Below are 60,948 nucleotides of genomic sequence, written 5' to 3' on the forward strand. Positions count from 1 at the left end.
TCAGCTAGAGCTCGTGTAGAATTTATCTGTCCGTCGCTATTCCGTAACCTGCGAAAAGTTGCGTGTAGATTGAACTATCAACCCAGGTGTCCCTAGATCTTTCTCACCACTGACCAAAACTTTTAAACACCAGGTTCACAGTTAGGGTCTAAGATATGTTTGGGAGCGACTAAGATTACCGTTACTAGGTTACTGTTAACTTTCGCTAACGTTATGGTATTTTCGTACTCCGAAGTGTACGTGAAAGAAGGTTTCTGTTATGGCTAGTTAAGCTGATGTGACAGACGCAGAATTAAGAACGAACGTGATTAGAAGTGTCAATTCATTAACGCTGTTAGCAAAATTAAAATGTTGGTGCTCGCTTTCGCGAAACTTCGGTGGCCAGCGAATATCCACTACTAAACTCTGCCGTTTAGGCTTTGTGGGCTAAGATTTGATAGCGTTCGCAATCACGTGGTTCAGAACTCCCCTAAGCTCTTATGTGCAAACCTATTGCCTCTGCCTACCGTTTAAGTCATAAAGATAGAGTCATTGGCGTATCAATCCACTTTGGATGCGCCAACGCGTTTTATTGCAGTTCGTAATTGTTGAGATTTTGGAACATACACATTGTAAACGTATTGCTCATACAATGACTTGCGAAGGCCAGCCGATGATCAAGTGAATGTTTTTACCCTTCCAGACGAGTGTGGTACCAATTTATCGACACCGGAGGAATGAAAGGCTTGGCTGGCACTAGGATGGTTTTGAACCCTCGACCGTGTGGTTACAACGGACCTCTAAGCCGAACGCGGCACACTGCTGTTCATTTGTAATCCAAAATTCTGCCACTATGTTGTGTACTAGAACTTTGTCCTCATATGATGAGATCTGACCAGGTGTTTCAGATTCGACGTACAGCATTGACACGCTGCCTGCACAATCGACCGGAGGTTCGAATCAGCCCTAGTGCCCACAAAGCCTCTCATCCCTCGGGGTCGATACCAGACTTGTCTGGGAGGATAAAAACACTGATTTGACACATCGGCTAGCCCCCGCAAGTCATTGTATAGGCCAGTTACTCGTTCGTAAACCTCAAACGATGGACAGCAAGGAAGATAGGCTTCTCCGATCGGGTGAGCTCACGAACAAAACATGAAAAGGAATCTTGCAGCCCGTTTTTACATTATGTTGTCAATGCACAATATTATAGAACATCTCAAATACTACAAGACAGCTTTCCTGAAAAGGCACTCAAAGTAGAAAAGGGAAAAAAACGGCCAACTTTGCTGTCTTCCTCAACACAACAGAAACAAACAAGTTACCAGTCACTATTTTTGCTGCGAAAGATCCAAAGGACATAAAAGGCATCACCCCACGAATCTGAGGTGATACGAATTTCAGGTGGAGTATTCGTATACCGGACCGTAGATTATGGAGAGAAGGGTGACCCCGTCCATTTCTTCCTAATTGCCGTAAAAACGCCCCGGAAGATACGGCTTCGGCCGTTCCAGCGCGCTATCTTCCACAAGGAGTCCGATTGGAGCGCGCCAACCCTGTGCGGCGTCGCATCTTCCGGGCGTTCTTTACGGCAATTAGGAAGAAATGGACGGAATCACACCCCTCTCCATAATCTACTATCCCGTATACGAATACTCCACCTAAAATCCGTACCACCTCAGGTCCGTGGGGTGATGCCTTTATACAGACATTCATCATCAGCGGTACCGTCATAGGATCCTATAGCTGAAATCTCTCCGTTTCTAAAAGTGGTTTTTTCTTACCTTCTGAAGCAACTTCCTAGCACTATGTTCCTCGAACTTTCGCAAAAAAAATACATAAGGGAAGGGTATTTCCTTCAGTAGGCGTAGAAAACTCTGATACTTTCTGCTTTACTGTTCAGCCCCAAAAATATTCCTTCCCTTTGTTTGCGCTGCAGGTTTTGTCTCATCAGAGTTTGTGGCGATTAGCAACTTTACGTAGCGTTGAGATTCAAGCCATTGACTAGGGGCCAGATGTTAGATTACGCATCTATTTTTTTAAATTCCAGGGAGACTCCAGAGAAATCAGATTTCTGAGCAGACATGCTATATAGTGCTATAGAACATATATTACAAACAGTCTTTGTAATATATGATATACAGATACGAAAAAAAGAGAACTATAATTTACAGTACACGGACTTTCACCATACAAAACTGTCACAAACATAACTCTGGTTCATCACACATAGCGCGCGCTTGGTTCGTTGACTTATAATCTCTTGTTGATGCGGGTGTTTCTCTATCCCGGAAAGAATGGAAGTGATTTCTGTGATCAAAGGCAATTTGTTCATCAAGGATTCTGTGTGTTTTCCCTGAAGCAACGTCGATTCGCACATCAGAGCATCGTCGAAGCTCGCACAATCCTCCTTAGTTTCTACAACATTCGAGACAATCCTTCTAGTTTCTACAACAATACCTAGCCTATTGCGTTCGGTTCTAGAAGAAATTTCAGAAGATCTGTGTATGTAAGCGCCATTGGACATTTGAAAAATGTTTCTTGTGGAAGAACGACGTTGAAGAATAGTTGGAGTTCTGAGAGAAACTTTTAATTGAAAAGAGCGCGTTGCTGTAAATGTCTGGCGCATTGAAAGTATCACATGCTCCAAATAAACCGCTTCTTAACCAGCTTTGTGTTCATTTGGTTCGAATCTGTATACTCTCCGTGGAACCACAAATCACTATGTATGAATATGTGCATACCACCTCACTAGTCAACGATAAAACAAATCTTTCTTCTATAGTTCTAGTACCACTCCACTTCTGGATTTTTCAGAGAATCGCAATCGCACCGCCAAAGTACCTCTTGCGGCTCCGGTCACTGAGTCTTGGTTTCCCTTTTGCTTCGTCATCATGCAAGATAAATTCTGTATGGAACCCTCATAAAAATGTTTCTCAGAGCCAGGACATGTCCGCTTCGCGCTTAAACGATCTTTTGCCTACGGTGGACACGCAACGTTGCCTTCCAGCTCATTCGCTTGGGCTCTCTCAAATGGGAAGATATCGTCGCAATCAATGCATCTCGTGCGGGGCTAAAGAGGCCATCGCAGGTCTTCGAACATGCCTCCGACCATGCCTTGCCGAAGCAATTACCTATACAGTATGTCCTAAGGAGGTTCATCGTTCTCGATGCACAAATATCGGACTCTGCCTATCAATTGCCGGGACGCAGCATAGGAGACGCGCTGGAAGAGAACCTGGTCTCCTTCAGTAATCACGAAACTTTTTAAGAGTATGCCGGGATGCGGTTCGCAGGTTACTAACTGTTTCGGAATTAGAGATCATTGCGATTTTCAGTTGGAGATCTTGTCGAGACGAATACGGTTTTAACAGGGACCTTCATGTGCGCAATTTGAAGCCACTGGATGCGTCTCCCCCATGTATACACGTTACAAATTTAAGGTCACCTTGTATTTCTCCTCAGAAGTAACGTGATATCCTGCAAGCGCCAAATCTTTTATGTCTTAAGTTCTCCTCAGAAGTAACCTTGCGCGAAATTCACTTATAATGCTGGTAGTTCTGAAATAAGTGAATATAAGTGGAATAGAAAACGATAAAAAACTGATCTTATGGATGGCAAGCTGGTGCTTGCGAGAGGGACCTTCTGTGTCTCTGACCATTTGAAAGAAGAGGTGGTTTTTTTGGGATCTTTGAACTTTCTGAGGATGATTTCTGAACAAAATTTCGAGTTTTCCAGGTGTCCCTACAAGTTCATTTTCTATGCACATTACGGACCTACTGTACGCAGGCTCATCATTCGCAATTTTTTTCTTTCCTTCATTGCTCCTTGTAGTTTAGTAATTCCTGCAATGCATAATGCATTCATCTTTTTCTCATTTCCTCGTAAACGCAGAATTCTCTGAGTCTCCACCGCCAGGAGAGCATCTGGGGAAGTTGTATTCGTCTCCACAAACGGAGGAATGGACTGGGGAGAGGCTTCGTCGAGTCTTGATGGGCGTATGACTGAACACGTAATGTCTCGTAGGCATCCGCAGAAAAATCTTTTCGACTGATTCTTTGCCGTGGTTTAGCGTTGACGTGTGATGTGTTCCTTTTTTTCACTCCCACGAGTTAGAGGAACAATGACGTCGCACAACAAAAAGACTAGAAACAGAAGCCGTAATAAAACATAGTTATCAACCTTAAGTCCCTGTTTCGCTTAGTGCGACATAACAATGGACGTTTTCTATAAACGCCTCAAAATGAACTCAATAATTTGGGTGCGACCTGGACGCAGTTGTGGGAAGTTGTGAACCAGAGAGAGCATGTGTTGAGGCAGTGTCACGTGCTTAGTCATTTGAACACATCCGGTCACTAGTATGTGTGTAGCCGGATGAAGTTTTAGTTGAACGTGTCGCCTCGAACTCCTAGGAAATATTTTGGTCGATACTATGAATTGTTTCTCTAAGCTAATTCTGGGTTAGGGCAGGCTCAGAAAAGCAATGTCATTGTTTCTTAGCGCAGGGAATTCCCACTCTTTATTAGAGGTGTGGTTGAATTCGGTCTCGAAGACTTACAGACACAGTTTTTGGAAGGCGTTGATCGTCCGGGTTCTATAGAACGAAAAAACTTGTGATTGTCCGCACAAAAAATAACGAAAACACAGTGTACGCAATAAAAGGAGACAAGCGATTCAAAATCTTGGCATTTATTTTAATTTCCCTTCCTATCCTAAGACTTTGCACAATTTCACCTCTGAGAATTTCATCACATTCTTCCCTGTGAAGTAACTGACGATGAATTCTCCGAGCAGTTCCTAACATAATTATTTTTCTTCATCACTATAAATTGTTGAAATGACTATTCCTAGCGTACATACTCAAGCTCCTAATGTTCTATATTGTCCAGAAATGGAGGACATATTGGAAATTCGTCCTCAAATCCTAACAATTCTCTCTCAGTAATTCGACTTCTAATTTCCCGCAGTTCAGGTCTTTCACACCTCAAATGGTGGTTCGTACCGAGCTGGACAACGAACTTTTTGCTGCTAAAGGAGTCGCTCCCTTACGGAGAGGATGTTGTAGTTGTTAATTAAGTTCACACGTGAATCTGAATCTCATTTGTTACCGGGCACGTTATGGATGAATTTCCTACCATGGAATTTGACCGCCAACACCTTACTTTTGTTGTTCGGGTAATCTCTGTCTTCACGCTCGATTAAGTCATCTTGTCAAAACAAAATCACTACAATGATTACTACAAGCTGGTCTCTCACTTTCACCACCTTCTCATTTTCTTTACACGCCGTCCTCCTCAACTAAGAAACCATTCTCACGTTCACATCGCCTTCACGTCCTTCCCCAATTAGTTTACGCGCTCCAACTTCAGATACCGCTCCAGAACGCCTGCGCTGCCAAATCGTTTTCGAAGTTGCGCATTTACGGCGTTGTGCCTCGGTCCTCGTATCTCTGTCTTTCGGTTCTTGTAGCAAAAGTTGGATTAGATGATTCTGACGTAAGATGAAAGTTTAGAGATGGATGAAGACGTGCCGAATGTATTCCTCTTCTATCCTAATTTGATAGGATATGGACGCATTGTATTGGCTGTTGTTTCTTTCTATACAATGGCCGAAAGCCCCTTTATTGCTCTGTTTTGGTGAGTTTATGGTATTTCAATGGATTTCTCTTCGTTCTGGAGCTGCTACATAGTTTCATCAAATAAGTCGGTTTAAATCGGTTTTGTGTGATTTTGTGTTCGTATGTAGACGAGAAAAAGCTGGATAGTATTACTGATTTATATCTTCTTTAGAACTGCAGTAATTCAGTTTTGATCACTAGTAGGAAGCAAACGATGAACGAGTTTGCTAGCCTCGTTTGTGTGTATTCGTGGGCAGAAACCAACGAAAAAAGGGATTTGAGCAAGTATTGAAGCTACTCATGCTCTTATTAATTCACCAGCTGAAGCATCTTTCCATCTAGACTTGACATATCTATTTATAGAAATTATCTTTCCTAGTGTTCCTTTTTTCTAGTTATGCTCTAAGTGCTGCTTTGGATGCATTTGACGGCTGGGCTGCTCGCACCTATAATCAGAGCAGCAGATTTGGTGCTATGCTCGATCAGCTCACAGATAGATGCGGTACGATGGCGCTATGTATGGCATTGTGCAGATTCTATCCATCGTGGATGTTCTGGATCCAGGTACTGTGAAATAGCGCTAAGACGCTCTGTTTCTATCTTATTTTCAAACTTCTAGATGAGCACAGTAATTGACGTTGCTTCGCACTGGCTTCATCTTCATGCCACTGATTTGACACGTGCTGACTCCCACAAAAAGAGTGATAATCCGATACTACATCTCTACTATACAAATCGTTTGTTCCTGGGATTCATGTGCGCTGGGAATGAGGCGTTCTACTTGATCCTTTATATACGCGCCTTTTGGTCTGGTCCTGCAATTTTCAACGTTTATCTGCTTTCGTATCTTGCTGCTGTTGCTTTTCCTATAGCGTTTGTTAAGTCAATAATCAGTCTGGTTCATTTGGTGACTGCATCTCAAACCATTGTAAAGTACGACACCGATGTTATCCTGGCTAAACGCCGACAAACTGTTAAGAAGGACTGATTTAGGCAGTCCTTCACTCCACGCAGGAACTTACGTTCGTTACGGTCTCTTTATGATCTTGTATTCTCATTTTCATTATTCTTGGGCTTTATCACTACTTTACTTATCTTAAAGCGGTTGAAATTTCTCGTTCCCCGAGAGTCGACTTCATAAGCTTCCCCTTTATTTTTGTTTTCTTCTTCATTGATGCACTCTCTTTACTTTCTATGTTCTAAAGTTTATAATAATAGAATAATAATTCATAGTAGAAGAACTATTGCTACCATCCTGTTAATTAGTCATTCGATTCAGCTCCGACAATGTTGGGAAGGCTCGCGAGTTTGTTCTGCTAACCACCCTTCTAATGGATGTATTAGTATAGAGTTATTAACATGGAATATTATTTGACCTGTGATAGTGGTTGTGAATATTTGGTAGTTGTTCAATGTTATAAATAGTTTTATTCTTTTTTAACTCTACTACCATTCACTGGTTTACGGCATATGTTCATACCTGATGACATTTTGATGTAGTTGGCATGTAATAGTTTCGTGTTGAGTGTCTGTCCTTTGAATTTGCTGCAGATACGTCTGAATTCAGGCATAGAACTATTGCTGCAAGATGGCTGATGAACTAGCACGTGTGCAACAATATGAGTATCGCCAAGTTAGCATTTTTATTTCATCCTTGTTTGTACTTCTGTGTTTGGTCCTTCGATTCTTATATTCATATTCAGAACTCAAACTTGGTACTACAAGTTGACTATAACCTTACCGACCGTCGTGGGCGAGAGGAACCCACAGGTGAGGTACTGCCTCTCTCTGATCGTGTTCTGAAAGGTATGAAAATGGGTGATAAATACATGCGAACCAAAGCTCCAATCCATGAGCAGAAAAAGAAGAGGTTCTTTCATTTAACTTCTTTTTCTGATCACTGTCTGAGAAAGCTTGCGCACTTGATTCCAGAAAGAAGAAGGCAGATGAGGAGGATTTCCGAATCATGTCGAAGTCGGTCATTGGTGATAACACAGAACTTATGGGAAGCTATAAACCACGAACACAAGAAACTAAGCAGACTTATGAGGTTATCTTGGCTTTCATACAAGAAGCTATTGGCGATCAGGTAAGATGATTCAAGCTAGTGATACGCTGGAATGAAACTGTGAGCAACGGTTCTGCTTGTAGCCTCGAGACATTTTGTGTGGTGCCGCGGATGAAGTGCTCGCGGTATTGAAATCAGAGAAGATCCGTGAAAAGGAGAAGAAAAAGGAGGCAAGTTTTGCTCTCATCACTGTTTCTCAGAGAATTTCGTATAATCATCTTTATTTGAGGTGGAACTGCTGCTTGGGCCTCTCACTGATGAAAGAACTGCTGTGTTAATAAATTTAGCAAGAAAAATCACAGATTTCTCAATGGAGGATGAACACAAAATGGAAATGGTTTGTAAAACCTACCAAAATTTTCTTCACAATGATTAACAACTATCTTTGTAATTTTTAGGATGAGCTGGATGAAAATGAAGGCGTAAATGTACACTTTGATGAGTCAGATGAGGAGCAGGATGCTGTTATAGATGAAATCAAAAGTATGCTGCTTCTACATGGATCTACTAATCTGTTACATGAGTAAAGATGAAAGATGCACTTACCGTTTCCATCTCTCTACTTGCATTTAGCTTCATTATTCAATTAGGCGTCCGGCGCTTTGCGCAGCAAATGAGGCATAGTCCTGCTTTCAGAATACCTAAATCGGGGATTCAGACATTTGAAGTAGATTGCAATTTTGTTCTACCAAGTGGTTTCATTAAAACTTTTAGATGTTGATGAAAGCTCAAGCGATGACGAAGGCGGAGAAGAAGCAGAGCACAATGAAACGCTAAAAGGAGGAGGCTTTGACGAGGTGAAGATGCAAACCTTTCTAATTTTAACGATATCACTGTCATCCAACAAATGTTTCGCTTTTCTATTTGTGCTTTCAGGAGGACCAAGGCACCAAAAAAGATGCGCTACACCCACGTGATATTGACGCTCACTGGATTCAGCGTTCACTTGCTAAGTTCTTCAACGATCCCATTGTTGCGCAACAGAAAGTAACCGAAGTTCTCGGTATTCTGAAAGTGTGTTTAACTAGTTCCTCGTTTTTGTCTTTACTCCTATTTTGAACTACTAGAAAGAGTCTATGCACCTTTATCTTGCATTTTTCCCGTTTTGTTCATATCTACTTTCTATCCTTAATATATTGGTATTTAGGATTCCGTGGACGATCGAGAATGTGAAAATAAACTCGTCCTCTTATTGGGCTTCGATCATTTCGATTTTATCCGCATTCTCCGTCAACACAGACACATGGTGTTGTACTGTACGTTGTTGAAACAGGCTCAGGATGAAGAAAAGGCTAAGGCAAATGTTTTAATATATACAGCATCAAATGAGATATGATTTTTGTAACTACCTTGTTCTAGATTGAAGAAGAGATGAAATCTCGCCCTGAGTTGCATCACATTCTAGCTCAGCTTCTTGAGACCGATGAAGCTGATATTGTTGAGGTAATGGGTCTACTCTTATCTTGCTCCTAAATTCCATATTTGCATCACAGACGGAACGCGCCAAACGAGAAAAGACCGCTCAAAGGCGAGCTGCCGCTGCCGCTGGTGAAGAGGCTGTTGCAGCTGGTCAGTGGCTAGCAGGCAGAAAGGTGCTAGACCTAGATGATCTGGCATTCTCGCAGGGTAGCCATTTGATGAGTAACAAGAGGTTAGTAGTTTGTTTTCATATGTGCTTTGCCTTTAACTTTATTGCAGCCTGTACTCTGTTAATTTTGGAAATGACTAATTATTTGTTGGATGAAATTTCTTGTTTCAGATGCGAGCTACCTGACGGATCTTATAGAAAACAAAAGAAGAGTTACGAGGAGATCCACGTTCCTGCTCTCAAACCGAGGCCATTTGCAGAGGGAGAAGTTAGTGTCTTGTTTGCGACATTGGCGCAGCAGCACTGCATTGGTTTGTTAACCTGATTTTTTTTAGAAACTAATTGATATAAGCGAGTTGCCAAAGTGGGCACAACCAGCATTCGATGGATTCAAATCTCTTAACAGGATTCAATCTCGTCTTTGCGAAAGTGCATTGAACAGTGACGAACATCTTTTGCTATGCGCGCCTACAGTAAGTTTAATGTATAATGTGTTACCCTTTTTGCTTGAGTGTGCTATTATTTTCAGGGAGCCGGAAAAACTAATGTCGCTCTTCTAACCATTCTTCATGAAATTGGGAAACATCTTAACGACGATGGGAGTGTGAAAGTGGATGAGTTCAAATGCATTTACATTGCACCAATGAAATCCCTTGTACAAGAGATGGTCGGAAATTTCACAAAGAGATTGGCTCCTTTCGGAATTACGGTACCTCTCGAAACTGATCAATATTCATGTTTCTTTTTTTTTCAATAACAATGAGTAGTTTCAGGTTGGAGAAATGACTGGGGATGCTCAAATGAGCAAGGAACAGTTCATGGCCACCCAGGTGATTGTATGTACACCTGAAAAATATGATATCGTGTCCAGAAAAGGTTGAACTTTCCACCCATCTAACGTTTTATTAACTGCTAAATAATGTTGTTTATAGGAGGAGAGCGTGCGTACAGTCAACTTGTTCGGCTCGTAATCATTGATGAAATCCATTTGCTTCATGATGATCGTGGGCCTGTTCTTGAAGCTATTGTAGTCAGGTAGAGAATTGTGCTCAGACCTTGGATGATATTCGATAGATTATGAAATGGATCGTTGACCGTAATGGTCATGGGGGTACTCAGTAAAGGAGACCGACCATTTGATTCAAAATCCAATAGATTCAATTTAAGAAAGTTCTGATCTTTCCCCTTATTAATAACATTTCTTTAATGTTAATTTATTAATGCTGTTCAGGACTCTGCGACAGGTGGAGCAAACGCATGATGATTGTCGCCTTGTTGGTTTGTCAGCAACCCTTCCTAATTACCAAGATGTCGGAACATTCCTTAGGGTAAAACCCGAGCATTTGTACTATTTTGACAACAGCTATCGACCTGTACCGTTGGAGCAACAATATATCGGTAATTGTCTAGAATGTTTTTTTTAATGGACGCTTGCGGGATGCAAAAGAAAATGACTTTTTATTTTTAGGTGTCACTGAGAAGAAGGCTCTTAAACGATTCCAAGCAATGAATGAAGTGGTTTATGATAAAATCATGGAGCACGCTGGTAAAAGCCAGGTTAGTTCCACCGCTTTCGTAGGGGTTTTTCTGTTTGTTTTGAACGATTTATCTCAGGTTCTTATATTTGTGCACTCACGTAAGGAAACGGCAAAAACTGCTAAAGCAATCCGTGATGCTTGCCTCGAAAAAGATACGTTGAGTGCTTTCATGAGGGAGGGAAGTGCAAGTACGGAGATCCTTCGAACAGAGGCCGAACAGGTAACAATTTCGTCACTGTTTTGTCTTCTGTGAAAGTGCTGTTTTCTGGCTTCGCAATTCCAAGGTTTAGGTGAAAAACCACGACTTGAAAGATCTTCTTCCTTATGGATTCGCGATCCATCACGCTGGTATGAATCGGCTTGACCGTACTCTTGTTGAGGATTTGTTTGCAGATAAACATATACAGGTATATTTTTCGTTGTTTATACTTGTCTGTTGCACTCACTCTGCACACAGATTAAATGGCTTGAAGATAATTTATTCATTCTCCTCTTATTCATAAAGGATGAATTGTCTGGTGTTAATCAATCCGCTTGGGATGCGCCCCCACGTTCACTTTAATTCAGAATCGCTTGAGGTTTACGAACGTGTAACTGGCCTATACAATGACTTGTAGGTTCTAGCCGATGTGTCAAATCAGTGTTTTTACCCTCCCAGACAAGTCTGGTACCAATTTACCCCGGCGGGATGAGGGGCTTGATAGGCACTAGGGCTGATTTGAACCTCCGGTCGATTGTGCAGGCAGCGTGTCATTGCCGTAGGTAGGATCTGAAATATCTTGTCAGATCTTATCATATGAGCACAAAGTTCTTGCACACAACACAGTGGCAGAAATTTTGGATTACAAATAAACAGCAGTGTGGCCCAGTCGGCTGTAAAGGTTTGTTGTAGCCACACTCGAAATCGTCCTAGTGCCAGCCAAGCCTTTGATCCCTCCGGAGTCGATGAATTGGTACCAGATTTGTCTGGGAGGATAAAAAAACACTGACTGACACATCTGCTAGCCACCGCCAGTCATTGTGTAGTTAGAGGTTCCGCTTCCTGCACGATCGATCGGAGGTTCGAATCCGCCCTAGTGCGCACGAAGTCTTTCATCCCTCCGAAGTCGATAAATTGGTATCAGACTTGTCTCTGAGGATAAAAACACTGATTTGACACATCAGCTAACCGCCACAAGTCATTGTATAGGCCAGTTACTCGTTCGTCAACCTCAAACGATTCTGAATTGAAGTGAACGTGGTGGTGCATCCCAAGCGGATTGATTAACGCCAGACATTTTATTCTTTATTTTTTATCCATAGGTCCTGTTTTCCACTGCCACATTGGCATGGGGTGTCAACCTGCCAGCACACACGGTCATCATTAAAGGAACTCAGATCTACAATCCAGAAAAGGGAAGATGGACCGAGCTAGGAGCGCTTGATGTTATGCAGGTAATTGATTTTAGACACTTTTTTTATCGTCTGTCCTACTGTTTTCCTTTCCAGATGCTTGGTCGAGCTGGTCGTCCTCAGTACGATTCGAAGGGTAAAGGTATTCTAATCACAAACCACTCCGAGCTGCAGTTCTATCTCTCCTTGATGAATCAACAAGTATGTGGTCATTGTTTTTCTCATCACAATTATGGTTATGGTGTTAATAGAGAGAGTTTAAGAATACCACAGGTCCTTGTTACTGCTGGAAACATTTGATTACTTTGTGAATAATTATGAACCTTGCTCTTTCACCTACTGCTTTTCATTTTATTTTCAGCTCCCAGTAGAAAGCCAAATGATCGCTCGTCTTCCTGATATGCTCAATGCGGAGGTAGTTTTGGGCACAATTAGTAGCGTAAGCGATGCTATGTCCTGGCTTGGCTACACATATCTTTATATCCGTATGTTGAAGTCTCCGACGCTGTATGGTATCCCAGCCGACCAAGCGGTTTGTTTTGCTCTTCTTCTCTTTTTTCCTGACGTTCTGCTATATTAACTTCAACAACATTGTGATCAGCTACTAATTTATATGTGCACTTATAGTGAATGTAGCAAGTTCTATTATTTTCTGTCATTCCCCCCCCCCAATTACAGTTCTCTTCCTTTATTTTCTGGATTTCAACCGATTTTCGTGCTCATCACATTAATCCAGGAACTTATTTTTCTTTATTGTTTTCTAGCAATCTGATCCTCTTCTGGAGCAGCGGCGTGCAGATTTGATCCACACAGCATGCTTGCAACTTGACAAGGGCAACCTTGTTAAATATGACAAGAAGAGTGGACTTGTCCAGGTTGGTTTACTTGATGATTATTCTGGCTTCCGGTCCTCTTGCTTTTTTTGAAGATCTTTCTTGAATGAGTGGTTTTACTCAATATTTTCAGAAAATTGTTAGTTTGTTGCAGCTTTCCGTGCAACTTATCAACATTTCTTCGGAAAGATTGTGTTTAGGCAACCGAATTGGGGCGTATCGCTTCCCACTATTATTGTACCTTCGAATCAATGCAAACGTATAATCAGCTGCTAAAGCCGACTGCTACAGAGATCGATCTATTCCGCATATTCTCCCTTTCTAACGAATTCAAAAATATTGCGGTTTGTTTCGTCATCACGTCATTCCCTTTTTTCATTTTGAAATACATAAATTGTTAGGTATGTTCCTTTTTTAGGTGCGTGAGGAGGAAAAGCTTGAGCTTCAAAAACTCGCAGAACATGTTCCCATTCCGATTAAGGAAAGTTTAGACGAGAGTAGTGCAAAGACAAACGTGCTTCTACAGGTGACATATTTCTGGAAATAGCAGTAGATTTGCCCAGTACGAGGCTAGAGGGATCTGATAGTGCTGGTAGTATGTTTGATATCCGAAGATCTGAGCAGTCTTTTAAGGCTTACATATCGCAGCTGAAGCTCGATGGATTTGCATTACAATCCGATATGGTTTTCATTGCTCAGTCAGCCGGGCGGTTGTTTCGTGCTCTGTACGAGATTGTCCTATGGCGTGGATGGGCCGCGTTAGCTTTGGTTCGTATTAAAAATTTATGAAATGTTTTGAAATGTTTCTTATGATTCGTTTAAGAAGGTCCTGAGCTTGTGTAAGATGGTCACCGCCCGCCAGTGGCAGTCTCTGAATCCATTACATCAATTTAAGAAAATACCAACAGAGGTAGTTTTGGATTTTTCAGCATTCTTGTATTTCTGTCCAATTCATTCAATTTTTAGATAGTTCGTAGTATTGACAAGAGGAACTACTCCTTTGAGCGTCTTTACGATCTGGACCAGCATCAACTCGGAGAACTTATAAGAATGCCCAAGATGGGCAAACCGCTGTACAAGTTCATTAGACAGGTGCTTCTTAATGTCCTACATAGGCTTGATGTTGAGGAATAGTTTTTCTGTGTGGGAAAGAAAGCAAAGTAATTTCAGTTCCCCAAACTAGAAATGACAACACTCATTCAACCCATCACAAGGACCACCCTACGCATTGAGCTGACTATAACGCCGGACTTTCAGTGGGATGAGAAGTAATATTCAGTCACGTATTCGTATAACGTTTCTATTTTATTTTTGGACTATGTATTTGAAGGGTTCATGGTAGTGCTGAAGGTTTTTGGATATTCGTAGAGGATGTTGACGGGGAACTTATTCTTCATCACGAGTACTTCCTCCTTAAGCAGTGAGTCCATTCCAGTTTATATCTACATGCAAATGTTAAAGGATTCATTTTTAACTTACGAAGATATATGCCGTCTCAGGAAATTCTGCACCGAGGAACATGTTGTCAAGATGTTCGTGCCTGTGTTTGATCCCCTACCCCCACTCTACTTTGTCCGTGTTGTTTCCGACAGATGGCTTGGTTCAGAAACGGTGAAGTTACACATAGTTCCCTTCCTCGATAGATGCCATGTTTTAAATACGAACATTAAGGTCCTTCCAATTTCTTTCCGTCATCTTGTTCTTCCCGAAAAGTATCCTCCTCCAACCGAACTCCTCGATTTACAACCACTGCCCATATCTGCACTAAACAACAAACATTTCGAAGCAGTTTTCCAGGCAAAGGAAATAAAGATTTTCAATCCAATACAGACACAAGGTTTGCGCGATGAATAGAATCATTTCGATAGTTTTCAGTGAAAGCAAACACCTTTTTTTGTTGTAGTTTTTCGAACTGTGTATGAAAGCAATGACAACGTGCTAATTGCTGCTCCCAATGGTTCTGGGAAGACAGCTTGTGCTGAATTAGCAATTCTTCGTCACTTTGACAACAATCCTGATGCGAAATGTGTGTATGTCACGCCAATGGAAGATATGGCTGCTAAGGTTTCGGTTGTGATTCTCACTCATAGAAACGTTCTTTTTTAAGTACGTAAAACTTGTAGGTTTACAATGACTGGCAAGATCGGCTTGGAATTGCGCTTGATCGGACTGTGGTTCTTTTAACTGGTGAGCCATCGACCGATCTGAAGTTACTTCAACGTGGAAAGCTCATTATAGCCACTCCTGAAAGGTATTCGTCTAATCACTGCTATTTAAAGGCAGCATACCACGAATCTGGGGTGGTATGGATTTCAGGTGGACTATTCGTATACGGGATCGTAGATTATGGAGAGAAGGGTGATTCCGTCCATTTCTTGCCAATTGGCGTAAAAACGGCCCGGAAGATGCAGAGTGTGCACACGGCTGGCGGGCTCAAATCGGACTCGTTGTAGAAAATAGCGCGCCGGAACGCTCGAATCCGTATTTTCCTGGCCATTTTTTTTACGGGAATTAGGAAGAAATGGACGGAATCACCCTTCTCTCCATAATCTACGAGCCCGTATACGAATACTCTACCTACCACCACCGCAGATTCGTGGGGAGATGCCTTTAAAAGGCTATTCTATGTTCTTCAGTAACATGAAAAGTCCTTTTTCACAAATATTTATTACGTTGTTGCTTCCGTTGCATCTCAGTTGCATTTATTCTTTGATGTGAAGTCTATATCTTATCTGTCTAGTGTCTCTTTACGGAACATGAAACATTGAAACCTATCTGTTCCAAGATGGGGACACCACTTCTCGTTCTCCTTTAAAGTCTTTGTTATAGGTGGGATAACGTATCTCGTCGTTGGAAACAACGAAAGAATGTGCAGGCTGTGAAACTTTTTGTTGTTGATGACCTACACATGATTGGAGGAACTATTGGGGTAACTTCTGAGAATTCTATATTTCGTTCTCTATTTCCTCAGTGCTTCAAAGGCTTCTAACTAAGGTAATTGCTCTCATTTCAGCCCGTTCTGGAGGTAATATGTTCTCGAATGCGTTATATGTCCGCCCAACTGGATACGACTGTTCGTATAGTCGGTCTCTCGTCTTCTCTGACGAACGCTCGCGATGTGGGAGCTTGGTTGGGCTGCTCTGCTGCTGCAACGTTCAACTTCCTTCCCAACACACGCCCGGTTCCGCTGGAACTTTACATCCAAGTGAGCATCGTTTCAGTTTGAATTTCTTAAAATTTCAAATTATATTTTAAATTTTTCAATTGTCTACATCACCTCTACTCAGTCTCTGGGTTTTTTAAATGCCCAATTATGTGAATTGAAGCGATATGAGAAACCTCTTGGTTTGGATTTTAGAAGAAATAGAGTTTGGCTGAAGCAAAAAATGTAAGAATGTGTCCACTCATACGAGTAGTCTTATATGTTCCAGGGGAGGCTGTGTACTGGCTTGGTCATATGTTTAGTGAAAATTTTCTAGAGAACTAAGTAAGCGCTAGTGGTTTGCCTTTTTTAACGGTATCTAATTAGAGAGAAATTTAGCTGTCGTGACATCAGGTTTTTGCAAAAATCCCCTCTAAATTTCTGAATGTCCCATTCAAAAAATTAATCTCTATTCACCCATTCCACGGCGGTGTTAGCACAACTTTCTTCTCGATTCTTTCTTCCCACAAAGACTAGAACTGGGATTTAAAAAGTCGTCGAGTTCCTCTCTGACCTTCTCAGATTTGAATTTCTTTCCACCCAAGAAGCGCTAGATATGACCCTGTTCTCTTCTGTAGTGATAAGTGTCTTAAGAAAGTGGAGTCTCCTTTAGTAAGAGAAGAGAGAAAGACATGTACTGTTTTCTCTTGCAAGATCGAACTCTGACAACCCGTGGGCATCGACCGAGATTCTAAACCCTGCCAGTCTTTGCTAAGCCACCTTTTAATAAGTGGATAGTGATAGACAGGCATCGTCAGTTCTCTAGTGATAGCGAAGGGATCCTCGAAGGGAAAGGAAGGCGTGACGAAGATGAGTGTAGTCGGGTGACACTTGTGTACCGTTCTGAATGTAAGGAGCAAACTAATTTGTGAGAGTGTGTGGTGAGAGTACAGAGGGTGCACTCCTCGACCCCTGAACAACAGCACTTATGAGCGAGTGTAGGAAATACAGGGTCAAATACAGGTATGGTAAGAGATTTGGACAACAAAATGACTGAATAGCACACGTATTTTGGGACACATTACAATGGTTTCATGACTTGACATATTACTGTCGTTAGATGTGCCAATAGTTACATCTTTTTAGCTAAACTATGCTCTCATACGTGAGAGTTTCAAAGCAAACATCACAACAGGAAGAAATAACTTTGTTTTAAAAAGAAAACTTTAAATAAAAGACTCCAAAGAAATCCTGAAAATAGTATTCCTAGATAACGCCTGCTATTTCCTGATAGCCTTCATTGATCCTGAAGCCTAATACAAATTTTTTATAAAATGAAAACTTTTATTTTAGTGACTAGAAACTAGGAATCAGATCTAGTCATTTACAGGGTTTCAATTTATCTCACACAGCATCACGTCTTGCGGCAATGGTTCGTCCAGTATATCAGTCAATCAGTCGTCATGCTGGAAAGCTCAATCCAAAACCGGCTCTGGTGTGTCTACTTCGTGATCTTTCCAGTATTTTTTGGGCCATTTTCAGCGGTTACCTCCTCTTAAAGGTCTTTGTTCCTGGTCGTCGCCAGTCACGTTCTACTGCCATTGATATGTTGACAATGGCACATGCAGATGGAGCGCCACAGCGATTTTTGCACATCAATGAAAAGGACGAGATATTCGTCAAGTTACTGAATTCTCTTCAGGTATAGGAGTATCCATTCTGCAAGTTAAGCTTATAAAAAATGCTTCAACAGGACCCAACACTCCGGGAAACTCTACTCTGTGGAGTTGGATTTCTACATGAAGGCACTCACACTAAGGACTTCCAGATTGTTGAGAGGCTTTTTAATAGTGGAGCTATTCAGGTCAAATAACGACACGTTTTTCGTTTTATACATATATGCACCATCCTTTCATTTAATTCTTTTTAGGTGTGCATTGCCCCCCGCACAATGTGCTATCAAATCAATATGGCAGCCTATCTTGTAGTAATTATGGATACTCAGTTTTACAATGGAAAATATCACGTTTACGAAGATTATCCCATCGGAGATGTTTTGCATATGGTTGGTCTTGCTAATAGACCTGGGAGAGATCCTGACGGTGAGTAATAAATTTCAAATTACACAGGAGGTAGTTACGTGCACCAACATTCAAGAAAACTCTCTGAATAGTCATATATCTTGACCCTCTTTTACGGTGCAGGAGCTTCCTAACGAAAAGTACTAGTAGTGAATGAATGATTTGTGGACTAAGTAGAAACACGATTCACTCAATTTCAGTTCATTAGCGCCATTCAGCCATTGCTCTTAATTTTTTGTACAACTTCACTGCATTCATCGTTGTTTTAGTACAATACTTGGATTTTTTCCCGCGACTTTTGATTTCCAACTTTGTTTATTTGGTAGAATGTTTCAAAGTTCTGAGCGCGTTCTGCCAACCAGTTCCTACTTCTCTTCTGATGTGATGGAATTGTTCATGCATGTTCTAATACGTAAGAACACAATTTTTAAGCGATTTAAGCAAAGTGTATGATACGCTAATAGATGCTCATGTCCGCTCAAAATTATCTTTTAAATTAAATATTCTATTTACTTTCTACTATCCATAATAAGAATATTAATATTAATTCAGACCGAGTTTATTGCACTACATTTTTAACAAAATCCCGGAAAGAAATGAGTAAACCGAAAACTTAATTTAAAAAAATTTGGACGGACATGAGAATCTAGTAGCATATGATACACTGTGTTTAAATCACCTCAAGTGTGTGCCTGTAATACGGAACACTCGCTTGACCTTGCCGTTGCGCGAGCAGCGGTAAAAGTAGTGTCGCTTTGTAGCCACTCGCACAACACTGAACAATGAATTAGAGTACTTCACTTGTGCTATACCTTTCATTTACACACATTTAAGTAGTTCAGTTCAGCGTGCATATTTGATACTTGTTTATTATTTCGAATCTCCATCAAATAGAGGGGCTCCTAACATTAGACTCACCATCTTTTTTTTTGGCAAAACAAAGCAAAGTAAGGCGGTGAGCTTTGGCCCCTGTTGTTCCATTTATGCATAACAGTTTGTGAGGTGAACTATGTTTTTCCAGAACAGTTAAGTAATACAAGTTTCCCAGCGTCTTAACTTGTGAAAAATTGGATGGATTGCGACGTGGTAATTGTCGACGTGCGTTCCGTTTCCGGTTCCGGTATTAGATTAGGTTCTTCCTCATTTGCATTCATGAACATCTTCATGTATCACCGCTATTACCTTGAACAGTGAATCTTTTTTTCTCTTTCGGGATCTGTGTCTCTTCCTGCATTCTATCCTCCAGTTGCATTTTTTTGTGTCACGTCACTTTTCATAGTTTTAACATTAAGTGTTTTCAACGTGAATGAGAACGAGTCTGCAGTGATTCAATTTTAGTTTATCTTCACCCTGTTTTTGTTTATACCTCTCATGCACTAGAGCTTCATGCTTCTAGTGGGCCGCAAAATCCATCCATACTAGCTACGGCTTGATAGCTAAGTACTTCATTCTCTCTCAAATTTTCGTGCTGTTCTTGCGCTTTGTTTTTGTGGTGGACCCACCAGTAACATCTCTGCGATCTTTAGGAAGTACATCTAAAATAACTTCAATGCCTTTTTTTTGTGCTACTGTGCTCTCGGTCACCAAAGAGGGAGGGACAAGAAAGAAAGAAAATAACAAAAAAAAAGTAGTGATCCTAACCAATTGCTGTTTCACATCGAAACACAACATCGAGACTCGATTGTTTAGTTGACGTCTGAGTTAATAGTTACGTTATCAACGTTTAACGCGGCGAGAATAACTAATATCTGACTCAATATTGATGGCAAGAGAATAAACCGGATTTTCTTCAAGTTTTCCGTGGGAAAGACGAATTTTATTCAACTAATAATAATCTAAATGATGTATTATGTAACTTGTTTGTTGCATAAGCAGTCGGTGAATGGTTTTTCTGTCACTAACGGAACGTTGGCTTGTTTAAAAAGTTCCGCCGCGACACCTGCTTTTTCAGCAAAATGTGTGCTCATGTGCCAGTCATCGAAGAAGGACTTCTTTAAAAAGTTCCTTTACGAACCACTACCCGTTGAATCTCATCTTGATCATTGTCTTCATGATCATTTCAACGCTGAAATTGTAACGAAAACAATTGAGAATAAACAGGATGCGATCGATGTGAGTCTATAGGTTTTATTTTTCTATGATGATATAAATGTGTGATCTTAAAACATTCCTGTTGATATGTGAATTATCCAGTCCCAAACTGAACTCAAATGAACTTGAGAATAAGATCGAATTGATTGAACCGTGCACGCGTGGCCTAATGGAGAAGGCGCCGGACTCCGGATCCGGAAATGGGGGTTCGAGTCCCTCCGCGTGTTAAATCTTTGCAAATCCTGGGACAGGCTTTTCTATTTCACTTCTAAAATTGTCTTCTTCGTAGTACCTGACGTGGACGTTCCTCTACCGTCGCATGACGCAGAATCCGAACTACTACAATCTTCAAGAAATCTCGCATCGTCACCTTTCTGATGCACTTTCTGAGCTCGTCGAGAATACACTAAAAGACCTGGAAAATAGCAAAGTATGCAGTGCCATTTCTTTTCCTACATGAGAATCGGAAGTTCTTAATGCAAATTTCCAGTGCATTGCTATCAAAGACGACATGGACACAATGCCTCTGAATCTAGGAATGATCGCAGCTTACTATTACATCTCTTATACCACCATAGGTGATTATTTTGTTATATTTTTTAACTAAATTTTTTATTTCACATTTATTGATAGGTTTATATATTTCTGAATTGCTTAGCCGTAATTTTTTTTAGAACTGTTCTCCATGTCGCTGCAAGCAAAGACTAAATTAAGGGCGTTGATCGAGATAATTGCAAATGCTAGCGAGTTTGCATCTATTCCTATGCGGCATCGCGAAGACGTGGTTCTCAAACAGCTTGCTGCACGCCTGCCAGGACAGCTTAAGAATCAGAAATTTTCGGATCCTCATGTTAAGGTACAGACAGTTCAGAAATGTTTTCCCGTAAAATTTGTTTTCGAATGAACCACTTCTTGATAACGTTGTGCTCCTTGATCGATAACAGTATGTGTTAGTATTTCTGAGATAGTCTTAGCTAAGTGTTAAGGACTATGTGTTTCCTTTCGAAGTTATGTTCCGTAAGGATTTAATTATGGCAGTGACTTCTAGACAGCGTGATTTGTTTGGACTTTGGGTTTTTCAAAGTTACTGAGAATTCTACTGCGCATATCAACTATTTTGCTATTGGAAGCTAGAATTATGTGCATTGGGGCGGCTGATTAGAGTAGATATCGTTACGGGTTCTAGAATAAAACATCTTTTGAGTTGTCACTTTTTCAACTAGAAAATTATGATGATGGAAGACAACTCCTACTATTTCTGAATATTTTTTTAGGTTAATTTGCTCATACACGCACATCTTTCGCGTATACAACTTTCGGCAGAACTTAGCAAAGATACGGATATGGCTGTACTCAAAGCTATTCGTCTTGTACAAGCATGCGTAGATGTGTTATCGAGGTTCGTTCGTGGTCTTTTTTATATTGTCTTAGAAATATGCGTATTGAACTACCTTGGATTTTAGCAATGGTTGGTTGTCGCCTGCTATTCATGCAATGGAGTTATCGCAGATGCTGACACAAGCGATGTACAGTAATGAATCCTACCTGAAGCAGTTACCTCATTGTAATAGTGGTCTATTGGAACGTGCGAAGCAAAAGGTTGGTAACATATTCGTACTTGTCGGGGAATTCGCTAATGATATTTGTGCTTTCAGAAAGTGGAGTCAGTATTTGAGTTGCTTGAGTTAGATGACGACGTTCGACGGGATATTTTGCGTATGGAAGACGTACAACTAGCTGATGTTGCCAAGTTTTGCAACAACTATCCATCAATAGAAGTTGAACATGAGTTGGAAAGTGATTCTGTTAATATGTAAGTTTCTTTTTATTCCTCGCTTTTTTCAATCATCATGGAAGCCATTTATTAAAACTGATAATTCCAGTGGCGACACGCTACTGGTGAACGTAACTATGGAAAGGGAGAACCATATTAACGGTCTGGCACCTCCAGTCGTAGCGCCTTTGTTCCCGCAAAAGCGAAAGGAGGAAGGATGGTGGCTTGTTGTCGGTGACCCAGCCGCGAATGCTTTATACTCCATTAAAAGGTCCACTCCTAATCTGGTGGCTTTTACAGGGCTTTGAATTTTCTCCGATGGCTTATTTCAGGTTAACAATTAACGAAAAGGCGAAAATGCAGTTGGATTTCGTAGCACAGTCCGCAGGTCGATTTGAGTACAAATTGTATTTCATCTGTGATTCGTACCTGGGAGCGGATCAAGAGTTTGACTTTTCAGTGAAAGTCGAAGGTATTATCATGAATATATTTGGGTTGATCTTTTTGTGAAAACCATTCAGTTCAAGGGTTTGGTTGTTCCATTGCTATAGTTTCAGATCACAGCCGAAGCAGGAAACGAAGGAGAGATGACGACTAAGATCTCACGATCGCTAGCCACTATCCAAGACCGTTGCTCTCAAGTTGTTCTCATTTTGTTATTGATATAACCAGTGTATTTGCTTGTACAAAACAGGTTACTGTCTTTGGTAGATCGGATTTATCATTGTTGTTGTTGTATTGCAATTTGTGGTTGCATTTTCTATGTGAAGGATAAAGTGTCTGGCGTTAATCAATCCGCTTGGGATGAACCTCCCACATTCACTTCAATTCAGAATCGTTTGAGGTTTACGTAGGAACGTGTAACTGGGCTATACAATAATTTGCGGGCCTGGCCGATGTGTCAAGTCAGTGTTTTTATCCTCTCAGACAAGTCTATTAGCAATTTATCGACCCCGGAGGGATGAAATGCTTGGTGAGCACTAAGGCGGTTTCGAACCTCCGATCGATCGTGCAACAATGGAACGCAACGATGACATACACAGCCGACAGTCGGCAATTTTATGGACAAATTTGTCCACCTAATGACTCTCTTTCTGAGTGCACGCATTATATTTCTCCACATATGTACTTTGCGCAAGATGTAGTGAACTTGTTATTGTTGGTTAGTAGTTACCACATTTCGAAGCACATTGATTGGTTTGGGACAAAGCATTTCAATTGCGAGAAGCGATCTCTCTTTGGAGCTGAGCACTTTGAGTGTGCTTGCAATAATGCAAGAGATTGATGATGTAGAAGAAAAGAGCGAGAACATCCAGCTCACTATCGTAAATTGTTCTTCTTTGTTTTAACAACGTTCTGGAGATCTGGACGCCTTTTAAGCAGGACTTATGTGCTGCCAGCGATACCTGAACGTTCAAAAAGGTGTGACTAGAGATCCCATACAACCTGTAAGTCAAAGAGAGGATACAGAGTTGTACCATCTATCACTGAGCGAAGAGAAAGGACGCTGCAGCATACGTCAAGTTAAGTATAATATAAACAATAGGATAAGACATGTGAAGCGCTTTGACGAAAACGCTTGGAAGGTAATGTGAACGATTTGGTCTCACGAGATATGAATGGCATAGGGCAAAACTCGATAGCGATATGTTTTCAGAAATTCTTCCAAAGGAGTGTGTGGCGCTAGTAGAGTCTCTTGAACGGGCAGAAACTACTAGGCGAAAAAGATAAATAGTATTGTTGCCGATGCCTGCTCGAGTGAATTGAGGAGCAACAAGCGGACAAGTGATAAGAGAGATCACTTCCCCTCGGTTTATTAGAAGTGAGGATGAGATCGTATTATTCTTCTTTATCAAGTTGTATTCTTGCTGTTCAACCGCTGTTGAGACAAAAAAAAAGGCTAACGATGTTCATCACGATCTTTATAGGGAAGAAGTGACTCATCATTCTTACTGAGGTACCGAAAAAAATACCACTGATGTACCTACATTTCTACCACCTAATTGTTCTTATATATGTGCACTGATGTACTCGGGCGTGTATAAAGCAGGGTCGTTACGCCGCCTCATCGCAGAGCGTGCGTTGAGAACTTTTCAACAGGAGTCGTAAGACTTGGCAAAAGAGGAGAGAAAATGAAGAGAGCAAGGAGAAAAAGACGAGGGGATAGTCGATTTCAAGGGCACATATATTAAGAGATGCGAAATATTAGAAAAATAGATGGCGTGAAGTATTTTTTAAATTTCGCTGGCATAGTTCCACACCTTTTGGTCCATGCCTAGCTTGAGAAAATACTAACAAAGAATGGCATTGAAATTGGGATAAATACGCGGGGTCGTGAGTACGAAGACAAGAAAAAGAGAAAAGGGAAATATACAATGCGTTCTGAACAAACCTTTGCGATCTTGCTTTAAAGTGGGTTGATCAAGAAAATCTCGCCAAAGAGTGAAAACTATTGAGTAAAAGAGAAGGAATCAAAACAAGTGAATATCTGATATCCACAGTCAGTTGTCAATTTTGGGACAAACCATCAAATAACGAATTAAATACATCACATTGTAAATAACATAATAGAAGTTGTGAAGATAATGCAACGCATTATTTTCACAACTTCTATTATTCTTCTGGGGTGGTACGGCTTTCAGGTAGGTTATGCCTATACGGGGTCGTAGACTGTGGAAGAGAGTGATTCCGTCCGTTTCTCCTTATCAGTGGAAACGGACGACCTCGAAATGCTGTTTCTTATGACGTCCTTTGTTGCGCCCCCACCCAGGAAGAAATGGACGGAATCACCCTACTCCCCATAATCTACCACCCCGTATAGGCATAACCCACCTGGAACCCGTACCACCCCTCATTCGTGGGATGATGTCTTTAGGAATTTAACATGCTGTCATAACAATCAAATCTAAGCATTACAAATCTCTGTACTATTACTTTATTTACAAGATTTATTTATTTTATTATCATTTACAAGATTTATTTCAATTATTTCGTTATTTACAAGATTTATTTATTTTACTTTATTTACATTTACAAGTTTAGTTTATCCTCTATTCTTATATACGAAACATCGTATCTTTGAATTATAAACTCCTCAACTTTATCAGTGTGCTGATGTTGTAACCTAACACAATTGCTCGCATCTGTATAAAGTGTGCAGGTTTTGCATATTGCTCTGTCCAACCCTCTAGATCTACCACAAGAGCTCGCACAAAGTCCATCTGCTGTGTAGAATTGACTTTTCGGCTTTTCGACGCCAAGTGTTCTCAGGTCTCTCACTGATCATTAACGAGATGTTTAGACAAAGCGATGGCTTCTTGCCAAAGAATACACGCTCCTTCTGGGAGCGTGTATTCTTCATGTACAAATGCTGACGTACACTTGCATCGGAAGTGGCTATTAAAAATCTGATAATGCAAGCTAGGAAGTACGACATCATGGGATTGATCGAGTTGGAACGACGCCATTTGTAAAGCTTGAGAAGAACTTGTTCTTAGGAACATGCGACAATAGGGAAGTTGGTGGACTTGGTGGTATCGTGAACACGAGTATAGCCAAAAGCATTCACTCTTTTGAACAACTTCGTTAGGTTAGCCGGCTCTTGGGAAGATACCGCGATGGGTAACATCGACGAGGAATACGATCAGCTTGCTGAACTCCACGAATGCACGAGAGAGGACAAGCGACGCCTCCACGAATTCTTGAGCTAGTACACCAACATCGAGGCATGGAGTTCCGTGAACTGCATGCAACCAAGAATTTGCGTCTGAGCGCGCAAAGCTTTGCAGGCGATAAAAGGAGAGGTGAGAGCAGTAGCGTTGCCTGGAGCTGCAGAGGGGGAAGCCTCGGCTCGCTATATATGCCACTCGAGTTCTTTCCAGAACTCAAAAGAAAACGAACAACCATCATCTACGTCTCCTACTCTGACACTTTTGACAACAATGTCTGCTTGCCTCGTCATCATCTGAGGGAAGACGGACGTGTCATCGCAGGGGTTCTCATGTGCAAAGTATGGCATACTATCATGTCGGTAAGTAACCGTACGGCAACCGCCCTAACAGAATCACACCTACAAGTCTTACACGTAACCTGTCGGAATGCAAGATTCCTAAACAGTGGAAGACTTGCAAGAGCGTGCTGTTGTATAAGAAGGAGGCCAACGTTACATTGGCAAATATCTCCCGTCTGGTTACTATCTGTCATTTATAAGATCTTTACAAGAGTGATCTTAACAGAATTGAAAAAGTGTTAGGTGAAGGACAGCCATGCGAGCAAGAACGGCTTCGAAAAGGGTTCAGCTTACCACATACACACCGTTTCAAAACTCATAGAATTATCGCGACAGTACAAGATCCGGCTGTATTTCACTATCTTATATATATATATATACAAGTCTGATCGTCCGGCTTACGCCGGACTCTCAGACTTTGTGTGGTGTTCGCTTCGCTCACTTTCATCAACTAACCAAAATATACTTTTAAATTGAAATTCAAAAATTAGTGGTAGTGATATTTTCTGTAAATAATAAGAGTTCTGTTTTCATGTTGTTTTGTTATTTTCTTCTTTCTTTTTTAATGTATATAAAGACAAAAAATTTCATAGTTTTTTCTAAACGCGTCAGTTCTACATTTTGAGAATATTCAAACTTTAGCTTCAAACACTACTTCGGTTCGAATATAATATATATAAACAATTTTAAAGCATTACGCGAAGAATGGGTGTTCTCCCTATTTTCCTCAACAGCTATCAAGGAATGATGTTTAACATAAAATAATGTGAAGATCATCGTACTGATAAAGGTAACGTTCTTTGTCAAATTATGTAAGCTGTTGGCTACTATTTAAGCAGCCGGTTTCATTCGTGTTTCCATTTTCTGAAGAGCACAATACCAAGCTGAGGCAAACGTGCAAGGAAACAAACGCACGGAGGAGTCATAGAGGTGATGAACAACGCGCGCAGTAGCCACGGGTATCAAACGGCTGCAACGTGCCATTTAACTTCTGCGACACGCAAAAAAAAAATTACTGCAAAATAATACTGTACAACAGTTCCACGCTGTCCGTCGCACCCAATTTTACAGCTTTCGGGTTTTCAATGTGCTCCCCTCGCTTGCACAACTCTTCTTACTGCTGAACAGCACTTCTACTGAAATTACTCTGACCCTAAAGGTTTTTTAAATCAAAATTTCCGTTAACTGTTCCAGAATACCACACATATGTAGTAGAATGTAGGATGTAGAACATAAGCAACATGTGGATTTATTAAAAAAAAGACAGAAACGAAACAAAATAGTATATCGAAAAGCGCTCTCAGCACGCAATTACGTTTTAAAATAAGAGCAAAGCATTCTTCACAGCAAGTTGATTTTAACCCCCTAAAAATTATAGTCCATGAAAATGGTGCCATCTAAGGTGCTCGAACAATACGGTTATTAGAGGTACGTATGTACGTATATGTATATATATGTCATACATACATACATACATACATACATACATACATACATACATACATACATACATACATACATACATACATACATACATACATACATACATACATACATACATACATACATACATACATACATACATACATACATACATACATACATACATACATACATACATACATACATACATACATACATACATACATACATACATACATACATACATACATACATACATACATACATACATACATACATACATACATACATACATACATACATACATACATACATACATACATACATACATACATACATACATACATACATACATACATACATACATACATACATACATACATACATACATACATACATACATACATACATACATACATACATACATACATACATACATACATACATAAAGAATGAAGTTTTGGCATAAAATGACGTGTAAGACGTCATCTCACTGATAAAGATAAAATTCCACGTCAAATCGCGCAAACTTTTAGCTCAAAACACTCATTCGTTTTCGTTCCCTACACAGTGTAGACACGATTTGAAAGTGGTATTCGAAGAATGGGTTCTCCTGTTGTTTCTCCCTAACAGTTACGGCAGAATAATGTTTAACATGAAATGACGTGGACAACATCATCGTACTGATAAAGATAGCGTTTCACGTCAGATCACATAAACAGCGTGCTACTATTTAAGCAGCTGTTTGAACGTGTATATCCAGTTTCTGAGGAACAGCGGAGCCGAGTAGGTGGAGCGCAACGCCGAAAGTGGTTACAACTATAAAACTTTTACAACGTCCCTAGCTTTACGACGCCGGCACACCAACTCGACGCCATTGGACCCGTCACACCCCCTTCTAAAGGTATCTATCATCGGTGCACCAACTCTACGCCATTGGACCCGTCGTACCCCCTTCTATAGGTATTTGGTGCCGGTGGACCCGTCGCACCCCCTTCTATAGCAATCCGACGCTGTGGACCCGTCGCACCTCCTATAGGTATCCGACGTCGTGGGACCCGTCGCACCCCCTTCTATAGGTATCCGACGCCGATGGACCCGTCGCACCCCCTTCTATAGGTATCCGACGTCGTGGGACCCGTCGCACCCCCTTCTATAGGTATCCGACGTCGTTGGACCCGTCGCACCCCCTTCTATAGGTATCCGACGTCGTGGGACCCGTCGCACCCCCTTCTATAGGTATCCGACGTCATGGGACCCGTCGCACCCCCTTCTAAGGCTATCTGGCGCCGATGGACCCGTCGCACCCCCTTCTAAGGCTATCTGGCGCCGATGGACCCGTCGCACCCCCTTCTAAAGGTATCTATCATCGGTGCACCAACTCTACGCCATTGGACCCGTCGTACCCCCTTCTATAGGTATTTGGTGCCGGTGGACCCGTCGCACCCCCTTCTATAGCAATCCGACGCTGTGGACCCGTCGCACCTCCTATAGGTATCCGACGTCGTGGGACCCGTCGCACCCCCTTCTATAGGTATCCGACGCCGATGGACCCGTCGCACCCCCTTCTAAGGCTATCTGGCGCCGATGGACCCGTCGCACCCCCTTCTATAGGTATCCGACGTCGTGGGACCCGTCGCACCCCCTTCTATAGGTATCCGACGTCGTGGGACCCGTCGCACCCCCTTCTATAGGTATCCGACGTCGATGGACCCGTCGCACCCCCTTCTAAGGCTATCTGGCGCCGATGGACCCGTCGCACCCCCTTCTATAGGTATCCGACGCCGTGGACCCGTCGCACCGCCTTCTAACGCTATCTGGCGCCGATGGACCCGTCGCACCCCCTTCTATAGGTATCCGACGTCGTGGGACCCGTCGCACCCCCTTCTATAGGTATCCGACGCCGATGGACCCGTCGCACCCCCTTCTAAGGCTATCTGGCGCCGATGGACCCGTCGCACCCCCTTCTATAGGTATCCGACGTCGTGGGACCCGTCGCACCCCCTTCTAAGGCTATCTGGCGCCGATGGACCCGTCGCACCCCCTTCTAAGGCTATCTGGCGCCGATGGACCCGTCGCACCCCCTTCTATAGGTATCCGACGTCGTGGGACCCGTCGCACCCTCTTCTAAGGCTATCTGGCGCCGATGGACCCGTCGCACCCCCTTCTAAGGCTATCTGGCGCCGATGGACCCGTCGCACCCCCTTCTAAGGCTATCTGGCGCCGATGGACCCGTCGCACCCCCTTCTATAGGTATCCGACGCCGTGGACCCGTCGCACCCCCTTCTAAGGCTATCTGGCGCCGATGGACCCGTCGCACCCCCTTCTAAGGCTATCTGGCGCCGATGGACCCGTCGCACCCCCTTCTATAGGTATCCGACGCCGTGGACCCGTCGCACCGCCTTCTAACGCTATCTGGCGCCGATAGACCCGTCGCACCCCCTTCTATAGGTATCCGACGCCGGTGGACCCCTTCACACCTCATTTTATAGCTTCCTAGCTTCGAGGCATTAACTCGACGCCGGTGGACCCGTCGCACCCCTCATTTTGAATTTCGTGACTGACACACACACACACACACACACACACACACACACACACACACACACACACACACACACACACACACACACGTGACAGAATAAGCCCGTTATTATATAGTAGATATATATATATATATCATGATATATAATAACGAGCTTAGTCCGTGTGTGTGTGTGTGTGTGTGTGTTTGTCTGTGTGTCACGAAATTCGAAAAAGGGGGTGCGACGGGTCCACACGGCGTCGGTTTGGTGCGCCGGCGCCAGATAGCTATAAAATGGGTTGCAACGGGTGTATCGGCGTCAGATACCTATAGAGGAGGGTGCGACGGGTCCACCGGCGCCAGATACCTTCAGAAGGGGGTGCGACGGGTCCACCGACTTCAGATTGCTGCGCCGGCACCAGATAGCTATAAAATGGGCTGCGACGGGTCTCGCGGCGTCGGATTGGTGCGCAATAACTTCGTGTGCATGACGCGAAAGATAGATGGTTGCAGCCGTTTGATAGCAGTGGTCACAGGACGCTTTGCTTTTCATCTTTATGACTCCTCCGCGTGCCTATTTCCTTCTTCGTTCGCCTCACGTTCGCAGCATGCCGTTCTCAGAAATTGGAAATATTCATGCAAACAGCTGCTTAAATAGTAACAAAATGTTTACGTGATCTGACGTGGAACGTTATCTTTATCATTAGGATGATGTCTTTCACGTCATTTTATGTTAAAACATCATTCTATGATAACTATTGAGGGAAATCAGGAGGAATACCCATACTTCGAGTAATGCTTTCAAATAGTATATACGTTAATCTGGCATCGAAGGAGTGTTTGTCGCTGATGGTTGAATATTCTCCAAATGTAGAATTGACGCGTTTAGAAGAAAAGCTCCGTAATCTTTCGCCTTAATTTATAGTTTTAATTTAAAGAAGAGAAGGAAAGCGTTGTTTAAAAAAATCTAATTTTACAGAAAACACTACTACTATTAACTTTCATTGATCAGTGAAGGGGAGCGAAGCTAAAACCACCGAAAGTCTGAAGTCCTTAGCTTTAGCCGGACATTCAGACTAGTATATAATAACGAGCTTAGTCCGTGTGTGTGTATGTGTGTGTGTGTGTTTGTCTGTGTCACGAAATTCGAAAATGGGGGTGCGACGGGTCCACCCGGCGTCGGATTGGTGCGCTGGAATCAGATAGCAATAAATTGGGTTGCGACGGGTCCCGCGGTGTCAGATTGGCGCGCCGGCGCCAGATATCTATGGAAGGATGTGCGACGGGTCCACCGGCGCCAGATACCTATAGAAGGGGGTGGGACGGGTCCACCAGCGCCAGATTGGTGCGCTGGCGCCAGATACCTATGGAAGGATGTGCGACGGGTCCACCGGCGCAAGATACCTATAGAAGGGGGTGCGACGGGTCCACCGGCGCCAGATACCTATAGAAGGGGATGGGACGGATCCACCGGCGTCGAGTAACGTAAAGTAAATTAATACCCATACTTCGAGTAATGCTTTCAAATTGTATCTATATTATTCTGGCTTCGAAGGAGTGTTTGCAGCTGATGGTCGAATATTCTCCAAATGTAGAATTGGCGCGTTTAGAAGGAAAACTCCGTAATCTTTCGCCTTAATTTATAATATAAAGAAGAGAAGGAAAGCGTTGTTTAAAAAACACATCTAATTTACAGAAAACACCACTGCTATTAACTTTCATTGATCAGTGAAGGGGAGCGAAGCTAAAGTCACCGAAAGTCTGAAGTCCGGCTTTAGCCGGACATTCAGACTGGTATATATATATATATATATATATATATATATATATATATATATATATATATATATCTTCAGTGCATAAAGATTCTTGCAGTGTAACCGTAACTGTAACTGTGTGTTGTAGAATAACCTGAAGGCTAGAATATCGCCACTGTACAAAAATACCATTGCCGACATGGAGAGGATTTCAACAGGGATTCCTTCCATATTTCATTCCATATTCTTCTGTATCAGCGAAAGACGATGTTTGTAGGAAACGGATGAGTCCCAGATGCTCCACTTAGGCTCAACGGAACGAGAGTATCCGAATGCACCAGTTATGTTTACGTGGATTGGAAAATGAACATGAAGAACGACCTTGCCCCGAGCTATGCAGGAGGAAATAAGCAGTTTGGATAGTGTGTAAGAGCATTAAGGATGTAGTGGAGAAAAACAGTAATATCCAGCTATGTTCTCACCTTTTTAACACCATTGTACTTCCTGCTTTAAAGGCAGCAGGGTGCGTGTAAAGAGGGTCCCGGCGGAATTTCGTGCATGCCCTGGTCATGCCTTGTCAGAGCAATTAGCGATGATGCGTGTCCTAAAGAGATTCACTTTCGTTGGCACCTAAACAGCTGACTCTGCTTACCTACCGCTAATCATACGCTGCATCACCAGCTAGGATATAATTCACTATCCACTAAATTGTTTTGGAAAATCAGACACATTCACTGCAATTTTGTGAAGTGAGGTGATCTCAATTTTGTAATCGTACCAGAAGCAAGTGAAATCCTCTCCTGAAATATGAGATAAAGAGAACTAATAGCTTCAAATTACGTGCATAAAAATTTTCGTTAAAACGGAACATTTCAGGTTTCAAAAGTAACGGTGATGAGAATTATCGTTATCCTGTAACTCCCAAGCTTTTTTGTAGCCTAATTCATTTCTGGACAGAGGGATCTTCTTTATCTCTGACTTCTTGGATCTTACAGGAAGAAAAAGAGTTCAAATTTCGTAAGATTTCTAGACTTTCTGAAGGTGATATAAAGACAAACTCACTCCCTTTCTTTATTAGAACACCATTCAAGATCCCATGTACTTCTATCTAACACCATTATTCTTTGACTTATTCGGTAATTTCGACAGCTCATACCACTCTTCTTTGTATATTTTCTTGTAACTCCGCAGTTTTCTGCGGCTCTGTGGCTAGAAGAACATCTAAGGCGGTAGTCTGCGTCTTCATGAACGACTGGAGCGTGACCTCTTCGAGGTATGCTCGCGTATCCGCCGGCATATCCACTGGGCACGTTATGTCTCGGAGAATCCGCCGGGACCTTCTTTACCGTTCCCCAAGGCAGCATACCACGAATCTGGGGTGGTACGGATTTCAGGTGGAGTATCCATATACAGAGTCGTAGATTACGGAGATAGGAGTGGTTCCGCTCATCTCTTTCTGAATCACTGCAAGCAGCCGGCCCTTGAATGATGTTTTGTACGATCCCTTCTATTGCAGCGCGCCACACTTGCGTAGCGTCCCTTACTGCCTATCGGCGCATCCGAATTGATTTTCAACGAATCGCAGGGTGGACGCGGCGCAAGGGGTGGAGCGTTGAATAGATGGCATCGTACAAAACAGCCGCCTCCGTAATCTATGACCCCCTATACGGATCTTCCGCCTGAAATCTGCACCACCTCAGATTCGTGCTATGCTGCCTTTAACCTATGCTTCGAAAACCTGAGCATTTTGTAAGCAGGAAGAAAACGCGGCTTCACCGGACACTCCTTTGGAAGAGTGATGCTAGGTCTATCCCGATTCACACAAGTGAGGGACGGCATTCGAAGTTCTTTATTACGTCAGCGATCCAACATTAGATACGCCGCAACATTTGCTAAGGAAAGCAAAATAAAGTAGACTGGACACGTGATGCGCTTCTACGACAACCGCAGGACCAGAACCGTGAACGACTAGACTCCATGCGACATTAAACGCTCCACAGGGAAACCACCGACCCGATGGTCAGATTTCTTCACAAAGTTCTTAAAAAATTGATGCTCTCGCGTCCCGTGTGAAAGGAGAAACTAATGTGCGACTCATGCGCACGATCGGGACAAATGGACGAATTACTGGCGCCCACTCGATCATTTCGAGGAACAACGGGTGTCATGATGATCATGATCATGGTGGTGATAGTACAAAAGATATACTATGTGCGTCGCTGTTTGTGCTGTTTGGGTGGTTCCAGCCTGGTAGTGTACCTAATTCCAAGAGTAGGAGTCTAGCAAGCTGCTCGTGAGGTCTTATCCTTGGAAAACTAAAACAAGGAGCTTTAGCAAGAATGGAAGCGTACAAGACAGCAATCACGTAAGAAGTGGTAGCTTGAACGTGAAGGATTGCTGTCTTCTACACTTCCACTGTTGCTGAGAGCGATTAGTTTTTAAGCTTCAAACTTTACGAAAACCATAATGAAGACGTGTATGGAGTGTATCATGTAATTACAACATTTGTAATTACATGCAGAAGGTTTCGTTTAGGACAGCTCACTTTCATTGCGCAAACGGAGAATACAAAGCTCGTGAATTGATAAGGTACATGTTAGTATCTAAAACGGTGTTGTACCTACAAGCTTCTTTTTCCATCTAGAGCTTTGCCTTCGCGCTTTACCGTGTGACTCGTAAGCCAGCAAAATACGCTTTTCGCAAAACATACGGATATTGCACAAGATTAGAGTTGTAGAAGAGCAGCAGACTGGTACGAAGTTAGTATAACTTTGTGGAGTAGAGATAATAAATCTTGAAAAAGGGAAAAGTCACCACGACTTCACTCAGTGTGTGACTAAGAAGCTGCATCCTAGTTGGTTGCTCTGGAAGTTACTACCATTTTACCAGAAAAAAGGAAATTTATCGTAGAAGTAAAATCTCAGAGAATGTCTTCTTTTTTTCGCCAATGTCTCTTCGCTACCGTCGGCGCAAATAATGGATATCCTTCTTTAGAAACTTAATTGGCTGTGATGACCCGAAGAAATCAACCCAATAACATCTTGCACTTTTTTGCGGTTGATGAATTTTCTGTCGGGCAGTGAGGGCTGCATTATCCAAAAAAAGTCTGATGGTGTCACGCCTGGGCAATGTGGCCGCAAAAACTCTCCATTGTCATCGATTTTCTTCTATGTGATTTTCGTGGTGCTTGGGCGGACATTGCATGGAGAACTGCTGCCGGTTTGACCAATTCCGCTGCTGCTGCGGTCTACGACGAACTTGGACAAACTATTTCTGCAGCAAACTTTCAAGCTGTTTAACGCGAATCCGTTACTTTTCGTCATCAGTCACTAAGTAAATCTAAATCAACTTCGCGCCTTTTCTGTCTCAAGGTTTTCATCTCTGCGCCGAAAATGTTTCAGCGGGCACATTCACGTTCGCTAAGGACGTCTTCTTCAAACACACTGCACTCCATCTGGTCAATTCAGCGGGCTGCCTTTCCTTAGTTGTTATCATCGAGCAGGCAAACTAACGCTAGGTATTCTCGGTCATGGTCATTTCTAAGATAGGCCAGTCATATACGAAAAAACGTTCAAACACATGTAAATTTCCAAAAACCTAGATTGTCCTAGATTTTTTTGTTACAGACCACTGTCAGACTAGTCAAGAGGTTGTCCAGCCGGCAGTCGGTAAGAGGTCCCGCTGTGACTTCGATCGTTGGCTCGGAGCCGGCCTACGGTCAAACAATTCTCTCATCCCTTCGAGGTTGATAAAGTGATACCAGACTTGTGTGGGAGGCTAAAAACAGACTTGACACATCTGCTCCGCACGTTATTGTAAGTTTGTACACGTGTCCATAAACTTCAAACGAAAATGATTTAAGTGGAACGCGTAGACGCATACACATAGTGCTTGATCAATCCCGTGCACTTTATCCTTTATACCACTTCATTCCTACAAATTAATAAACAAATATAATCATTGGATCGATGGCGACGAGTATGGCTTGACCGTCCGGTACGATCTCGAAAGAATTATTCGCTATCATCTTCAAAAATGCCGCACGAAAACTGGAGTAGGGTAATATTAGAGTGCAGTTTTATGGTCAGCACAACACCTTATTTCAGTAAATGAAGTCCTACAGAAAAATCGCGTTCATCTTAGATCATGGTTCTGACGGGTCTACAGTAGATGTCTGCGCGGCATAGGTTTGTAGACGTTTAGTCAACTCATCTCTCCGGCTACAGAGCTGAAATCCTACCAAGACCTGAAAACCAGCCAATAGATGTACTACATTGACAAACTTGCAGTCACTTATGACCGGTTAAGAACCGTGCTGTTTTGTGTAGAACCCTTGCAACAACTACTACAACTACGCGTTTTAGTTCTATCACAATCTGTGCAGTATCCCAATAGCTTCAAAATTATACGCTAACGCTGCAAAGAGAAAAGTCTGATCCACTAAGTAACCTTGGCTTACTACACGATTGATTGCGGCATTGCTCTAAATCATTTGATGAGACGATAAAGAATAAACTGTCTGGCGTTAATCAATCCGCTTGGGATGCTCCCTCACGTTCCCTTCAATTCAGAATCCTTTGAGGTTCACGAACGTGTAACTGGCCTATACAATGACTTGCGCTGACTAGCCGCTGTGTCTGGCCAATGCTTTTATCCTATCAGTCAAGTTTGGTAGCAATTTATCGACCCCAGAAGGATGAAACGCTTAGTGAGCACTAAGGCGGATTCGAGCTCCGATCGATCGTGCAGGCAGCGGAACCTCTAATCGCTACACTACACCCCCCAAATTATTTGATAACATAGGCAAAAAAGGTCATATATTCTAAATCCTTTGTGACTTATGAACCGAGAATAAGATTACAATACGTATATACAATACAAAATATTATATATATATATATATATATATATATAATAAGATTATACATACGTGTTTGGTTCTCCTGGTATTTCTACTATATCTACTATGCGGTACGGTAGAATCCTCCAAATTTTGACGTTCTATTCTTATCACTAGTTGGCGAGCTTAGACACGTGATTTCCAAGACTGGCAATAAAAAGAACTATTTCTATTCCAGAGGAATTAGGAACAGCCGGAGGCAACTACTCGTTCATAAGGCCGTGATCACATCCACTCCGCATACATTCGTTTCGCTACTCGTAGAGGTGAAAAGAGTTGCCTTTCCGGGATAAGCATAAACTTCGTAACGCTGTTTAGATGTCTTAGTTCTGGATTTGTGGGAAGTATTTCACTTTTTTTATTCACTTGTGGACAACTTTCCTAACCGTTCTTGTTAGTGGAAGGAATCTATCAACAGAAACTTCTCCGAACACTGTCTTCGGGTGGATTGTTGTTTAAATAGAACGAAAAATTTCCAGATGAAATTACCAGGTGGAAAAAATGAAGGATCAGGATTTGTCGAAAACTCTATCTTTTCTATCGATTCATTTAAATCTAGAAAAAAATATACGACATCCAGTCACCCATTGCGAAATGGCTGGCGATAAATGGTTTCTCAGTAACTGCTGTGTCTTTTTAATGCGAAGAACCATTTTTAATGACTAGGCTGGTCCAAAATAATCTGATGAGGATGACATCACATAGGTATCTCGAAACATTGTTTCCTTCATCTAAAAGTTTTGATGACGGGTTTCAGATCTTTTTGCAATTTTCGGACTATGTCGTTGGATGGACTGTACAAATCTATTTCATTTTTTTCACATCATCATCTATCTATCTTCTATCATCTTTCTCAAGGAGTTCAAGTACAAATACAAATGAACAAAGGCAGAAGTGATATGAAAGTAGAGTCTTTTCTAGAAAAAAAAAAACACCATAAAGATGAAAAATTCCCATATTCTTGCTAATTAGAGAAATAATACCTATTTCACTCTGAAATAATTAAAGCCCATAAATATTCTGCTACTTTTCCACCGCACTGATTTCTTACGCGTGGAGTTCTCTTGCTTCTAGTACGGTTACAAATTTGAGATCACATCGCAAAATTTACTTTCAAAATTTCATCGGAAAATTCCAGTGGATATGTCTGGTTCTCTTAAACAATGTAGTAGGTCGTGAATTATGTCCGAACCGGTGACGCTTCGTATGATCAGCGGCAGGTAAGCAGAGTGAGCTATTTAGGATGCAATGACGGTGAATCTCCACAGGATACACTCCATCTCTAATTACTCAGAGAGTGTATGATCGAAAATCTGCGGGTGCCTCTTCATACGCACCGAGTTTTCTACAGTTCCTCCATACATAGGATAGGAAAATACGCTGGTTACAAGGGGAACAATACACTGGTTACAAAAGGAGCGGTAACGTCATTGATTTATCGCTCCTACAAGCTGGAAGCGTTCCTTAGCAAATACGTGGATTCCGCAAGTAGATTTAATTCCTACAAAACATCACACAATAGGTTGCTACTATTCTGACTGGTGAACACAATAGCTTCGTAAGACTGTCGTTCAGGAAGTAGTACTGCGAACAATGTCTGTTAAAATAACAGAACACCGTTTGTGCTGAGTTCGTGCCAGTCGTTCCCTTCTTTTTTTTAATCTACAACACTGTCTCTAGTTAGTCGCACTGGAAACAATTTATGTTCGAAACCAAATAAATAACATTTCGACAAGATGGAAATGCCTTGTGATGAGCAGTAGTGTTCAAAAAGAAATACATATGCTTGCGGGCGCATATAAACATGACCGTAGTACCACATACGACGGCAAGGTAAAAATATAGCTAAATGCTCACTACATGCAATAACCTTATAAATCTCTAGGGCTCGAAATGATCTGTCATAAATGCTGCGATGATAAGGTGCCCTAACAGCGAGTGTCGGACTATTTGAACCGTTTTCAAGAAAAGCGAAAAAAAAGCATCGTAAACAGAACCGGAAGCAAAAGATGTTGCAAGTGCTGGAAATGCAACATCACGAAGTCAAGTATGCACAGATAGATAACCTGTCACGGGAAACGATATAATTTTCAGCAAGAAGAAATAACTTATCAGCAGCAAACTTTGTGCAAAGATATCAAAGTACGTTAAATTTCATCAATTATGCAAGTAAAAGTAAGTAGTGGAATGCAATACACAGTTGCTGCGTGAAGAAAGAGCGAGAGTGGTACATTTAGCAGTGCAGCAGGTGGACAGCACTCATAAGAGGACAACGAGATAACTAAGAACCGAAAGCACATCCAACCCGCTCTATTTATGACTGACTTTTTCTTTCTCTTTGAGCTCCTTAACCGCCTTGATGTATGGAATGAGGCTGCTTAGTGGTTTAGCCCGAGCAAGAAATGGATGTCGTAAGAGTTCTTCTGCATCCGCTCTTAAGTAACCGAATCATAAACTTTTCCCCAAAACTACAAGAATGCATTTACTGAGTTCAAGTAAGCTTAACCTTTCCTCGGGATCCACAACGAGACAACGATCCAAGAAGTTCAGGAAGTCCGGAGAAAGCTGGTCTCGTCTTTTGATTTCAGGTTTTCCGTTTTGTGCAATCAAGTAAATTGCCTGAAAGCCACAACAACGTAGCGAAATAATACAAATCCAGTCGAATGATATATGAACCTTTAATGGTGTCTCATGAAGATATGGAGGTTCTCCATCAATCATTTCCAGGGCCATGATACCAAGCGACCATATATCTACCTTGTAATTGTACCGTTTCTTATTAAGAATCTCGGGAGACATCCAGTAAGGAGTTCCTACGACGGTATCCCTAAAAACGGTGTCGTAGTGATATCAATTCGCAGAATATACTATACAATTACCAGTGTTAACGTGGAGTCTGAAACCCATTTCCTTTCAAATGAAAATCTTCAAAGGAGAAAATGACAATTTGCTTAGCAGTGTCGCAACAGCGAATAGCAAGTTTCGGGTAGTCCTACCTTTTCGAGCCTGGCTGAATCTGCGCACAGAATCCCATATCCGTTAGTTTCACTTGTCCATCCATTCCAAGCAGTACATTGTCACTTTTGATATCACGATGCACAATGGAATGACTAAAAATGCATGGAATTGCGGTTTTTGCAATTGAAGAGTAAGATACATCCCGCAGATCTAATACCATTCAAAGAATGCAGAATCTGTGATCGGTGGAACCAGATTTGACTTAGAAAACTGGGGATGTGACGAAAGTGTTTTGATGAAATCGGAAGTTGTGAGCGGCATCCACAGTCAACACAAAAACTAATACTTAGCGGTACATAGTTTTTCATCCTTTTTTGCCAAGAAAATCCAACTTCGATGCAAGACAGGTGGTGACAGATAAAGAAAACAAGGTCAAATTTGCGTGCACTTTTTGCAGTTTCAACAACTGCAAAGAGTCGTCGACTACTTGGGTTCTTTTCGCAATAAAAGTTTCAGGTTTCGATGCAGGCGAGGTCATTTGCTAGCACAACGTGCGTCCGTAAACGTTCGTGTGAGCGAGAGAACCTATTCAATCGTCATCGCACGAATTGTTTCAAACAAGCGTAATAATTTACGTTGAAATTACTGGTCATTAAACAGGAAACTGCGAAAAACATCACATCCACGACATCAATGAAATCATGTTCGCTAATTGGCTGACTCCGGAACTCCGGGACATCCTTGACCTTGCGATTAGGAACACCTAAACTTGGCTTAAAAGTGGCCTATGCTTCCGCTCTGTTTGTTGCTCAATCCATGAAATTCTCGACACAAATCAAGGATCTTCCAGACGAATTACCTCCGCATCTTAGTGAGGGAGTCACTATCAGGGAAAAACTTTTCTCTATGCATTTTTCAAATTTCTAAAGTTGTAGTCAATAACTGTTACGGGTCATTCCACTTCCTTCCTCGAAAAAAAGAAGTATAGAAGAAATAGTATGTTAGACCGAACTATAAAAGAAATAGTATGTTAGAGTCTAACAGAAATTCTTCTTTTCTTAAAATGGAACTATCGCGCTTTTAGAGTTACCGTAATCATTTTGGATGCACAGAAATAACAAAGATAGTATTATATAAGTGAGATAGATGATAGACTCTGGATTCATTTTTGCAGAATTTATTTCCTTCAGAAATTAACTCAAAAGATAGAAATAATTCCAATGCTTAAATGTTCTGTCACACTCCATTTCAAAAATGTTCAAGATACTAATACGAGTGATGGGGAAAAATCAGTTTATGAGGGCCAACCCAAAGCCCTAAAGAGCTTGGATAATCAGGTTATGTTCAGAAACTCCTGCATGTTAAACGAACTTTTTTCCGCTAAAAGCAGCTTACGGGTTCAGAACGATAGCGCCCGACATAAAATCAGAAACTTGGAGGAAATCACCTGTGCAGAAAGTGCAGCGCTTTGACACATTCCTTGAGAACAGCCGCTATCTGGCCTTCATCCAATTCCGTCTTAACCACTACGTCTGTCAGGTTACCTCCTTCCAAGTAGTCCATAACAACCCACAAGTCATCTGCGTCGACCAGATAAGACTCGATGTAGTTGACAACATTCTTAATAGTAACGTTGAGGTCTAGCGCTGTACACTTCACGATTCCTTTACAGTGATCATAGCCATATGTGTCCTGCACTAACCGGGTGACGGAATTGCTTCATGACTTTGATCTCCGTAAGTAGCATCTCTTTCTTCGGTTGAGTCTTGAAAGCCATCCGTTTAACAGCCACCACATCACTGGTATCTTTGCAAGTGGCGACATATACGGTTCCTGACGCACTAAAAACAAGAAAATCTGAGAGAATGTTAGAAGTGCAGCATATTTTCCAAGAGAAAAATAAGTTCAGAGGTTCTAAATAAACAGAGTACTGTATAACTGATTGAGTGGCATTAGGAGGTCGAGAACTCAAAGATCATTGGTCTTTCAGAAAAAGGAGCACCACAAGATTTGAAAAACGCTGAGCTTTGCTTTTAGGAAGCATTTCAGGGAAACTCACAAACTATGTACATAGGAACTGTTGGTGGTGAATTATGAGAATCCGCCTGGTTCCAAGTGTTTTTATCTATAGAAATTCACGCACTAACAAACCTTACATATCTTAAGGTACAGAGCATTGAAAACTAGGTAAGAACTAATGAGCAATTTTGTTACTAATCTTGGAAGTGTAGAAGTGGTAAAGCCTTTTCCTTATGTTTACGACCCTCCTATCCGCAGTTGCATGCAGATTGGTTGGACTGACAAGCAGTTTTCCGAATAGATACCATGTATTAATGGAATCCATTTCGATCATTCCACTGACGTTCTATTCCAAAATTCCGTAAACATAAGGGAAAATGTGTCCCCTAGTGGTGGGATTCTGTGAGAACTCATTTGAAATCAAAATGTTTGTTAAAATTTCGTCACATTGTGGTATGCCTTAGGCGCTCGTGATGACTCAACGACTCAATGACCTCTTTTTGCATCCCTTATTCTTGGTAGCAAACAAATTTAAATGCGGGCTATTTTAAGATACGCTTTGGTGGCTTACATCTTTGACCTTGACCTTTGAAAGCAACAGATACGGTCCAGAAAATCAGCAAAAGGTGGAATTGGTGGTGGAATTCGCTCAAACTTTATAACTGAACACAGTGAAACCTTTCTACTACTCAAACCCGTATGCATCGATATCAGAAATCAATAAATACCTTCGGCTGTATTATCCTATGAAACGTTCTCAAGAATAGCAGCATATCTGGTAAATAAATGAAATCTGATGAAACTGGTATGAGTGCACTTAATTCTCATCAGCTGACGAAGGGAACCAACGGGACAGAAAACGAATGACCTCAAAAGCGGGTTGTGCGCCGAATGATAAGGAGAGTATTGGAGAAGCATGATTTAAACATATCAATCGAAAACCCATCAAGTGAAAGCAAACTTCAAAGAATCATGATATAAATGATTCACAGCTTGACATTAGTTTATAAAATAAGTACATGCTTCCTTTGAAAACCCGTAAAAAAAATTGAATTCGACACGACTTGCTAAACAAGAAGCAGCGCAAGACAGGATATTGATACATTCAATTCGCTAAACACTTATTTCTTAAGGAGTAATGATAAGGCGCAACCAAACCCCCAACAACACGCAACAGAAAACACGACATTTTTTAAACAAACATTTAAGAAATATGTTCCCTTTTTAGAAGTGTTTTCGAAGCAGTACCTACTTTTTCTGAATGGGTTTAAAAAAGCAACGAGACAATGTATCATGACGCGTCCTATTTTGTGATCACAGTAAAGGCACTTCCAGAGATCGTAAGCAAGAATATCCAGAGCGACAATAGCTTCCAGCATATCCAACGACTACAGATCATAGATGATGGTAATAAACTGGATATTGAACACTTGTCTCCCCCCACACATTTTTTTGTTCTATCTAAATTGCTGCCCCTTCTCAAAGTAATCTGGTTCTACAACACATGACCAGGTCCTATTGAACTTTTCTTCTTCGAAAATTTTCGAGCTGATCATGCACACACAAAGAAATCAAAACAGTGTTCTTCGTTAGCACCACTGTAACCATGCATCAGTAGGAATGATGTTTAGTGAATAGCTGATCATTAAAAAAACCCAACTACGGCCACAGGCTTAATCCTTGATCATGAGGATTAAGCCGAGCCTACATTCTTAGATGATCAAATTCTTCACTTCTAACACTATACCGCCAAAGAAAACCGAAAATAGCGAAGCGAAATAGGAATGACTTCCTTCACATAGAAGTAAGAAAGGTAGAAAATTATGGTTCAGAGGTTATGTTATTCTATAATTGCGAACATGATCTCCCCACTAGAACCTCGAAACCACAGCCTTCGGAAGGAAATTTTGCAAATTTTCTTTGTGTATCCTCCTACAGACAAATATATCGAACATTCGAACAGCTGAGCAGTGGCTGCAGCAAAGTGGGGTAGATATCGTGTACGATGCGCACAACTAGCCCGACCAATTAGCCGAACGATCACGCATCATAATGCGAAATTACGCGAACATGCAGATGAGAATAACCGATTCCAGCCGATCGAATGCAAAAACCATCGGATGAACAAGATCTGGATGTCTAAAGGACGGAAAGGAACATTAAGAAGCCATGAAAAAAAAAGAAAGTAAGGAAATGCAAATCGTACTAACAAGGTCTAGATTCCTGAAGAAGCGAATCAAACGCTGCAAAGCACTTCAGCAGCGTTTCAAGAAAAAAGAAAGTTCTAGAGATCTGCGGGTTTGGTTTGACACACCAAATTTGAAATAAAAGCATAGATCACAGCGGATTCCAGGAACAAAACCTAAATCTGCTCACAAGATTAACTAGGGAAAAGACATTTAAGCGACGTTGACTACATGTTTTGCAAACGAGGCAGCAGAGAACAAGTGTGAACCAGATCCTGCGCTCAAAAACTGTCACAAAAAGAGAGTATTCGGGGAGGACCACTAGGACACATGTTTAATCAGAAAATGATTTAATAGGATGAAGATGCAAATTAAGGAATCTCACCGTCGACCAGACAAAAAACTGTAGCGCCTCTAAACTGCTGAAGTAGCACGTTGTTGCAACAACAGCAATAAAAATTGAAAGCACAAACCCGAGTCCAATTTGCCGCTTGATTTCATATTTGTTTAGCGGATCTCCTTGATTGACTATCTGTCGAAGTTCATCCAAAACCTAAAGATATATTTCTGTTTAACATTATGTTTTATGTTAAACGAGAAAGCTACGAAATAGCGAATCCACGATAGATAATCCTGTGGTAAACACACCTGCCCATCAGTCATTTTTTCCTTCGGTTGCGAACGAACTCTGACAGTTTCCGGCTCAGGGACTGCTTTGGGTTTCTCTGCAGAAATAGTTGCGGTTGCATTCTCCTTCTAAAAATAAAAGCGTAGAGTATGTCATGAGAAGCAATGAAATTCAAGGATTTGTGGCATGACAGAACAAAACAGTGCATGAACAGATTCCGAAGACTTTATCTTAGCAATCAACAAAAATATAAAGTAGAGAAACAAAGTTGTTGCAAAAGCAAACTGCAGCTCTTCTCTGCGAAGTTGTATAAAAACACGAACAAAGAAAAGAAAGAGGACGTTCTTACATCGGAATACGACCGGTTTTCTACTTCCGATGAAATGTTGCTTGCTACGCTACCATTCGACAGCGAGTGTCCAATCGAGTTCGTGTCCGAGGATGTCAAGGAGACGAATGGTGGTGGAGAAACGCATGCCGAAGAAGCTTTAAGATGCTGAAACACTAAAGATAAAGTATCCTCAGGGAATACATTCCCTGACAACAATTAGAAGAAAAAACATCTATTTAGAACCGCAAAAGATTATTCCTCGTGATGAGCAACGTAATACCGTTGAGACAAGTTTAAGGTGAATGAAGAACTAAATCGAAATATTTTCACTGAATGAATCTGAGGAATTTCTTCAGATCTATTCCAAAAATGTTAAAAACACATTTTTTCTACACTAAGCGAAGAAGGGCTAGAGGAGAGGTACGGTAAATATGTTGGATCACTTGTTCTTTATTTTTTCGCACATTCCGAAACAAAATCACTGTATTGGTTAGCACAATGTCAATTACTCTTGCAGAATCTGGTTACAATAAGGGAACCAGAAGAAATAATCTGAAAAAGTAAGGGTTGTTAATACAGAACTAACACGGCTTCTGAAATTTCCCTTCTTTTCATTTATTCCTATGCATAAAATGGTATCAGTAGAAAACTGAATTCAACCAAACAAACCTCGATTTGATTATAATAGCGGTTAAAAAATCATAATTCAAGTGTATTAACTCTTCTTTCAATGCTCAGTACATTTATTATCGTCTACACCACTCTCAAAGATTGTAGCCCTGGCACAAGACGGCAGAAGTCAACGCGGTGAATCAATCCTTGGTAGAAGTTTCGCGCAGCAACAACAAGAGTATAAATAAACAATCATCTCCTACCAAAAGCTCGTTGCCAATGTGACTGATGTAGGCACCCCACGGGGAGAGCACACTAAATCGTTTCGGCTGCCAATCCCAGTCGTACATGAATGGTCGGAGAGGGTTTGATGTGGAAACGACTATAATCCTTCAGCTGACAGCTGGTGACTGAGACAGGTGAGGGCGCTATGTCGCCTGGTTGTCTATTGAACGCAACCAATCTGACAAGAAGTGGAATTTAAAAATACATCAGTTGCGATCTACGAGGTCTCAAATCATGCTAATGCCGACGCACGTGAACATACTCTTGGGAGTGAATGACGATAAATTCATCTTGAGAAGCTCGCTCCATCAAAAATCAATAAATAAAGCAATAATCTCAAACTGTAACAGCGCATTATCGCAAAGTGAGAGACTAGATATGTGAACGACGAAGAGACGGATACGACAGAGAGAATAGAGGAAACTACACTAGAAAAGGGGCGGGGGCTATCGTCGCACCTGACCGGTCTAGCTGCGACCACGACAACGACGACCCCACTTGGCGCCGATATCTGCCAGAAAATATATCGCGAGGCGCCTAGAGACCGGTAAACGCCACGGAAACGCATGAAGACGCAGATTAGTCTCCAACAGGTTATGCATTTCACCACACGCCTTATTACATCACATAAAGAGTCGGAAGCTTGTTGGTTCAATACAACTAAAATTTACGAGCCTGAGATTTGTACAAATGTCGCGGACCAGAGTTCTCAACATATAAACTTTTTCGGACATGATCTTGCACATATTTGCCTATAATGCTCCAGAACGAGTTATCGATCACACGAATACAATATTCTATCTTCATAACCTGTATCTGCGCTTCAGTACATATGTCATGGAAGAAAATGTAAAAATACATACTGCTGGTTTTGGCGGAACCTTAGGTGGAACTTTTTGGACGATACCAGATGGTTGGGAGATATTCTCGGCGACTGCTGCAGTCTGAAAAAAACTCAACATAAACAGTGTAACGGAAAAGCTCCTACATATGAATTTTGGAGTACAAAAGCTGGTGAAAAAGTGCACGCTGCATCTTCTTCTTATACGTCTAAAACCATTAGTCGGTTGTTTAGTTGGAATTGAAGAAAAAAGATATCGGTCAGAGCATTACAAATGGGTGAAACCTATTACTAATTGAATACGTGATGTGTCAGAATAGTTCCTTGAGAACGATTACAACCGGTCAGAATGCTGCTGGACACGAATATTGCTTGCATAATGCGCAAGCAAATATGTTAAAACTAGCTAATTTTACTTGCACCTTTTGTTCAATTAAACATTATTGCTAGCAAGACTTTTCGTTACCAGTTAGCCCTTAACAACAACATACAACTAGAAAAAATTGTTACATATTGGGAAATAGGGAATTAGTGCGTAGACTGAGTAGACCTGAAAACAGTTATGAACAAGGTTAGTTCCCAGCACTAAGTTACTTCTCGTCAGCACCCATGAGACTCTCACATCCTTTTTTTAAATTTCTCTCTAAGTTAAACGCGAATCAACTTATTATTCTCAAGTGCTTCTTTCGATTCATTAGTTTTTTGCTGACTTATTGACGCTAACATAAATATACTACAGACAACCTAGTTAAGGCTTGCTGCAAACATATTCACACATAGTTTCAAATTCTTTACAAAAAAAAAAAGAGAAAACTTGACAACTACATGAACAAAGGACAAAAAGCGTCTTGCGATAACAGCAAGAAGTGAACAAGCCTGTATAGGCGACTTACTTACTTGGTGGCAACTTCTTACCTGGATCTTTTAACAGACTTCTTCACATTTTCGGTTAAAAAAAAATAAAAAATAAAAATTCATGTGGATGCTGATATCCACATCATATTTAATACACTGACAATAGTGAGAGTCATCGTTTATACCTACTATGAAACTAAAAAAAAGCATGTCACTCATACAATAAAACTTTACACAGGTTTCAACAATGTTGGTCACCAATAAGACATCTGTCTTGCAACGTCATTTTGAAGAGTCACAACAGTCGCGCTGCAGGTGTTGTATCCCTCAGAATCTTCCATCTTCAATTCTATCCGAAACATCCAAATTTCGCGCACATAAGTTATTTGAGAATCCGGTCACAGATACTATTAGTCAGAAAGAGTGATTGATTTCCTCCTAGACTAGTATCGATGTGGACGATCGTTTGCATGTTTCTGCACCCTTCAAGTTATCCGAAAACTTCACCGCAGTACTCTTACTACACTTCTTCTCTTAATACAATCAATCAATATAATTTTTATATGAATAGTCATTTCCACAAGGACTCAGGGTGACATATGTCAAGCAAGGGAATACCATAGTAGGTCACAAAATAGGCACTGTTTCCCTCTCCACTGTAGAAAGCAAAACATGTGTATTTTCGTTTGCGCACTGAGCAACGCAAGCTAACAAATCGCCAAATACTTTGCGATAACTAGTGTGTGGGGGTTTGTAGGAGCTACATCTAGAATTTGTGTTGCAACTACGTCGAAAATCATATCGATATGTGACAAGAAAACACATTTTCAGAGAAAAAAGAGAAAAGATAATGATTCACGAAGAAGAAAAAAAAAAGATATTCGAGGAAGAAAATCAGCATGTATGCAGGAAAGCAAAAAAAAAGGATATTATGCGTTGCGGCTTGGAACAAGAACTATCACTTTATCTCTTCACCTTTTTTATTTCTTATCTTGGTCTTATGATTTCTCTTAGGTACAACGCAAACAGACAGTACTAACGGTAACGCACACAGATAGTACTAAAGGTGCTCTTTGTTCATAGAAAGTTTAGACATATGTGACTACTGGTTATGGACAGCTAAGTTTCGCCTTATTGCAAAGACGCCCAATTTGATTTGGTAGCGCACATGTTTACTCTTAAAAAGTAAAGTAGATAGGGTAGAGTGTAGATATTTTCTACTATCTATATCAGAATATGAACACAGAAAACTGAATTTCCTATAAAATCTGAAAAAAACCATTGGTCAATCAGGAGGATACCTTCAAAATTATAGAAGTTGGAAGGAAAACAAACCTTAGATCGCTGGGGAGGTGGTGGTGGTGGTGGTGGAGCATCTTTTCGTCCAGCAGAACGTGGGTGAATAGGCGGTGGAGGGTTTGGCAGCTCCAGAGTGTTTTCTGCGGTTACACTTTCTTTCCTTTTACCCTGCACCGGAGTTCCTAGAAACAAAATGGCATATACCATGCTATATAATAACGCGCATGGTCCATGTGTGTCTGTGTGAGTCACGAACATTCCCCATAATGATACAAGACTCTTCACCGGTGAGATGCCGAACCAAGGTCATGCACCTCATAGGCGAGCACTCTACCTTTTCACCATTGTCTAAAGCTATGTATTCATGTGTGCTGGCTTTGATAAAGCCAATTAGTTTCTCTCATATGTTAGTGAAGGTAAATAAACTTTCATGTATACTGTACATGAATGTTTACATCCAAATTTGCAAAACAATGTGAGTGATTAGTCCTTCGATTATAGAGACAGGTTGAAAGTTTTCTTTTGAATTTTATTAGCTAAACAATCGTCAACTAAGCATTTTCCTAAGTTATTAACTAAGTCCGCATAACCGCAGTTTTTTCTTTACAGAAAATGTGAGTGAGTGTGCAGAAGTGTTCGACTAATCAGCAGGCTTCCTATTTAGACATTATATGACATCTCCAGAACAGCACCTGGATCGGCACTACTGTGGAAACACAAGAGAAACACGAAAATGTGGAAACAGTGCAATAGATTGGAATACTTATTCCTGCATTTCTATCTAACCCTTATATATTTCCTAGACATTACTTTTCTTACGATTTTATTCCAGGTTTTACTGATGTTACCTATTTCGAAGCATTAATTGTGGCTTTGGTTCCAAAGAAATATGACAACGAAATATGTTAGAGAACTCAATTTAAACATGGCAAGAAAAGAAGAATCAAATGCGAAAGTGTTTTAAACGTTTGATCTTAGCATTACTTGGACAGAAAGCTCTAGAACTGATCGCATCCATTAGATCAATTATGGATAAATGAGGAAGCGAACGGCATGCTTAGTATTGGGCAACGCTCACTATGCTTCCATTAGAACGCTTTTATATTTTTTTAACGTTCTGCAAAGAGTTCGTTTGTTCGTTTGCCAATTTTTCCTATCATTTATGTCTACTACTACGCTCCATGTGCTTTCCTTCTGTTCAAGATCACAAAGCTACCACTTCATTTATTTTTTTACCTTTTAAAACTGCTCAGATAATTGTACGTGTTGGAAACCTTCGCATTCTTCTTTTGGTCCTGTCAAATTAAGTTTCTGAACATTATCACATAATAATATAATCATCCTGCTATATAATAACGCGCATGGTCCGTGTGCGTCACGAAAATACCTCATAATGATGCAAAACTCTGCACCTGTGATGTGTCGAATCATAGCTATGCAATTGATGGACGAGCACTCTACCACTGGACCACTGCCCAGAGTTATGCGTTCATGTATGTTGGCTTTGATGAGGCAAGTTTGTTTCTGTCATATGTTAGTGAATCGAGGGTAAATAAACTTTTATGTGAATATATACTTCCAAATTTGCAAACTATCATGCTATATAATAACGAGCTTATTCTGTCACGTGTGTGCGTCTGTGTATGTGTGTGTCTCAGTCAAGAAATTCCAAAAAGAGAGGGAGGCGGATACCATAGCGTCGGTTTGGTGCACTAGAGCCCCAGCGCAGTAAAATTGGGTGAACCGCGTCCTACGGTGTCGAATTCGTGCCCCGGAGCCAGATAGCTTTAAAATGGGGTGGGACGGGTCCCACAGGGTCGGAATGGTGCGTCGGTGCCAGAAAGCTATAGAGTGGGAGAGACGGATTCCACTGCGTCTGATTGGTGCGCAGGAGCCCCAACGCGGTTGAATGGGTTTCTATGGTTCCTTCGCATATCTATTTCCCAGCATTTTTTCCTTGTGCTGCTAACATCCTTTCGTCAAAAAGAGGAAACACACATGTGAACGGCTGCTTAAATACAATACATAGTAGCCAAAAGTTTCCGCGATCTGACGTAGAACGTTATTTTTATCACTACGATAGTAATATTCACGTCATTTCATGTTAGCACATCATTCTTTGCTCATAGTTGAGAACGGAGGAAACTCATACGTCGAATAATGTTTCAAAATTGTGGAGGTTTCAGAAAAACTTGGATGTAAAATCAAGTTTGATTGTTCTCCAAATATAGAACCGATGCGTTTAGGGAAAACCATAAAATCTTTCATCTTTGCTTACATTTTCGGGTAAGAAAAATTGAAGAAAGAGTTGGTAGAAAAAAATTCTAATTTTACAAAAAAAACTGTTTACTGTTTTACTGTTATTTCTTATTGATCGGCAAAGGAGAGCGAAACGAACAACGACTTTAGGCCAAAAAAAAGCCTAAAGTCCAGCTTTAGCCGTCTTCAGGCTGATATATAAATATATATATATATGTATATATATATATATATATATATATATATATATATATATATATATAAGCATAACGGGTTAATAAGTAGCAGTGAAGCCGACTTATCTTTTGGCTTTAAGAATGAACAGCATCGCACTGAACTAAGAAGTGGTGCAACTATCGAAAAAGAGATCTTGGGGAACGCATTAACATACAGAAAGGAGTCAGCTACTTCCTTCCTAATTACATATTTTTGTTTCTTATTCCTCTGTGGCTACCAAGGAGAAACCTTGATGGCTACCAAGGCTATTCTGGTCTCTCCTTGATAGCCACAAATTGAGGCAAACAAACGAGAAAATATCCAACATTCATATCATGTAATCCCTCCTCATAATTAAGAATGACGATTAGTGGAAGAATCAGCCCCAAGAAAGTGATGTGTTGCAGTGGAAACACAGGCAAAAATGCAAAAATGAAAAGTAATTTCTCAAGCTTTTCCCAGCCGAATTGTTATAGTTTTTCTGATACGATGTCAAAGAGTTATTTTCGTAATATTCGACGCATGGTCTAAAAAAAGGAACATATAGTTTTTTTTCATTTTTCATCTTTAACCTTTCTTCATTTTCTTTTTTTTTCATATTTTGTCAAACAGTTCCATAAAATAAAGCTAAAATGAACTACCTAGAAATCTCGTTCGGAGAGTTCGATTCTTATATCCAACCCCCGTCAAAATAGAAACCTTGCAAAAAAAAAAAATCGCACCACTCAACACTTTTGAGGGTGTGGCTTCAGAAAGAGTGGAGCCATACCCTTAAGCTAGTTCCGCTAAATTATAATGAATCATTTCTTTCATCAGTACATGGTTTTTAACAAAGAGGATGTTTTTCTACTGATGTGACCAGCTGTCTCAAAAAAATCGGGCTGAATTTTATTGCAAAAATCTCATAGCATTTCCTGTCGCACTCACTCGTTTAAAATGTTCATTTAGAGCAAAGTTGTTGCCTACTACACTGTTTAGTCAATTTTGTGTGTATTAAAGAACCACTTTAAAAATCCGAACAAAGTATGTTCACGAGCACAGAGCAGTATTAATAATGGGAGCCAGTTGCGGAGTGAATGAAGAGAACTAAACATAACATAAATGCTTTTGTTTCACAAAACCAATACAATCGCTTCCCCTACTCTGCTTGAAACAGAGGCACATGCAGGAATGAATCTCTTTATGTCTCTAGAAATGTAGCTGTGCCGATTTCCACTTGTCAAGATTTCTAAGGGCAGGTTTCATTTTAAAATGGAAGCAAACGTATGTTTGAATGAGTTAGCAGTCATCGCTGCTGTGAATCTTTTTAAATGCTACAATCATACTAACACGCGCACCTTAACCACAATGGGGTTGGAGAAGTTGAATTTAGCACCTAACACAGCAAAGCAAACTGGTGCTAAAAAGGTAAAAATCCTTCAGTTGGATGAATTTCTTTTAGAACACCATTCTTCAAAACACAAACTACACAAGATTATTGTTCTAAATGTTGTTTCTAAAGTAAAACGGCACCTTTAAGATTTTTAAAGGCAACGGCTAACACAATGCACACGGATTTAAAAACACCAATAACTTTGAGGTTACTAAATTAAAATAGTAGGCAGAACCTGTACCAGTGGCATGGTTGAAAGATGGAGCCGGAGATGGGATCGCACGATCGCACACAGAGTCATCAGTAGAGGATACACTCAAACCTGCCACTTTTGAGCCAGGAACGCTTGCTAATCCTTGAAGAAGACAAAGTAAATGACGAAACATCAAATCTGGAGAAAAAACACCAAGAATACATACCATTCACGATGGAAGAGGTTGGTGCTAGCGTATGATGGCCGGTCACTTGGCCATTCAACTGAATTTCGACATCATCAGACTCCTCATCACTCGCATTATAGACACTATTTGTTGTCATGAATTTGGCTTTTTCTTTTTCTTTCATAGATGCAGCGTAGAACCGTAACGCCGTCACCACTGCATTTGGATTCTTCTTTTGGTCAGCTTCACTGAAATGAGTCACTATCAACGCTCGTTAAAGAAAACCCTATAATTGCAACCTTATATCTCTGAGTAGAGAGTCCATCCAAGTATCTGGAAGTCCACTGAACTTTTGTCCGTCGTAGCCTACATGTATTCTGCAACTGCTACCATATTAATATATAATATTGTTGTATATTATATAATTTTATATATACATATATATATATTAATACATATAATAATACAACGTAGTGGAACAATTTGATTAGCGCATTCTTCAATGGATCTGAAGAGCTTATTCAGAGAGCTTTCTTGAGTATCAATCTTTTACATCTGTATAACTACACAGTTTACCTCATACAGCTTACTAGAAAGTGTTATTCTAATATTCACTTAAAAAAATTGGAAGTTCTTGAAGGCGTTGATTACAAGGAAACGAGAACGATCTCGAACAATCTTGAACTATTCAAGGCGAACATTATCAACGTTTTGATGCTCAAAACTACAAAATGCTTAGATGTTGAAAACTGTAGGAGCAAAGAGGTATCGCAGAGAAATCTAAACAGTTTGTAACAAGAGCTAGACCATAACATGGAGGCAGACACTGACCAAATTGTTATTTAAGAGATCTCGTTGTATTAATCAAATGTAATCATGAATGTGCAGAGTGCATCTGCACTTTATTCGGGTATAAAACGAATTCAAACAGAATATAGGTGATTGAGGATAGTTATCTATTCATGGTAAAAAAGCTCATAAAAAATCTGAAAATCTTCACCTGTGAACAGTATTGTACGGCTGACTGATATCGAGACTAGAAGAAGGCTTCGAATCATCACTTGAATCCCCACGATCTTTCTCACTACTGGTTCCTGGCGAAAATATGCGGCCAAAAAAGTTTCGCACTTTTACCTGAAAGACACTCTCCATCATAGGTGCGATAGGGAGAAGCCGGACCCTCCTCAGGTGAAGGGGTTTTAGCTCATGGGATGCAGCTCAAGTGAAGGGGGTCCTTTCGCCAACCTTCCAAAAGTGAATGGGTAATTTCGCCAACCGTTCAAAGGTGAAGGAGGTCCTTGTCCCAACCGTTCAAAAGTGAAGGGGGTCAAAGCACCAGCTCCGACTATCGCATCTATGCTCTCCATCGACTGGAACAGCTGACGCAAAACTGATTATTGTTTTCTATACCAGTTTTCTATTTCAATATAGAGAAGATGTTAGTTCTGTAAACAGCACTTCGCTACTAATTAATTGAAAAGGAAACATTATTTGGAAGGAGTAAAATACATATTCCTTGAGATATCTAACCGCAGCAACAACTAGCCGATGAGGTCAAGGATCCAATTCCTTCAACAACTAGGATGAGTTGCACTCAACGTTGGTTACAACTGAGAGAAAAATCAAAATTAGGGCAAATTAGGGGGAGAAACCACACATCCGTACAAAGAAATGGTAGTTCTTTATCTTGACTGAAAGTCAGAGTTGGAAATGTTTCATTATAAATGACACGAAGCAATTCTGTGTAAAACTACTGCATATCTACACTATCTACATTGATTGCACTGCTTCTAGCTGCTTTTCTAAAGATGTAGTAGGTTCACGCAGTTCGTACAAGGAGAAACCACGCTTCCGTGCAAAGAAAAAAAAAAGATAGAACACACAAAGTCGCTAACCTATTCCATAAAGTAAGAAAGAGGTAAGAAATTTCGTTGGTGATGCGAAAAGTAGGGCAAAGCTTGAAGCTCTCTGTCGTAAACTTCTTAAGCTGTACAAAAGATATTTCTAGAGCCCAGAGAAATATTGGCGACCAAAAACAATATTTTCTGAAAGTGCAGAGAACAGTCGGCGCCGAGGCAACTTCGCTTGCAAGTTTCTGTGCACCCGAACCAATTTTTGAGAATCTCAAAATATTCCTCTGTGACGTATGAACTCAGCACCCCTTTCCGCGAATACAGAATAGCATGACTTCGCACCTTGTTTTCCTCATGTTTCGTACAATTTACTCAGGAAGTGCAGTGAAATGCGGAGCGTAGATGAAAACGAGAACTTACATCATCTAATTTTTTTCCTAGTACTGCTTACTATTTATTCCCTTCAACATTTACTTATCTATATTTGTTATTTTTATGATATGGGCGCACTTTACTACACAACTAGTCCGTCCCTCCGATAGGCTCGCAAACTGTTCTAAGAAAAAAGACAGGCAAAAACTGACTTGCAGTGCTTTCTGTAAACTATTAACCTAAGCACAACATCATTGATTACATTTCTTTTTGGTTAGCACTATTAACACTAACACCAGTAAATTGAAAAAAAAAACAACAAACCTTGGACTTCTCCTTAGGCGTGGACATGCCAAGAGAACGCACTCTGCGATCTTACAGTGCACGTTCTGAACGAATTCGGATACTTATTGATTATTAGGTGGAGAGAAGAAACTCGGATACTTGTTGATTATTAGGTGAACAATATGATGTGGAGAAAAAGCTGCGAAAAGTAGCAGATAAATGAGTAATGAAATGCTGAATAAATGAGGTACGTGGTAGCAAAACATTATGCATAATAAAAGCGTGGAATTACGGAAAGAAAGTAGCCAACGAACTAGGGGCAACTGATGTTTTAAAAAAGGTTTAAAGAAAGAAAGGATTCATCAATCAATACACCTTGACAAACACGAACTACGACATGAGTCATTAAATGCTCCTACCCGTAAACCAACAAAACTCACTAGTTTGTTCCCTTTACCACGCCATTTCGCGTCAAAAATAAGCTCATTACAATTCACTTGACAGCAGGAGCATGGAAAATACAGATTCGTTTCTAATACTAAGCACAATTTTTGGAAAAAATGTGACTAAGAGTAAACTATCTAGTGTATCTATCTTGTCGCTCAATATTATACTACATCAATACAATTATAAACAGTTTGGATGTGTGTGCAAAGAACATTTGCAATACTGAGAGAAACGGAAATATTAATACTTTATATAAAACTTCAGAGTAAACTTGTGTTTCTCACAAATGAGCTGACGTTCAAATAAAGAAAACAACAGGAATAAGGCCTTCACAAGTGCTAAACAAACACAAAAGAATCAATAATAGGTACTCGGAAATAAAGAAACGCTCTCGCGAGATGACCTCGAAATGCCAGTTGTCTGCTTTATTTGAAGGTTCATTTCAATGACAGCACATCACCTTTCGTAGTTTGTTTAAAACACGGAAACATCTAAACGTTTTTAAACGAGAATCATTGAACATGTTCAACGATGTGTATGAAGGAGCCACGTACGAAAATGCACTCAGGGCAGCACGAAAAGAGCATTGCTGCGCCGACGGATATCCTCTGTTGAGAACACATGACAAAAGTGGAATACGTCAGGGATAAAACAAACATTGATAAAATAAGGAGATTAGAAGAGGTTCTCACAAATCTCTCCATATCTCTAGGGTGCTCAGTGAATTCGGCTTTGCGCATCATCAGCATCAAGACTAGCAAAAACAGTACAGGTTTATTATAAAGCATAGACCACCAAACCTGACTTGTACAATTATACGAATTGAAGAATTAGTAAGGAATTATTTAATCGTAGAGCGGAAGCCAGTGGCAATGGGGTAAAAAAAGTTAACATTCTATAGCAAAGAACAGAGTTGATAACAATTTCTCCAATTCTCCACATAGTTTTTTTTTTTAACAGAAAATCAGATTGGCGCAAAAAGTAGGAGCAGAAACTGCGAAAAGCACATGCAATTTTGCGCTGAGATGCAACCGCAAGGCAAAATCTCATGAACAAATACTCAAGTCTTATTTCTCACGAAATCGACTATTCAAGGATGTATTGAGACGACATTGATTTGGTCGACGATTGCTGAAGACCTTACGATTGACTTACAACGCAGTCCAACATGCAAAAACAGGTGCAGCAACACATTTCTTAGTGCTGCCTAGTAGAAGTGTAGAAGTAGATGTGAACTACACCAAACACAGTCGAATGTAAAATGTGCGAGTAAGGAACAGAAGAAAGGTCATCACAAAACAATTCCCAGCATTCGTAAACGGAAATCACTAATTGTCAGAATTTAAAAAAAAAATCACAGAAGGAAATCATTATGCTGTCAGAACAATCTAAGCATAACAAAGAAAAACACGAAGTTTGTTTGGGACACGTACAGTAGTAGTAATATGGTCAATACGACCTTAGGACTTAACTGTGTAAACGACTGCCCTCGAAACGACGCAGTGAAGTTAGTGGTTGCGATCGAGAACGGACCATCGCTAGCTCCTTTCGCAGGGATGGATGAAGAAGAATTCCACCTCGACCGCAACCGCAGCTCCACCAGCATAGGTGCGAGAGGGAGAAGCCGGACCCTCCTCAGGTGAAGGGGGTTTAGCCGATGGGATGCAGTTCAAGTGAAGGGGATCCTTTCGCCAACCGCCCAAAAGTGAAGGGGGTAATTTCGCCAACCGTTCAAAAGTGAAGGAGGTCCCTTCCCTAACCATTCAAAAGTGAAGGGGATCAGAGCTCCGGCTACGACTATCGCATCTATATCCACCACACTGCTTCGAGTGCCGCTGCTTACGCAACTGCCCCAGGCTTCATGTCGTTTTGACCCACCTATACTTCTGAATAGTCCATCGAATCTTTTGATCTGAAAACCTCATGCAATCTTTGAGTGAAAACGAAGGAAACTGATTACTCTGGCATTCCAAATACAGGCATGTGACACATAGATGCGATAGTCGGAGCAGGTGCTCCGGCCCCCTTCACTTTCGGACGGTTGGCAAAAGGATCCTCTTCGCTTTTGGACGGAATCCTAATCACATGAGCAGCAGCCCATGAGCTAGATCTCCTCCACTTGAGAGTCCGGCTCCTCCCTATCCCACCTATGATATGACAGCGCACGCAAATGTGATGAGAAGGCGGGAAAGCCTAGCAACTAACATTGCACTACAATGAATCACTTTATTCAAAACTAGAACCAAACGTTCTACTACTGTAGGAGCGCACTGAGAGCATAATGAGCACGAATAGAGGGCACAACGCATTCAAATTTTTGTTGCATAAGTAAGAATCAAATTATTAAATGTAAGTTGATCGCAGAAGTGGGAGAAGTAACGGATTACCCGATTGAACCAAGAAGAATGAGCGCTCCACAAAGGTGAACACGAGTATGTGGCCGTCGCTAAAATTGGGCAAACAACTATTCAACAGCAAATGTTACAATGCAATATTTCCCGGTGTGACTTATTCCATCTGCTGTGTACACTAATCGATTGATTGGCATTTTTGCTATTTTTAACTGATTTCACCGATGAGATATAACATCCGTTGTGCTCTAGTGAACAATTGCTAGACTTGACGTTAGGCAAAATTGCAAATAAAATCAACATCAGATCAAAGAAACAGCAGATAGGATCTTCATTATTACTAGGAACGAAGCTCGTGTTGTATTCGGATAACCATGTCCATCTGTTATGTAGGCTTCATAGATAGCCTTCTCCAACATTTTACAAGCTAACCGTTCTGATCAATATCTAGTGTTCAGACGTAAATTTCCAAAATCACTGCTCTGAGCTGAAAGATCGTGGTGTCACTCACATACAGGCAGTAGACCTTCAGTATGCACAAACTGAACAATTCATTTCCTTCTCGAACTAGAAAATTTGACGCGATTAGTTAGAACAAGCTGGGAGGATTCTTCTATAAGGATTTGAATCAATTATTTCATAAGCATGCGGAATAGCATTTCCAACAATGTGGTGAGAATAGTTAGTAACGTGTAGGCACTCGATAGCGTTGCGGCGAAGATGCACATCAGATTGATTCATCAGTTTCAGTGAACTATTCTTTCAGCAATTTGCTACGTCAAGTTAAAGTTATAGAAAGTAATGTGGCGTGCGTTACAAACTATATAGTAGTAATTAAAGAATAAAAGATAAAGTGTCTGGCGTTAATCAACCCGCTTGGGATGCGCCACCACGTTCACTTCAATTCAATCGCTTGAGGTTTACGAACGAATGTAAGGCTTATACAATGACTTGAAAGGCCTAGCCGATGTGTCAAGTCAGTGTTTTTATCCTCTAAGACATGTCTGGAATTTATTTATCGACCCCGGAGGGATGAGGGGCTTGATGAGCACTAGGACGGATGCGAACCTCCGAGGCAGCGAAACCTCTAACTGCTACACTACACCCGCCCTGTAGTAGTAACTATATAGTCAAGACGACTTGATGCACGGTGTAGCTGCGTAAGCGACTGGAGTCGAAGCGGGCGGCGGCAGAATCTAGAGGGAACCATTGCTGACACCATTCCTTGCTGTTTGGGATAGTCCCACTTCGATTCTAACCGCTATCTCCATCGCCACAAGTGCGATAGGAGGAGCCGGATCCTTCTCAGGTGAAGGGGGTCGAGCTCATGGGATGCAGCTTAAAGGCATCATCCCACGAATCGGGTGGTACGGATTTCAGGTGGAGTATTCTTATACGGGATAGTAGATTATGGAAAAGGGGTGATTCCGTGCATTTCTTCCTAATTGCCGTAAAAAACGGCCCAAAAGATACGGCTTCGAGCGTTCCGGCGCGCTATTTTCCACGAGTTCGATTGGAGCGCGCCAGCCTTTGCGTCTCTCCTTGCGTCGCATCTTCCGGGCCGTTTTTTACGACAATTAGGAAGAAATGGGCGGAATCACCCCCCTCTCCATAGTCTACTATCCCGTATACGAATACTCCACCTGAAATCCGTAGCACATCAGATTCCTGGGGAGATGCATTTAAATGGTGAGGATCCCTTTGCCAACCGTCTAAAAGTGAAGGGAATCCCTTCGCCAAGCGTACAAAAGTGAAGGGAGTCCCTTCGCCAAACGTACAAAAGTGAAGGGGGTCGGAGCACCGGGTCCGACTATCGCATGTATGTCCACGGCGAGATATCGTATCTTCGAGCGCAACCGCTTACGCAACTGCACCGTGCTTCATGTTGTTTTGAACCTACTATAGCTACACAAAAACCAAACTGGTAGGTCATGAATTCAATTATAACTATCTTCACTACTTCTTGTCACCCAATATCGTCAAGAACAATAGTAACCAAATTTAATTACTTCTACATCTTCCCAAAACAAGTGCTACTGAAAGGCCAACAATTAATTGCAACAGTGGTGAGAACAGCGGGAATTTTACAATAATTGATTTCATCCAGTATAATACAAGTACGACCGCAACAAAGCAGCAGTATTTCTAAGACATTGTAAATTAAACCTGCGATGGCTTGCAAAGAGATCTATACCAGAAATCTTCAAATATTCTCGTTAACATTAGCACCTGCTTAATGTGGAGTAAATGAGTAAATCTTGTAGCACATCTAGCCATCTATCTATCTAATAATACCTTACGGATTCGTAAGGTATTATTAGACACAAAGACGAGAAAAGCGAGCAACACAAAAAAGACGGAAACAAACCATCTGAAACAAAAGTGAATTGAAGCAAAGCAAGAGTACTTAGAAAAGATCTTTCATCCTTCACCAAGGTGTGCTTCGTCAAAAGGCACAAACTGTCACCGATTAAGCAGCGATGAGAGGTACTAGCACGGGCCCACACTCGATCCCAACCGCTACACTCCACCGCACCGCCTCGAGCGCAGCCGCTTATCCAACTGCTATATCTATTCCTACTCCTTACTATATCTATTCGGCATATGAAGTAAATCCATCAATCCTCTTTGAAAAACTCGAAATCACCCAAGAAAACTTCACCGAACATTGACACACCGTAAGA

The 60,948-nt window shown here is 41.1% G+C and overlaps 5 protein-coding genes across 8 annotated transcripts; 3 read left to right on the forward strand and 2 right to left on the reverse strand.

Moving 5' to 3' along the window:
- Positions 1–2,928: 2,928 nt before the first annotated feature.
- On the forward strand, positions 2,929–3,234 carry RB195_019251 (uncharacterized protein; the record flags this gene model as incomplete). The annotated part of the gene is made up of 1 exon (XM_064187018.1): positions 2,929–3,234. The coding sequence occupies one exon, from the start codon at positions 2,929–2,931 to the stop codon at positions 3,232–3,234; it is 306 nt and encodes a 101-aa protein (XP_064042899.1).
- A 2,259-nt stretch (positions 3,235–5,493) lies between these two features.
- On the forward strand, positions 5,494–6,584 carry RB195_019252 (uncharacterized protein; the record flags this gene model as incomplete). The annotated part of the gene is made up of 3 exons (XM_064187019.1): positions 5,494–5,615; positions 5,992–6,160; positions 6,216–6,584. 3 exons carry the CDS (start codon positions 5,494–5,496, stop codon positions 6,582–6,584), a joined length of 660 nt encoding a protein of 219 aa, XP_064042900.1.
- Positions 6,585–7,184: 600 nt separating this feature from the next.
- RB195_019253 (uncharacterized protein) lies at positions 7,185–22,701 on the forward strand (the record flags this gene model as incomplete). Of its 2 annotated transcripts, XM_064187021.1 has the most annotated exons (52): positions 7,185–7,229; positions 7,300–7,466; positions 7,529–7,685; positions 7,748–7,834; positions 7,894–8,001; positions 8,063–8,147; positions 8,379–8,461; positions 8,541–8,678; positions 8,812–8,961; positions 9,024–9,107; positions 9,158–9,315; positions 9,424–9,520; positions 9,588–9,725; positions 9,782–9,961; positions 10,026–10,128; positions 10,185–10,287; positions 10,484–10,650; positions 10,721–10,809; positions 10,867–11,010; positions 11,081–11,197; positions 12,093–12,224; positions 12,279–12,383; positions 12,544–12,597; positions 12,679–12,714; positions 12,947–13,057; positions 13,216–13,359; positions 13,434–13,541; positions 13,649–13,783; positions 13,839–13,925; positions 13,982–14,107; positions 14,186–14,283; positions 14,346–14,435; positions 14,515–14,626; positions 14,687–14,852; positions 14,919–15,079; positions 15,139–15,266; positions 15,845–15,944; positions 16,029–16,220; positions 17,548–17,652; positions 17,719–17,859; positions 17,911–18,021; positions 18,088–18,259; positions 20,190–20,350; positions 20,619–20,759; positions 20,820–20,907; positions 21,004–21,185; positions 21,604–21,728; positions 21,793–21,928; positions 21,985–22,142; positions 22,213–22,374; positions 22,436–22,575; positions 22,661–22,701. In XM_064187021.1, 52 exons carry the CDS (start codon positions 7,185–7,187, stop codon positions 22,699–22,701), a joined length of 6,348 nt encoding a protein of 2,115 aa, XP_064042902.1. The 2 variants fall into 2 exon arrangements, with proteins under 2 accessions (XP_064042902.1, XP_064042901.1); XM_064187020.1 differs by having other exon boundaries at positions 12,544–12,714.
- A 2,992-nt stretch (positions 22,702–25,693) lies between these two features.
- RB195_019254 (uncharacterized protein) lies at positions 25,694–26,067 on the reverse strand (the record flags this gene model as incomplete). The annotated part of the gene is made up of 2 exons (XM_064187022.1): positions 25,694–25,845; positions 26,007–26,067. 2 exons carry the CDS (start codon positions 26,065–26,067, stop codon positions 25,694–25,696), a joined length of 213 nt encoding a protein of 70 aa, XP_064042903.1.
- Positions 26,068–35,959: 9,892 nt separating this feature from the next.
- On the reverse strand, positions 35,960–55,532 carry RB195_019255 (uncharacterized protein; the record flags this gene model as incomplete). Of its 3 annotated transcripts, none has more annotated exons than XM_064187025.1 (17): positions 35,960–36,061; positions 39,041–39,149; positions 39,222–39,334; positions 39,392–39,542; positions 39,712–39,825; positions 41,121–41,293; positions 41,376–41,514; positions 44,352–44,431; positions 44,527–44,634; positions 44,856–45,002; positions 46,598–46,678; positions 48,766–48,911; positions 52,818–52,931; positions 52,996–53,204; positions 53,256–53,333; positions 53,957–54,090; positions 55,506–55,532. In XM_064187025.1, the coding sequence occupies 17 exons, from the start codon at positions 55,530–55,532 to the stop codon at positions 35,960–35,962; spliced, it is 2,025 nt and encodes a 674-aa protein (XP_064042904.1). The 3 variants fall into 3 exon arrangements, with proteins under 3 accessions (XP_064042904.1, XP_064042905.1, XP_064042906.1); XM_064187024.1 differs by having other exon boundaries at positions 52,812–52,931; XM_064187023.1 differs by lacking the exon at positions 35,960–36,061 and having other exon boundaries at positions 39,026–39,149.
- Between the last annotated feature and the right edge of the window lie 5,416 nt (positions 55,533–60,948).

Source organism: Necator americanus, chromosome II (assembly GCF_031761385.1).
Source record: "Necator americanus strain Aroian chromosome II, whole genome shotgun sequence".
In the NCBI taxonomy this organism is placed as follows: Eukaryota; Metazoa; Nematoda; class Chromadorea; order Rhabditida; family Ancylostomatidae; genus Necator; species Necator americanus.